Genomic DNA, 60,812 nt, shown 5'->3' with positions numbered 1-60,812 from the left:
GACTGCAAGAGTCGAGCGGGATGTTAAAGGCTAAGGAGTTTTGTCTGTTTCTTTTAGTTTTATTTTCGGGTTAAAGCATGATTTAAAGGTGCCATGTGTCATGTCTGGCAAAAAAATCAAGTCATACTCCACATTCCATACCAGATGGGGGCAGTATGCCTCAATAAAGTGAATTGGTCTACTCTAGAGTAACAAACAAGAAACGGCATAGTCTCTCTCGGTCAAAAGCCGCAAATGCACTTTACAAACGCCGCAGCGGTGGTACCCGCGGTGGTAAAAGAGGCGTTTTCGATGTCTACCTACTGTAAGGTTGGTCTCTTTTTAAAGACAATCAGCAAATTATTGCAGAAGTGAAAATATTTTTTACAAAAGTTATAGAAGTTACTGTAAAGAAAATGTACTGTAGTAATTATACATCTATAGATTGTGTTTTTTAAAATCTGTTAAATATGTCAACAGATTAAACTATGCAAAACATTCATTATAGTTTCATAACGTTTAACCCTTAAAGACCTAGAACATTTTTGGGGCACCTGACACACCTGCAGTTTTATTTAGTTTTTTAGACCTATTCTAGCAGTCAGCATCAAGTGCCATATATCAATATAAACAGGAGAACTTAAAGTTTAAGTTTAACTAATTTAAAGTCTCAATTTTCTTTTTGTTTTCTTTAAGAATTACAGAATTTTAAGAAAAACGCAAGCAACAATTGGTATTCCTTACTGTGTACTTAAACAGAAACTCCTAATGTTTGGATATTTTTCTTTAGAAAGTTGTATCTGGGTGTTTTAGACTTCCAAATAAAATATTGTTTACATATAGCATTCCCCAAGCATTTTATAGCCATTCATTACAATACATTTATCTGCGCTTTTAAGTGAAAAACAGGCCAATTTCGTTTATTAACAACAGAGATGTGTCCAAAAACATTTAAGGAGTATAGAAAATGGAAAGAGTGTTATATAAAAACAAAAAAAATGTTTTTCTTCAGAAAAATATATTTTAAATCTGAGTATGAACAATAAACACAAACGGTGCATGCAGCATGTCGTAAAAACAATTGCACAAATCATCTTCTGCAACAATACAAACTTATATATATGATTTACAAACTACACACAAAATGGGTAAGAAATATTCAGCGTGCAACAGAAATAATAGTGCAAATTATCTTTGTGAACTATATAATTTTTTTCAATTCAATTCAAGTTTATTTGTATAGCGCTTTTTACAATACAAATCGTTACAAAGCAACTTTACAGAAAATTATGTTTCTACAATATTTAGTAGTAGCTTATGGTGGTGACTGTCAGTTTGTGCACGTTTGACAGGATTTTTAGAAAAAATGTATACAAGACATAGTCAGCTAGACGATGAACATTATTAATATTATTAATTAATAATTATTATATGATGCAGTCACACATGTAGCAATAATTGTTAGTTCTGTTTGTTGATTCAGGGTTAGCATCATCTGAGGTCCTCTGAGGATCAGCATCATCTCTTCTCAGGTGTTCTGGATCCAGACTGGAGCTTGTGTAAATCCTAGTTACCACGGGATTTGTGTTTATATTCATGCACGCACGACAGACTTTCACTTTGTGTTTGTCCATAATTCCAAAGAAATATATTAAAAAGTAGTTCAAAAGACCAAAACCTATGTTTATTGGCACACTTGGTGAATGACTGGTGATGAGGATCAGGTGGATGTGATTTAGAACTCCGGTGAAGGTGTGCGCTGTGATTGTGTGGAGGTGGAACCTGGCGTGTTTGCAACAAAAGGTTGCTGTCCCATTTTATACAGGAATTGTTCATTTAAAAAAATCAAATAATTATATTGTTAGATCTAATTATATTGTTAACACAAGTTCATTTAGGCTATTTAACATGCACTGTGACATTTTACCATTTTTTACTTATAAACTGCTTATAAAGTTAGTTTAATAGTATTTAAATTCAAGTTTAAAAAAGGTTTTAATTGCTTAAATTATTTTTATTAATTATAATAATATGTTATCATGTTTATTCTTTAAGAAAGTAAGGGAAAAAATAAGGGAAGATCCGTATGTATGTAGGCTACAATTATTAAAAAAATAAAATATAAAAAAAATAATAAAATAATTTCATTAAAAAATACCATTGGCCTGAGTAATTTTGACCATTATAGAATCGGGACTTTAAAGGTTAGTGATTTAGGAGGTGAAATTGGATTTTAGAGCGAATAACAACTGAAGGTTTATGAAACATTAGCCAATAAAGCATTTTTTTAAACAACGGAACTTAAAGTTGTGAACTAAAATATTATTTCAACCATACAGCATGTGAATAAATAAAATGCATACTTTTCATAACATTTCCTTATTCATAAAATGCATAATGTTTCTGGTGTTTGGATTTGTACTTCAATATAATGAGCTCCAAGTTTAAGAATAGCCCTAGACTAGTTTCTCTCTCTCTCTCTCTCTCTCTCTCTCTCTTTCATTAGCTCAATGAAATACGTCTTCCTTCCGTTAGAATGAATGTTTTCCTGCTTGCTTTCAGCCCAGTAACACACCGTTCTTCACAGCCAAAAAACAGACCGAATTCAGTTCAGCTGGAGGGGGTTGGGTTTTTGGGGGTAGTTATGTATGGCTTGTGGGGGTCGAGATAAAGGTGTGAATTGCTCTTTCATATGGACAGTGTCTTATGAGGCTTTCACTTGCTGAACTGGTTTATATAGGACTGTTGTTTTGGTTTTAGACTAAAAATGGTCTGCCCCCATGTAAGATTTTTCTAGTTCTAGTCGTTCGTTTTTTATATTCAACTGATCAGAGGTTTATATTAAAGGCAGGGTAAGTAAAAAATGTATAAAAAACGTTTTTTCTAAATTTGTTTAAACTTTATTTATATATCAATACATAATTAAAATTTAAGTACTCTGAAAAAGAAAGTATAAAAATTGAGTGTCTGTAGACCTCTCACGACTGTTTTAAAGACAACTCATTATTTCCATTCACTCCACCCCCTCCCTTCTGGGCTCCTTCCAAAGCCTCTACTACGGCTCGCTAAGTAATGTTATGTTAGCTATATTACGCAGCTAAGTGTGCTAATGACACATGCTTCATGAAAAAATAAACAAAAAAATATGTATGATCAAAATACAAAAAGAAAGATTTACCTGTCCAGCAGAAATAAAGCCATCAAGGAGTCACTTTTCAGCCCCTTGAGTTCCCTCAGTTCTCGCCATCGCTGGAAAGCCACGCCGATATTAACTCACGTTTTATTTCTTTGTTTATCCAAAGACTTTTTGTTCATTGCCTTTTCTTGTACTGTTACTGTCTTCCTTTTTTGCCTGGTTTGCCTTCACTTACTGCATAGGCCGGTACTGTGAATTTTGCTTGCTGTTTCTCTGCCATTGTTTTGGTATTCCTAGGATCCGTGCCTGTTGAATTCCTCAAATCAAACGTGCGCGCGCAAGTGGGCAGGTCATGTGTGGCAAAAGGGTGGTTGCCATAGTTGCGAGAGAGTGTCAGTCACCTAAGCCAATCCTATGTTTCGTCCCGAATGGAAATAATGAGCTGTGTTTAATACAGATTAAACGGTCTAGAGTCACTCGATTTTTATACTCTTTTTATCAGAGTACTTACATTTTAATTATGCATTGATATATATATATAGAAAATTTAAACAAATTTGGAAGAAAGTTGTTTATAAATGTATTACCTACCCTGCCTTTAAATTTACATAATCAAATCTTAATATATTCCGCGCTCAAGCACATGCATTAAGTTGGCAACAAACCACATGCAGAAGTAGCCTAATAATTGTGAAAAATAAGACATTTTAATTATTTATTAATAAACAAATGTTTTCTTGCCGGCTGCAAGATGAAATTCAGAGTGCTGGCTCTCTCCGATGAGAGAAATGCAACATTCTCTTTTTTCCATCAATCTCTTTATTAAATTTTAACATGAAATAGGAACAAACAAAACTCCCCTTCACATACATATAAAAACATATATATACACATACACACATACACACATATACATATATGAACAATGACGGACTACATAATAATTATAAAAAATAAAAATAAAAAAAACACAACAACAATTATAAATGAATAAATTAAAAAAAAAAATATATATATATATATATATATATATATATAAATAATAAAAACAATAATATATATTTAATTTAACTATTAGCTGTGAGTAACGGTCCATAGGGCTACTGCCCATTCATTTGCAGCATAAATGCGGGACGCTAAGTTTACTGAGGATTATCTGGAAAGGTCAACTTCCCAACATATTCAAAAAAGGGATCCCACATCTTAAAATTTTTTGCCTGGGAACCCCTTAACAAATGTCAAATTTTTTCCAGTTTGGCGAAGTACAGAACATCCCTAATCCAGTGAATATGCGATGGAGGAGTAGGAGACTTCCAATTCAAAAGTATCAAACGCCTTGCTAACAAACTAACAAAGGCTATGAACATCTTGAACTCTGCAGACAATGGCGTTGTGACCGGAGTTACCCCGAAAAGTGCAGTGACAGCATCAGGCACTATTCTCTTCCCTGTGACCTCACTCAAAGAATCAAAAATATTTTGCCAATAAGTTGTTAAAACTGGGCAAGACCAAAACATATGTGTTGCTGCTGCCTGGTGACATCGGTCACAAGTCGTGTCAATGTTACTAAACATCTTAGCTAGCCTGGTTTTAGTCAAATGAGAACGGTGTAAAATTTTACATTGTATCAGTCCATGTTTGGCACAAATTGAAGAGTGGTGTACTTTGTCAAGAACATTCCCCCACATATCATCACTGAACGCAATCCCCAGATCCTCCTCCCATAGCGCTTTAATTGATGACAAAGAAACCAATCTAAGTGAGTGGATCTGAGCATAAATAATTGAAATCATACCCTTCAAAGTGGGAGCTGGTTTAAAAAAAATATCAAGGGATGTGTCAGAGGGCACTGAAGGAAACTGAGGGAACCTATGAAAAACAAAATTACGGATCTGCAAGTACCTAGAAAAGTGTTGATTTCGGAGGGAGAATTTTTTGGACAACTGTTCAAATGAGGTGAAAGTATTATCAATATAGAGATCCTTAAATGTTTTAATGCCCATATTAGAGCAAACCTCAAATGCACGATCAATTAACGATGGAGGAAAGGAGTGATTAGCTGTTATTGGTAACAAAATAGAATATGTTTGAAGGTCAAGTGAACGTCTAAAATGATTCCAAATCTTAGCTGTTGTCTTGATGATATTTTTGGTGTAATTTTTTATAGATGATTTAATAGGCGAATGAGCCAAAGCTGAAAGTGAAATGGGCTTGCAGGAAGGAAGAATGCTCCATCCCCAACCAAACTGACGATAATAACTGTGAACCAGAATGTAGCCAAAACTGAATTATTTTGAGATGAGCCGCCCAGTAGTAAAACTTAAAGTTGGGTAAAGCCATTCCTCCTAGCTTCTTCGGGCTCTGTAAAGTTGGGTAAAGCCATTCCTCCTAGCTTCTTCGGGCTCTGTAAATGCTGTCTGCGCAATCTCGGTGGCTTCCCACTCCAAACAAAATCTGAAATAATGGCGTCTAATTTTCGGAAAAAGGTTTGCGGAAGGAAAATCGGTACACATTGAAACAAGTATAGAAACCTGGGAAGGACATTCATCTTAATACTATTAATCCGAGCTGCTAGAGATAAGTTCAGCACTGACCAACGATTAAAACTACTTTGAACTTGCGACCGAAGAGTAGTGAAATTAGCACGATAAAGATCCCTGAATTTAGCAGTAACCTGAATCCCAAGATATTTTAACTCGTGCTGAGCAACTTTAAATGACAGGGTGTGAAGTGGGTATTCACGTGCTGCCTTATTAAGAGGAAGCAGCTCACTTTTTCCTAAATTTAGCTTGTAACCAGATATGGATCCAAAAGTACAAAGAACAGAAAGTGCAGCTGGGACTGACACAGAGAAGTCAGTAATGAATAAAAGAAGATCGTCTGCATATAGAGACACTTTCTGTTCTTGCCCACAACTCACAATACCTTTAATGTGCGGGTCAGCATGAAGCGCAATGGAAAGAGGCTCAATTGCCACAGCGAATAAAAGAGGACTTAAAGGACACAATTGTCGCGTTGAACGATAGAGAGGAAAGTAAGACGACTGATTATTATTTGTCCTAACTGAAGCCAAAGGTGACGAGTATAAAAGCTTCACCCAAGAAATGAAATTTTCCTTAAAGCCGAATTTCCTCAAAGTATAAAATAAGTATGCCCATTCCACACGGTCGAAGGCCTTCTCCGCGTCTAACGATATAATTGCTTGTGGTGAGGTTGTTGACGGAAGATTATAAATAGTATTAAAAAGCCTTCTCAAATTAAAAAAAAGAGTGCCTATTTTTAACAAACCCTGTTTGGTCAGGAGAGATTATATCTGGAAGAACAGTTTCCAAACGAAGAGCAAGCATTTTGGATAAAATTTTGAAATCAAAATTCAATAAACTAATTGGTCTATACGAAGAGCATCTAAGAGGGTTCTTGTCCTTTTTCAAAATAAGAGAAATCGAAGCCTGATTAAGCGTAGGAGGAAGTTTAGCAGTCAGAAAAGATTCATTAAACATATCAATCAGAACCGGGGCTAGTTTATTTTGAAAGCATCTGTAAAACTCTACAGGAAAGCCGCCTGGCCCTGGGCATTTGCCAGACTGCATCGCTTTAAGAGCACCCAAAAGTTCTAGAGCAGTTATTGGGATTTCTAATTGATCTGTCATGTCCAAATTAACCTGAGTGATTTCTAAATGGGAAAAGAAGCCATCAAAATCACACTTTTCCATATTTGTCTCTGACGTATATAATGAGGCATAATAAGCTCTAAATTCATCATTTATTTTTACCGGGTCTATCGTAGTGCCTGAGGATGTGGCAATTTCCGGAATCTGATGAGAGGAGATAGTCTGCCGTAATTGATGAGCCAACATTCTACCAGCTTTGTCCCCCTGTTCAAAGTATGTACTACTAGTCTTAAGGAGCAGCTCAACAGCGCGGTCCGCAGCCAATGTGTTAAATGCTGACTGAGCTGTGAGGCGTTCCTTGTACAACTCAAAAGTTGGAGAAGTGGCAAACGCTGCGTCCAATTGGGCAATGCGATTGGTTAGAGTGACCACTCTCTCCCTCCTCCGCCTTCTATCATAATTCACGTAAGAGATGATTTGACCTCTAATGTAAGCTTTCAACGTCTCCCATAAGACAGACGCAGACACATCAGAGGTCCTGTTAGTACTCAAAAAAAAATCAATTTGGCTGGATATATCAACAAATTTTTTGTCTGACAGTAAGCGCGTATTAAGACGCCAAGGGTAGCGTGATCGAACCAAGCCTTTTAACCTAATGTTGAGTGCAACAGGAGAACGGTCTGAGATAACCATTGGTTCATATGAGCAAGAGGTAGAATTGAGACATGGAAGAAATCTATTTTCCAATAAAAGATAATCAATCCGAGTAAATGTACGGTGCACAGGAGAGAAAAAAGAAAATGCTTTACTTGTAGGGTTAAAAAAACGCCAAGGATCTGAAATTGAAAAGTTCACCATAAAGTCTTTTATAACTTTAGCCGAATTTGAGAGTGTTGCCGCTTTATTAGAAGAACGGTCAAGATCTGGGCTCAGCCAACAATTAAAGTCCCCACCTAAAATGAGTAAGTGGGAGGACATATCCGGAAGGGCAGAAAAAAGTTTCTTGAAAAACTCTGCATCATCCCAGTTTGGGGCATATACATTAACTAAAATCAGTTGGGTGCCGTATAAACTACCTGTAACAATCAAATATCTACCATTAGGGTCAGAGACCACTTTAGAACAAACAAAAGGAATTGATTTATGAAATAAGATGGCAACGCCCCTAGACTTGCTATAAAATGAAGAGAAATAGGACTGACCCGCCCACCTATTTTTAATTTGAAAATGAAGAGTAGATTTTAAGTGCATCTCTTGAAGATAAACAATCTGTGCTCCTAAGTTTTTCAGATGATTTAATACCTTAGTACGTTTCACAGGGGAGTTCAGGCCCTTACAATTCCAGGACACCAGCTTGAGATCACCTCCATCAGTACTTAAGTTTACATTCGATTGAGCCATCCACCAAAAATAGGGCAGAAGAAGAATGTCAAGAAAAATGACAAATAAACTGTCACCACAGCTGCATAAATTGGAAAAATAATTATAAAACCAATACAATAAATCCTTGAAAACACATGACAACCACAACAAAAATAAAACACAACTCCCCCATCCCACCACACCACCCCATTGTTAGCATCTCCCCAAATGAGATGCCCACAAACCCAAACCTAACTAAAGGCATAGAACGCTCCGTAATAGCTCTAAGCTAAAAAGAACAGTGCTACCTGAGAGAAAATCGACTTAATAAATAAAATAAAGCTGAACAAATGTACCTATAGAGTTGTGAAGGTCACATAATCCAAATTAATCCAGACAAATTGTTCTCTATTCATTCAATGAAACCAAAATAACATAGCTTTTAACTGTTTAAGCATTAACAACTGATACACCAAAAAAGAAAAAAAATATATATATGTATATACATTTAGCTATAAAGAACTTTAGATAACCCAGGGCCAGTATTACAGAACAAATGACCTAATATTATCTACCTGCAATCATTAGACTGATCCTGGCCTCACAATGACAACTTTACTTACAGTTCTTTTTAACAAAGTCACTGGCCAAAGAAGGGTCTTCAAAACGCTGCGAAGTGCCATCCGGCATAGTGATTTTAAGTGTGGCGGGGTATAAAAGACCAAACTTGACCTCCGGAAAGGAGCGCAGACTGCGTTTCATCGCAGAAAAGGCAGAACGCTTCTTGGCGACAGAGGATGTAAAGTCTGGGAACACAGAGATCCATCTGTCCTTGTAAAGGAGTGGGGAAGACTCGCCTGCTCATCGTAGAATCGTGTTACGAACATGGAAAAAATGCACCCGCACGATAAAAGCTCGAGGTTGGGATCCGGCCGCTGGTTCGTTCCGCAGAGAGCGGTGAGCACGATCAAGTAACGTTTTTTCTTCCAGTCCTAGTAGATCCTGTAGCAAAACTGCAATAAAATTCATAGGATGCGGTCCTTCCATTCCCTCTGGTACGCCAACCACACAAATGTTATTTCTTCGAGATCTACTTTCCAAGTCTTCGCATTTATCATCCAGACGAATCACCTGAGCGGACAACTTGGTGACGGTAGCCTCGAGTTCAGTTATACGGGAGCTATGGTCTTTAGCGGCCTGCTCGAGATCCCGCACTGCTGCTTCATGGGAATCTACTAATCGCTGAAGTGGTTCAATTGAGGCTTTCAATTCTCCTCTAACAGACGAGATCTCGGAGTGCAATCCAACAGCAACCATGTCCATTTTAGAGAAAAGGTCGTTCTTAAGCACGTCCATCATGGCTTGTATCCTAGCATCCAGAGTGCTAGCCGCGCTGCTCTCCCGTTCCAGGGTTTCGGAATCAGGCGGAGGCGGTGTTTTACGGCCTCCTCTTTGGGTGTCCTGTTTCTGTTGAGTGTTTTTCATCTTGTAATGCCTAAGTTGAAATAATTAGTTGAAACTGACTTCTTACTACAGTAAAAGCAATCGCAAAAAGTTATATTGAAAAAGGTACAACAAATTAATATAAAAGTCAATTTCCCTCGGAGCTAGTGGAGGACACGTCTACTCTTCACCATACGCCATAGCGCCCCCCAGAAATGCAACATTCTCACGCTTTCTGTAGATATATTTTTAATGTATGTGAGACACCACGATATTATGTTAATTAAAAAATTATAAATTCATTATCAGGAAAAAATTAAAGTGATGAGACGGCGCCTCCCTGTCATTAATGCACATTAATAATTTTTGCACAAACACTTGAATATGAGCCTTGTGGTTTTCACTCGCTCCAAGAGCGCTCCATCACGAGTACAATTCATGCCGACAGCCCATAATATAACTCTATATTCAGCAAGAATTCATGTTAAACATATTTAGCTACAGCTTGATCAGAAGGTTACAATGACTGCAAGAGTCGAGCGGGATGTTAAGAGTTTGTCTGTTTCTTTTACTGTTTATTTTCTGGTAAATGTTAAATTTAAACAGATTCACACGTAATCGCTTTTGCAATAATGCATTCAAACAAATGTAATCTTACAGTGCTACTACATTATCAGCATGCTATCTGTTTAGATAAAATAACTGACAAAAATGTACTGTTATTTTCATCACAAACAAAATTTTCACAGCAGAAAGCAGCAATTAAAGATTTAATAATTACAATGTTATTAGTTTGGCATGTGATATAGGGAAAAAAGTTTACACAAAATAGCTTAAGCCACTTTGAAACTCTCCTGTAATTTATTATTATTATTATTATTTTATTTGCTATGTTATGAACATAACATTTCAAACATACTGAAATACTTTATTCACGGCGTGAAGGCGGAGCGTGTTTCTGGTATCATTGCGCGCGGAGGGGAAGTTGTTGCTGTTCACAGACTCTGCTGCTAGTGAGAGAGACGTTTCACCCGACGAAATGAAGACGACTGGGGTAGCACAAAGCACAGCACATCCGCCAAAAATCAACCTGCAGCAATGCTCGTTGATCGACTCGCCAAGCTTTACTTTTGTAGGTCGCATGGCAGTAAATAATACGATAATATGACCATGCAGTCAATATAGATACTTAAAAAAAACATTAAAACAAGCAGGGCTGTAACATAAAACAATAAAAAACGCACACCAGGTCTACACTGGACACAAGTGGAGTGATCCAAAAAAAGACAACAGAACACAGTGATGGATACACTGGACACGATCCCCATCAGTGAACTGATGCTCGTTCTGTTTATGACAAAATGTTCTGACACTACATTCAGATGATTTGACACTATAGTGTGATGTCATCAAGTTTAGACACACTTTTGGCTGTGGGGCATGGATGACAACTCGTGTCTGGTGTAGACACACAGAAAGTGTCTGCTCTATTTACAAATAAGTTCTATAAGAAAAAAAAAAACTAAACCAGTGGCATAACGAGATGGAAATATAAACTAGAAAATATATTAACAGGTCCTCCGTCCATGACACTGACTCACTACTGAGCTGCCAGTTTTAATCTTAACAGCTCTCAACGCCTTAACGCTTTCTTGTTTAGGCAAATTAGGCCTAAATAATGGGAACGAAATTATACAGTGCTTCACGTTTAAACATGCAACAATTTCTTAATCAGTTTACAGACAAATGTCTTTTTCCCAATAAGTTATGTCAAAATAAAGGACAGGTAACGAATAACAAAAATGCATGTTGTTTTATTAAAGGAAAAAATATGTTAATATTTAAAATATAAATTACAATATAGGCATAATATATGAAAATATTGACATTTTGCATATTAATCCATGTAGCCTACCCCCCTAAAATAGGCTACCACTTTTAATGCTCCGATGCAAAGTAAACCACAATTTCTATAACGCATAATTAATATATAATATAAATATATAATAATATATAATATAAATAATACTGAACACCTTTTAAATGTGTCAAATCTAAAATATGGTTTAATACCATGTAGCTTAGAAAATATAAGCACAGACTCAGGCACAGGCTTGACATTTATCCTGCTTGAATTCGTTCTAAGAAATGCACATAACTTCATAAATACCAAACTTTCATCTGTGAATATTAAATATATTAAATATTTAAACTATAGTGTTTTTCTTTCATTTTCCGTGACTGAAGAAGTCAAATGTAACACATCAGAGAGGCAAAACTGACGTCTATTTGCGAAAATGTGCTTTGATGTGCTTGTTTGATAACTTGTGGTCAAAGCGCCACTCAGCGGTCAAAAGCTGCAAATGCACTTTACAAACGCCATGGCGGCAGTAGGGCCTTTTGAATGTCTACTTACTGTAGGCCTACTGAAGCTAGCAGTGTTTTCAGCCTATGCCACCTCAATATACGAGTACATAAACACCTAATCTCTAGAACTGCTCTGAGTCACTTCATGAGCATTTGACTTATTTTGAGAAAACTATCGTCATATCATATGTGACCCTGGACCACAAAGCCAGTCTTAAGTGTCAATTTTTCAAAATTGAGATGTATACATCAGTGGTTCCCAACCTTTTTCCTTGGGGCCCCCCCTATGTACATATTTAACAATCCGTGACCCCCCCCCCCCCCCCCCCCCCATAGCATTGTTTTATATATATATATATATATATATATATATATATATATATATATATATATATATATATATATAATTAATGCTATGCACATAAGCACACAGACACACAGTGTATATAGTAACTAATTGTAGTTTTTTAATGATATTTAATTATTTTTATGACATTTTATTACATGAATACACAGGAAATATTCCTTTTAACTTCAAATGTTTCAATATTTTCATTTTTACACAACTGGTAAAACGCAGTTGTTTCTCTTTTTTCAGGATTTTGTGTATAAACATAGAATACTGAATGTTACGAACGTAATGTTAAATATGAACGGTAGAATGCTGTATGTACTTGCATGCATGCATGCACAGATCCTTATTTTTTACAAGGCTAATCATAACGTCAGCATAAAAACATAAAACTCAGCGTGCAAAGATGCACTCATGGTACCCCCAGAATGTTGAAGCAGCAGTGGAAAGTGTTGTAAATGCCCCTGTGACATTTTTTCAGCCCTGTAGTCCAGTTTGCGCATAAAACTTCTATTGCTTCTTTGCACTCCAAGATGTTTGACTCGGAGCCCTGAAGTCTCTTGTTGGTCTCATTATAAAGAGTGAATATGTCAGCAAGGTATGCGGTTTTGATCCAGAACCCATCAGTCAGCTGCTCCAACAGTGTGTTTTGATTTCGCAGAAATTCCAGGATTTTATCCTGCAGTTCTAGAAAGCCCACAAGCACTTTGCCACGTGAAAGCCAGCAGTAGAGTTTGGTGCGCTTCATCCTCACACAGTTGTGCAAATAATCTCTGGTTGGTAGGGCGTGCTTTAATGAAGTTTACGACTTTTACAACTGTTGCCAGTGTGTCACCAAGGTCTCTGGACAGTTTTTTACTGGCAAGTGCCTGGCGATGTATCATACAGTGGAAAATTAAACAGTCTGGAGCCTTTTCCATCAAACGGCTGTTAAATCCCTTATTTCTACCCATCATCGCGGCAGCTCCATCCGTGCAGCAAGCGACAATATTTGTGTAGGGCAGATTGTACGATGTGAGGTATGAATCTACAGCCATAAAAATATCCTGACATGTAGTTTGGTAAATTGGGAGACATAAGTATGTCCCATTTCAACTCATCTCCGTCCACATACTGTACTTATATGATGAGCACAGATTCTCCCGCTACTGTGGTCGTTTCATCCAGCTGTATGGCAAATTGGACTTCTCTAAGCTTTTCGTGCAACTGTTTTTTGCAGTTTTCTGCCATTTTATCAATTCTGTCTTTAACAGTGTTGTTAGAAAGTGCGACAGATTTAACCTTTTCAGCTGCTTGCGGGCCACATAGTCCCTCCACTATTTTAATGCAGGCGGGTTTGATTAACTCCTCTCCAATATTATGCAGCTTTTTTTTCGTTTGCCAGTTTTTCACCACAAAAGACACATTTTGGCCGAGACTTGTCTTGGCCTTCAATAAAACCAAAATTTATGTAGGTTTTGTCATAGTTTCTTAACTTTTTTTTTTGCCTCTGATGAAGAATCACCGCATTTACGTTTCTCTGCCATTTTCCTTTTGTTTCCGCCGTTACTATGACAACAAGCACATTAAGCAATTGACGGTATGCACGCAAAAATGTAATAATTATTTTATATAAAAGATCACTTTTGACTGTCTTATCTTGGCACTGTAAGCATATGATTTTTTTCTAAAAACTTTAAAATATTTTTATATAAAATTATTAGTGGAACATTTTATGCATTTTTATTCACCTCAAAGCATATCCGCTTCCGCGCACCCATCCCCCCCCCCCCCCGTGAACTCTGGCGCGGACCACAGGTTGTGACCCAATGGTATACATCGGAAATACCTGTTTGCCATTGTCAGGACCTCTCCTGTTTTATGACCACACCTTTGAATAAAGCTTTGGAGGCGGATCTGCATGTCTCACATCTCGTTTGCCCTGTAACAAGTAAAATGATAAATTGACTTATATTAACCCTTATGTGCTGTTGGGGACGTTTTCGTCCACTAGGGGGTAAAGTTGAGTCTTATTTTGGCCACAACTTTCTCTGTGTTTGAGCTAATGGAATGATTTTTGGTGACAAATCTTATTTTGACCCATATTTTGGGAAAATGCTTTGAAATTTTTCAAAAACTCAACGGTACACTGTGGGCAAATTCACTACCCTTTCGTTATGTTAGTGGATGAAAACATCCACTAAATTAAACTGCTGTAAAAATGGATCAGGTAAATTTTTTTTTTTTTAGACATAAATCTATTAATCAACCTCAGTCCTGATCAAAACTACCAAGTGTTTAAAAAAATCCAAGATTTTAACTCTTTAATTACCAAGTTCATAAATGATGTCACTGATTTGGAAAAAAAACCCCACAAAATTACATATTTTCAATATAAAAAGTGATTGTGGACTGGATATTTTTTTACCTTTTATCACAGTCTTGGGCATGTCAAATATTAGTAACAAGATTGGCTTTGATGCATTGTTAGTTTTTGTGCAGCATTAGATTTAAATTTTTTCTCCCTAATTTGCTGTTGGTGGCTGTTTTTGCCCCATTGACTTCCATTATAACGACATTTTTTGATTGCAAAGCCATGACACCATATAATCATGCATTCTGGATTGTTTGTGGTTTTCCCTTTTGGGAAGAGGTAAAATTTGTTATTTTTACAGTTGATCACTAGGTGGGACCATTAACGCCTCTAGTTAGGCCTGTGCAAAAAATATGTATATGGAGTTATATGGAGTATAACAGCAAATTATAGTGTTTGTGTGTGTGAGAGATTCTTGATTGTTGGTGGTTTTCCCTGTTGGGAAGAAGTAACATTTGTGGGGCTCCAATCTCGGGAATGGCCCGAACCTAGAGTGCCCCCCCCCCACCCCCGTATAAAAGTGTAAAAGGAACTCTAGTGGAGGAGATGGGGTGGAGGGGGGATGCTGATAAACCGTCAATGGAGACAGGTAGGCTAAGTCAGCTGTATTTATATCCTAAGGTTGATTATCTTAAGTGGCTCCACATGTGCTAATTAGGCTAAGTATCTGACGTGCTCCTTTGAACCTTGTTATGAAACTACATTTATTTTGAGTATAACAGCAAATTATAGTGTGTGTGTGTGTGTGTGTGAGAGAGAGAGAGAGAGAGAGAAAGAAAGAGAGAGTATGAGAGAGACCTATGTGCACTTAACTTGATGTATCTTAAAAAATCCAAAAATGCACCTCATGCTCTCAGAACTACATGGAGTAAAACAATAATAAAAGAAGTGTGTTTATGCACCTGCTGCCTTTTGATGGTGAAAAGTACGGATGGTCTATGTGTGAAATGCTCGTCTTTTTTTGATGGTAAAGCCAGTTTAAAACCTTAAAATCCCGTAAATAAAATCTACTTTGCATATTTATGAATATAATGTATTATGAACCAAAATGCAATACCAACTTCAAATAAGCTGCAGCTCGCTGGAGGGGTCAAGCTGCATAATAATTTCTAAAACTTTGGTACAAGTCAAGCCCTTTCTCGTGTTGCTTGTTGCTCTTCTCACCATTAAATGACCAACACGATGGCATGCAAGTGTTTAAATCCACATACTTTGCTTTTGTTTAGTCTATACTCATCACCACCATTAAAAGGCACCAGGTGCATAAATACACTTTTGTTTACTCCATGTAGTTCTGAGAGCTGAGGTGTACATTTTGATTTTCTCACATACATCAAGGTAAGTGCGCAAAGGTCTCTCTCACTCTCTCTCTCTCTCTCTCTCTCTCTCTTTCTCACACACACACACACACACACACACACACACACACACACACTCATACACACACACAATATAATATGCTGTTATACTCCATATAGCTTCATATACAAGTCAGAAACTAAGCTTTTTTTGCACAGGCCTATCTAAAGGGTTAATGGTCCCACCTAGTGATCAACTGTAAAAATAACAAATTTTACCTCTTCCCAAAAGGGAAAACCACAAACAATCAAGAATGCAGGATTATATGGTGTCATGGCTTTGCAATCAAAAAATGTCGTTATAATCGAAGTCAATGGGGCAAAAACAGCCACCAACAACAAATGAGGGAGAAAAAATGTAAATCTAATGCTGCACAAAAACTAATAATGCATCAAAGCCAATGTTGCTACTAATCTTTGACATGCCCAAGACTGTTATAAAAGGTAAAAAAAAAAATCCAGCCACAATTACTTTTATATTGAAAATAAGTCATTTTGTGTGTTTTTCCCCCCCAAATCAGTGACATCATTTATGAACTTGGCAATTAAAGAGTTAAAATCTTGGATTTTTTAAAAACATTTGGTAGTTTTGATCAGGACTGAAGTTGATTAACAGATTTATGCAAAAAAAAAAAAAAAAATGAATCGGACACATTTTTACAGCAGTTTAATTGAGTGGATGTTTTCATCCCGAACATAACGATGGGGTAGTGAATTTGAACAATGCACAAGGGTTGAACTTTATGAAATGTTATTAATATGAATAATAAATCAGCCATTAAACAGTACTATCGCAAATTTGCATAGGCTTATATTACACATCAAATTTTTGTTAACAAAATCAATAAAGATGGATAGCCTACTTAAGTAGTTTTTATGAACATGCCTGATAAATAAATTGAATAAATAAATGCAATTATTGGTGTTTCTTTCGGTTAAAACAAATATTTAAATCTGGTACTAAGTTTAAGCCATGTTTGTAAAACTGGGGGTAAGACATTTAAAGTTGTAAAAAAAAAGTGTAATTTTCAATAAAATATTGTAATTAGTCATTTTAATTTTCACATTCTATTAAAACTGTTAAGAAATTACATCGTACTGCCATTAAAACCTGACTGACTCATGATATTTTGTATTTGTAAAAGCAGTTTTTTTTTTTTATCATTTGGGGAAACTGTAATAGTCAAATCTCTATATTCTTCAGGTGTCTGTTCACATTTTTCCATATTACACCCTGACTGGTTGATATACTTTTTGTTTGTTTGTTTGTTCTTGTAGGTTTAAAACACTTGAATGTGACTCAACTATAATCATGGGTGCTAGAGGGAAGCTGTCCTTTATGACATGGAACATCAATGGGCTCAAGAGAAAGACTGACAATTTGAAAACAGAACTAGAGACAAATAATTGTCATGTTGCCTTCATTCAAGAGACACATATTGGACCAAAGGACACAGGAGTCTTTAATAGTTTTGACAACTGGAGATCATTTTTTACATCATACAAACCAACAGAAAGAGGTGTGGCTATTTTGGTGAAAAAAAGCCTTTTAGGAAAATCAAAGATCTGTACACGTATGGATACTTCAGGCAGCTATACTGTAGTCAAATGTACCCTCAGAGGTCAGCTTTACACACTTGTGAGTGTATATGTTCACCAAGTAGATGCAAGACCCCTAAAGAAACTCAAAATGTTACTTGAGAACTTTGCAGAGGGCATATTGTTGATTGGAGGAGATTTTAACATTGCTTTGAATCCGTATCTGGACAGAGAATCTACAACAATGAATGAGCGGCACTTCATGTTGAAACTAACAGTGGACAGATTTATGACATCCTTTCATCTTGTAGATGTGTGGAGAAGGCTCCACCCAATAGACCGTAAGTTTTCTTGTCGTCAAAATTCAAGACTGGACTATGTTTTTGTACCAGAAGAATCAATGCGACATGTAGAAAGTTGCAAGATTTCTGAGGATAAGTGTCGATCTGATCATAAGCCAGTATTATTTGAAATCAGAAGCTGCAAAACAAAACCTGGACCATCAAATGATCTGGATGTCAAAGAAGAAAAGAAGAAAATGAATATCTCCAAGTTTGTGTCTATGATTTCAGAAAAATGGCTTAGTTGCAAAGAAAACATATGGGCTAAGAAATTAGATTGTACTTATAGTCAACATAGTTTTGAAATGGTTTCTGTTATGGATGTTGAAAAGGCAATTCAGGGCTTGGCAGTGAATGAAAACCAAGTGAAACGACCAGATGGGGTTTCACTCTCATTCTATAAGAGGTACTCTTTTGCACTAATTCCATATCTGTGTGTTTTTTATCACAGTGTAATTGAGAACACAATGACTATCCCAGAGTCTTTCATCGAGTCTTATGTTTTTCGCCAGCATTACATATTTAATGTTGACTATCTGATTTTAGCCACCATCATGGCCAGGTGGCTTAGTGACCACTTGGATTCACATTCAACTGATTACAGGGTTGTCAATGAAGTTACAACAGTCTTGTTTGCCTTTAAAACAGGACCAAAATTGATACCATGGAATTTCATAAAAGATTGCTTGACAAAAGAGCAAAATAGACAACCAAAGCTGTTGTCTAAATTTAAGATTAACGTTCTTGAAAAGATGCTGAAAAACAGCAACAAGCGTGACAAAAAGGGTAAGGAGTACAAATTACTGTGCTGGGGTTGCCCTCTAACTCCTGTGTTGATGAGGCTGTGTCTCACACACGTGGCTGAAAGGTTTGTCGAAAAAATAAAAAAGGTTTGTCGAAAAAATTCAGAAATTCACATTAGCAAAGAAAATGTAATTGTGAGAGTTAAAAATATTGTCAGCAAGGCTTTGCTAGAACAAGCAGAAAAGGAATTACCCACTGTGTACTGTAAATTGGTCGCTGATCTCAAGTAGAGATTGCTAAGGTGTGAGAAGCCTAGTATCATTTTACAAAATAGATACATGAATGGATTTACAGGTTATACTGTAATATCATCTAGCCCTACATGGACATTTGCAGAGGCAATGTTTCAAAAACGTAAAGGATCTTGAGGAACAATTAATTTGGAAAATATTATAAATAAATCAAAGCTATTTGATTAAATTGTTTATGGGCAGTCATTAAAATATTTACTTATGCTAATATCTGCATATTTATATTGCAGATATTTTATGTTTTTAATATCATCTAATATAGATTCATTTGTAAATTAGAACACATTTTCCCTTAATTATTGCCTTTTTTTATTTTTTCAGAAACACTAGTATCAGTTGGCTGTTCAGTTGAAAGCGGTGTAAATAAATAAATAAAATAAAGTAAAATAAAAACAACTTTATCTGAACCTACTTGATCAGAAGGCCATATATAGAATGATTATAATGATGTTAGATATAAGGGCAGTTGTAAATACATGTATAAGCAAAGCTATACTAGTAGATGAATGAATTGTATGATGTTTTTGTGGTTATAAAAACATTTCTACTACTTTTTATTTTTATTAATGATCTTCTGATTTTAACAATGAAAATGTTTAAAGGGGTCCTCAGATGCAAAATTCACTTTTCAAGTTGTTTAAACATAAGTGAGTGTTGGAAGTGTGCACACATCCATCCTATAATGATAAAAATCCTCCCAGTGTTTTTTTTAAATGTACAGGCCCCTCCCACGATAGTTGATTGACAAGCCATCTTACCTTAGACCCGCCCTAAGTGAGCTGAGAGCTGTCCACCATTGTGTCGACTCCGGTGCTGATGAAGACAAGATTTCTCAGATTAAGCGATTGAAGTGTTTAGTTGTTGGATGTAATAATTAATATAGCAGTCGTCATTTACTCCCGACATCTGAGAAGACGCAGAGGAGTAACGTTACTTTCGCTTTGAAGGGAAGGCGCCGATCCCTGATCTGCATAAATGCATCAGACTTAGCGCGAATCATTGGTTATCCAGCTTCAACTACAGAAGAAGTGAGTGTAAGGATTTTTATTAATCTTTGCAAATCGCCTTTCCTAATAATGTACTAATTAGCCAATTTTGCGTCTACAGTAAACAATACTGTTCATCATCATGGAAGAAAGGGGTGGGGTCAGCAGAGCTCATTAGCATTTAAGGCACCATGGACAAAAAAAAAAAACGGCTTGATTAAAACTGTTTTTGACAGGGTAAGAAATTTTAACCAAAGTATGTTATAGACTTTTAATTAGGACCCTAAAGAATCATATCAAATTGGGCATCTGATGACCCCTTTAGGTTGATTATAATGTTTACATTATTATTATTTTTAATTTTTATATATATTGCATAATCATATAATTGAAACGTTTTACAAAATAGTAAAAATGTAGTTGTATTTTTATGTGTTTTCTATTGTTGAAGATTGTTTAAGGTGTTTAGGTTTAAGGTGAGTTAAAGGTTTGTTTGCTAACAAAATCAAAATTCTATGAGTAATCCTGTGACCTATTTAATAAAATTTAAATGCATTTAACAGTAAAACGCTGTATTATGGATGTCAGGCTAGTAGTTTGCGATGTCACTTTGTAAAGAATCTTGCCTACAGACTGAAGATGATGTGAATGTGCAGTGTCACCATTAACCCTCATTATTACACATAATAAGTGATCTTCTGTACCTGTTATCAATAAAAGAGTTTGAAAACACTAAATGTTTACCTTTTATTTTAAGTAGTAATGTAATTTACCAAAGTAATAATACTTAATTACAGTACTTAAGTATAGCAGTATCTGTACTATACTTGAGATTTTATATTTCTGTCAACTTTTACTCCACTACTTCCTAATTAAAATGTATACTTTTACTCCTGATACATTTCCCCTAAACATATGGGTCATTCCACAGAAATGTCCACTTTTGGTATGCAAGATCTCTTAAAATGTTTTTTAACATTTAAACATAGACCACATTATTAGATTACCTTTTGGATTTATTAATATACATAAATGACAGCTTAATGATTAATGAGTCTTTTTTGGGGATTTATTCAAAGACCACATGTACCATTTTTTCGGTCACTGGTATTGCCTTACTTCTTTGGCAATATTTTTTCAGCACATCTAGTCAGAGTTACAGAAAAGTAATGATTATGCAGCAAATAAGGAGATTATGTTTTATTTATTTTTTAGTCAGGTTTGTTAAATTGTCATTGAATGACGCTAGTTTATTTGCACAACAATGTATTTGCTATAACAATTAAAATAATTGAAAAAAATTTATAAACAAGTAATGGTGCAATCCTTTGAATCTTAACTCTCGAGTGTAGCAGTATTCAATGGATGTACAATTATTATCATATGTAAAAAATTATTTGATCTGAAAGAAAAAAACACAGTAAACACCAGTGACACAATGAATCAACAGTGTAATATATTAGACCAAAGATCCTTATTCTTTTTTAAATGACTAAATTGTTACATTTTGACATGAATTTGGCAATTAGTGAAAGAAGTTAGTTAAATAACAAACATAAATACTGATCTTCACTGGTGTTACCCTTAAGGAAGATGACACCAGTGACAATTTTCATGAAAAATGCATTTTACAGTAACACTTTCTTTTAAGAAGTTCTTGCTACACGTTATGTATGCAGCAGCAAGATTAATCTAATGGCTACCAATAGCTGCTCGCATAAAATTCAAAGCATTAATGTTTGTCTACAAAGTCACTGCTGGCTCTGCACCCATTTACCTAAATTCATTATTTCAAACTTATATGCCTCTAGAAGCTTACATCCCCTTTCTGTCAGTCATCTGACGTCATGCAGTCTCACTTGGCAACCCCAATCACCTCTGTAATTGTAAGAAAAGACCAATAAAAATTGGTGAGTGGAATTTGCATGCCAAGCTGAGTGTTCACCCTACTTAAAACTTGTGGGGTCAACACCCACAGATACGCATTTTGTGGACTATATTCCTGATAAGGCCGAAAAGAGCTTGAATAACTCTACCATTTTTGATCACACAGAAAAGAACAACATAACATTTGAATCTGTAAGGTTTCTACTTTTATTCGTATACACTCGTAATAACAGCCAAACTTTGTGCTTTTGAAAAATAAAGAAAACAAACACTGTGCTTTCTCTGTCTTCACTCTCTCTGTAAACTGCTTTTTGAAATGCATCACTAAAATGACTACTGAGGTCTGTGTACGTTTTAATCATTTCATTTCTTATTTAGAATGCTATAACAAGAAATGGAAAATGACTCGTTTATTTGTATTTCCGTTTAGTTTAACAAACAGAAAATGATGTTTTGGCTCATTTTCTCATTTTTTATGTTTGGGGTTTACAAATTGGTTTGGCTTCAATATTTCATGTGCACTTGTGGGCGGAGCTGAAACGCTCCTTTCATCTGATTGGTCGAATCGCTCCCCCTTCAGCTCGGTCTTTTCATTCTTTCGGGCAGAATAAGAGTCAGTACGAGTGCGCCACTGTAATGTCTGAAGCCACTGCTCACTGTTAATTAGCATAATATCTGAATCAGATGTTGCTGGGAACATAATTTGTGCTGCTGCGATCTGCAAGTCACCCCTTTAAATTATTTCTAGGTTATAGTATTGTGTGAATATTGTCCCACTGATGAATACAGTGCAAATAGTTCTGTCTCCTTGGATAAAAGAGAAGTGAAAAAAAAAATCAATAATAGACTGAACAGTTCCATGATAATATGCCTAACATTATTACTCCTGTATTTTAAGTCAAAAGGCACTAGGTAGGTGTGTATGACATTAACAATTAATTCTGAAAATTAATATAGTTAAATTTATGAAATAAATTAGTAATATTAGTTCTATCACATACTAAATTGGTTGATATTTCTCTTCTTAGTCCTCTCTGTTGGGCTTGCGAAAGCCAACATATATTTGAACATTATTATTATTTATTATGAGAGTAATTGATACTGACTAGAGCTTTAATGTTTCACCAAATTCAGCTCAGATATTCAGAATCGTCTGACTAGTTGCTGTATAACTGGTCAGACTTTTACCTTCCCAAAAATCCTAGTGACTTGTGTTATCTGAGCAATGAAGGCCTTAACACTTAATGTCCACTAGAGGGGGCAACAGGATTTCTGTTTACATCAGTTTAAATGACAAATAAATACATGAGTTAATGCTTTTGCTTAAGTACAAATATGAAACCCAATAATTAATGCTGTATGGAAAATGTATTGCGTGATTTCACTACCATTAAGAAAACTGCTTACTTGCATGAAATGTATGTATTGACAGATTTAGAGTAGAAAGAACTTATAAAATTAGAAATAGTTTCAATGGAAAATGTAGTAGTTAAGGTGTATGTTACAGACGGTTAAGAGAAGAAGAAGAGGAAAAGGGCTCGAAGGTACTAGAAAGGAATGTGCCGTAAACAACTGAAAGCATTGGCGGAGGATTTGGCAGCACACCAGTTGATGACATCAGAAGAACCAGTGTTTGAAGTCTACGTATAAAAGACTGAGAGACTCGACAGACGGATACTGAATAGCGCAGTATCCCTCGATGCCCAATACCAGCTGATTATACCTTGATTTTGTAACTTTACAATTGTACTTATATATAACTTTTGTTAACTTTAATAAAATTTATATTATTGACAAGTTATTGTCTACAAGAGTAGTAATTTAAGTAATAATACTTTTGGAATGCTTATATTTTAGTTCAGATTCGACTTTCATTACCTACCTGAGATAATAAATAAAAAGGTAAAAGGTGTATAGATAAAGGAGACACCATAAAACATGGTGCCCAACGTGCTTTAATTGTCTAATTACTGGCCAGAATTAGACAATTGAGTGCTTGCCTAATAGATTAAGCGTTGTTAGGCTTACGGTTAATGCAAATACAGCCCAGAAAGGGAAAATATTACTCTTATAATACAGCCCAGAAAGGGAAATATTACTGTTATACTACAACTCAGAATGGGTTAAATGTGCACATAAGAAATAAATTAAAGAGCGAAGATAACAGTAATAGGCCTATAACAAGGTGAAAGAAACCATTAAATAGAGCTATATTAAAGAGGCTAAGCTAATGACATTTCTGCCTCAGGGAAAAAGAAAGTTGACACCTTTTCAAATGATTCTTCTCATATAACCATGCGTCTTGGTTTTGACATAAAGGAGAGTGTGGGACTGATGTGTGCTGAAGTGAAAATACCAGCGTTTACAAAGGGTCGTCATCAATTTGATGCAAAAGATGTGGAGGAAACAAGATGCCCATCTCAGAATACACATGCAAAGAGCTATTGGTCAAGTTCAGAATAAATACAACATTTTGTCTTCTAAAATTCCCATAAATATGGTTCTGCCATGTGAGGGTGAGACTGTGGTTTACTTGGACAAAGTTGTCACAGTCTGCTGTGCTCTTACAAACATGTTTCCAAGTGTTGTGCGGTGATTGCTAAATCAACTGGTTTGTAAAAACGTTTGTTAAAAGTTGTACAAAGCAAGAGGTGTTGTGTATTTTATATTCCTTGATGACTTGCAGGATAGTTGATGAATGATGTTAAATTTGTGGTTCATGTTAGCAGATGATAAAGCCAGACCACATTACATGAATCAAATAAATTCTTTATTTTGTTTTCAATGAACAATTTGCTTTGATATTCTGTCATACATGTACAATGGGCTGAGGAAACTTCACCATTGGTGTTGATAACAACCCAAGCCTTCAGAGGAACGTTCCCGGTTACTTAACTGTAACCTTGTTCCCTGAGAAAGCGGAACGAGATGCTGCGCTGCTCAGCACATTGGGAAACGTCTTATTCATGACCAGCTGTGAATAATGTAACACGTCGATAGAATTGACCCGGTAGTGATATAGCCTCGGTTGATGACGTCATCGGGCATCAACATGGGGCTATAAATAGATACACCACAGGTGAATCAACAGGATATTTTGAAAGTGACGTGACATTCAGCCAAGTATGGTGACCCATACTCAGAATTTGTGCTCTGCATTTAACCCATCTGAAATGCATACACACAGAGCATTGAACACACACACACACTGTGAGCACACACCCGGAGCAGTGGGCAGCCATTTATGCTGCGGCGCCCGGGGAACAGTTGGGGGTTCGATGCCTTGCTCAAGGGCACCTAAGTCATGGTATTGAAGGTGGAGAGAGAACTGTACATGCACTCGCCCCACCCTCAATTCCTGCCAGCCCGGGACTCGAACTCACAACCTTTCGATTGGGAGTCCGACTCTCTAACCATTAGGCCACGACTTCCCCCAGCATTTTGTCTGAAGAGCAGTCCTGGGACATATTCAGTACGGCAATGCAGCGCAGCATCTTGTTCCGCTTTCTCAGGGAACAAGGTTAAAGTTAAGTAACTGGGAACATTCCCTTTCGAAAGCTTCAGTTGATGCTGCGCTGCTCAGCGCATTGGGAACGAGAATAACGATGCCGCCGTGCTTGAAAAATGTCTGGACCGCTAAGGTTGTGCAGGTGTGCTATCAAACCAAAAGAAGGCCTCAGACATTAGCTTGTGATGTTGACTCAAGGACATGAGAGCCCGGAGTAGCATGGACATCCAAACTATAAAATCTTATGAATGTGTGCAGAGAGGACCAACCTGCCGCATCACAAACCTGTTGTAAGGGGGCACCCCTTGCTAAAGCACAAGAGGAAGCGACCCCCCTTGTGGAGTGAGCTCTAAGACCTATAGGCAAAGCTTGAACCCAACTCAACAACTCTCTTCAAAGAAGTTATTGCCATGAGAAAAACCATTTTCAAAGTCAGAAGTTTATCAGACGCTGACTCTAAAGGTTCAAAGGGGGTGGGTGTAGTCTGGTGGAGGGAGCCCTAGCACTAAGAATGGTATCAATAACCTCCGGCAACAGCACTGTGTGTTCCTCAGTTGGTACCCTTCAGGGGCCAAACGTGAAGGTTCCACAGCTCGGGCCTGGGATGGAATATCGTGCCCCCTCCCCTGCCTGAGACAGAAAGTCCCTCCTCTCCGGAATCGGCCATGGTGAGCCGTCGAGGAGAGATATTATCTCCGAGAACCATACTCTGTTCGGCCAACGTGGCGCTATCAGCAAGAGGCAAGACCTTTGTTGGCGAACTCTGGCTAGGACTCCCGGGAGCAGAGAGACTGGAGGAAATGCATACAGGCGCATTTTGGGCCATGAGTGCGCCATTGCATCCAGACCCAGGGGGGCTGGGTGACTCAGAGAGAAGTAGAGGGGACATTGCGCTGTCTGATGGGAGGCAAAGAGGTCCACCTCTGCTTCGTAAAATTTTCTCCAAATCTGTTTCACTACCTCCGGGTGGAGTTTCCGTTCCCCCATCGGTAGTGCCTGTCTGGACAGTAAATCTGATCCCACATTCAAACACCATGGAATGTAAACTATCCTGAGTGACAGGAGCCTGTCCTGGGCCTAAAGAAAAATCTGCCTCGCTATCTTGTTCAGATTACGTGAGCGCAGACCCCCCTGGTGATTTATATAAGAGGCTGTCGCTGTGTTGTCCACCCGTACTAGGACATGACAGCCCCTTAAATGATGGAGGAGATATTTCAGATGCACCATCCCGTGAAGGACGAATGCTTCTTCATGTTTCTTCACCTCCTTAAACCTGTTGACAACCGTATTAACCGAGTCGCCAAATAGGCCCGATGGAGAAATAGGAGTTTTAACATTTCCTCTCCTTAATTCCCGTCAAATTAAGCCACAGATGCCTCTCCGTGCTGACTAAAGCTGACATCGATCGGTCAATGGCACGAGCCATCTGCTTGGTCGCACGGAGAGACAAATCTGTAGCCCGACGAAGCTCAGCGAACACTCCCTCGTCGATTGTACCACCCACACTCAAGTCCTTCTACAGGTCACGCCTGTAGTGTTACAGGCAGTGGTACGCCTGTAACACTGCCATAGTATGCAGCGCAGCACCATCCTGACCTGCAGCTTGGTAAGCCTTACCCACTAGCGATGATGTTATTTTACATCATCATCTCCCCAGGCTTAGTGGGGAGAGTAGGTTTCATAACCGAGGATGCTCGGGCGAGAGATAGCTCGCAAGCGTCTCTTCAACCCACAGCATCTCTGAATACCCCCGTGACTTTGCATCCACGATAGTTGAAGAAGTCAACGTTGATGACACAAAAGACGCGGGAAGTATACGGTATGCTCCATGACTTTGATAGCTCATCATGGAGGTACTCGAAAAAGGGGAGCGACTGATGTTGTGGTTTCTTTCTCCTACCACCCAACAGAAACCTATCCTCTAGCTTACTACGTTTGGGGGTCTCTTGTTCGAGTGGCCAGCCAAGCTGCAACCTGTCCACCGCGCGAGTAACCACCTCAAACAGTTCCTCGACCGATTTCCTCTTGTGAGGATTTTCCTGCTCTTGGCCCGAAGACCCAAGAGAAATATCATCCTCCTCGTGAACCGAAGAAGCACCGGAGCGCACTTCGAGATCACGAGAGAGGATGTGCAGATCTGGTGACTCCACAAGCGAAAGGGACGAGCCCGTCACTCATTCGTCACGCAAATCAGCACGAGAGCCCTCCGATGAAAAGGTGGGTGCAGTCTGAAAATAGTTCAGAGGAGCATGAAGCATCTTCACTGAGAGCAGTTCACAATGCTCGCACTCGCCCGCCTCTAAAGCCAGAACCGTGTGCTCTTTCCCCAAACAAACAAAACAGTAATCATGTGTATCCAGCTCATACATAGGATGAGATCATGGAGGAACACAACACTTACCATTTCGTTGACTCATCCTACGAAGATCTGTAGCCGACGAGAAGAATCTTCCTGACGCACACATGCACAGAATGATCTGAAGACAAAAGACCTGTTGATGCACCTGTGGCACATCTATTTATAGCCCCGTTTTGCAGGCGCGCGCCCCGATGACGTCATCAACCGAGGATATATCACCACCGGGTCAATTCTATCGACGTGTTACACACATTATTCACAGCTGGTCACGAATAAGACGTTTCCCATTGCGCTGAACAGCGCAGCATCGACTGAAGCTTTCGAAAGGGAACTTCACTAAGGTGCTGGGAGTGCATCACCTGTACATAAAGACAGAAATGTTAATCAATGACAGATAAATTAATTATCTGATTAATACAAATTAAACTTAATACATTTGTGATTAATAAAAGCAGAACCACCTAAATTATCTTGTTTTTATTCTAACGTCAAATTAACTTGTAAATGTAAATTATGTATTCCAATGTAAAAATAATGTAATGTAAATTATTGATTGTAAATTATGTATTCATTAATTTCTAATCAACATAACCACATGAGTTACAAAAATAAATCTGCCCACCACAAGCAAAATAAAACAATTTTGACGATTATAACAATTGTTTTTTTTTTTTATTAAATGCAACTGCTCAAACCCACTGCTTATGACTCTTTAAAATAACATAACTTTAGCTGAATATTTAGCATTATGTTTGTTTTAATAACTTGGCCAAAAACACAAGTGCCATCTTATGAACATGTGTTGATTCATTGCACAGAATACAACTGAGAACGAATCAATATTACAGAACCATTAAGATACGTAGGTATTAATACATTGTCAGTAAATAGCATATTTCTTTTAGCTGGTTTGCCAACCGCCATAAAACTCAGAAAGAAGAAGAAGAAGTGCCCTCTTACCTTTGCCAGTACAACTGTGCTCTTGCAGTTAGGCAGCCTGTGAATGAAGAGGTCTTGTACCCAGCTGCTGCAAAACTGTTCGTGAGCTTGAAGGGATTTATAGCTCTTAAACTCCTTCAAAGTGTACGCATTCTTTGGCTGCTAAATCATATGGATCTATGTTGTTTATCTCTGACAGTTTGTCCAAATAAGTTTTTGGCAGTGGCATTTAATTTCTCCCAATCGGGTCTCCTTCTCTTTTTCTTTCAACTTCTCTATTTCTTCCATTCAATTGTACCTCATTTTTACACACCCACAATTAAATATCATAGCAATGGTCAGCGAAAACGTAAACAGAGATTGTGCCTCTAAACATGGTGCCCAAGTCCCATAATGCAACACTGCATGACGTACCTTCACATTCCATATTAGAGTAAAGGCGAGTTCGACTTGAAGCAGCGCTCTACAGAAAGATCACTGTATGACATCAAAGTACCGTGAGAGCGATTTGAATGCATTGGATACATGTGCTCTCTTATCACTCTCGTGGTACTTTGATGTCATACAGTGATCATTCTTTGCAGCGCTGCTTCAAGTCGAACGCACCTTAAATTGTAGGTTCTGTTTTCACGTTGTTCGCAGTCAGCTTGTGGTTGACTTTTGTACGGGTAACAGTTACAAATATGTGATCTGAATGCTGCTATTTGAAAATCACAATAGATAAAACCATCTGATAAATACTTATATTTAATCTGTTCACTGAAAATAAATGTACAGTTGTGATTGTACATTGTTTTTGATCCATTATTGTGTGCGAGGACATTTTGGTTAGCGTTATTGAACTGATTATGGACCTTGGACCGACCGTGGACCACCAGCAAACAGTGATTATAAACCAGCTGCTCGTCAGCTGCTGCTGCTGGTCCGCTGAAATATCGACGAGCAAAACGCCAACCGCAGGCAGCGTCCGCTGCCGGTCCGTCGACTTTGCCTCCAGTGGGCCACCACTGGTCTTATGTTAGCAGTAATTGTACAGTATTAAGTTAGTTAGCTAACTGTAAGACATAAGCTAATATTTTAGAGCCTTGTTTTGACAAAAAATTTCATTATCTTTAGATTTTCTTAGTGCTAACAGCTATCTTTTCCCCCTAAGATTAAGATGGCATTATGATCGTTATTATCCACCAGAACAATTATATTATTGTGGATTATGTTAAATGTGGAGTAAATTCATCTCAAATTAGTAACGTTAACTGGGCTTCTTCATAATTTTCTCTCCTGCTGTGTGTGTGATGATGAGCCTTTGTCTGCTTCATCAACTGAAATATGAAGTGCATATAAAATAAGCAAGATAGGGGCAAGAGATTATTTGTGTGCAACCATGGGTACAGATTATTCATATTCTTATTTTACACCTGTTGTATTGATGTATTAATTTTTGCATCCTTGTGCTACAGCTACAACCACTGAGACTGTGAAGCTGCCAGTTGCACCCCTTGCTTGATTGTTCAAGGTAATGTTGTCCTTTTCATTTTTATTGTATTTTCAAGCATCAAGTGGTGAGACTGTTGTGAGCAGTTTCATGAAGGAACTGTTTTCTTTCTACAAAAAAGTTTTTACATGAAGCTGCTCACAATAAATTATGTGGATACTAATGTAGGATGCACTCATTTCATTTAAAGGATTCTACCGTATTTTCCACACTATAAGGCGCACTTAAAAGCCTTTAATTTTCTCAAGAAACGACAGTGCGCCTTATAATCCGGAGCACCTTATATATGGATCAAGGCGCTCTGTCAAAATGTTTCAGTATGAAAAAACAATAAAAACAATTTAATAATTATAAAATGTTTCAGTACCAATGGTAAACTACAAAGCCACACCGCTTGCAGCATTACGGCTACCGTAGTCAGTAAACACCGGTAATGTGCTGTAATGTGAAGAATTCGAGGGATTCGTGGACGGGGAATGAACGGAAACATTGAGCTTTACGTGTTATACGTAACTGAACAATGTTGATTTGAACGTTTGATTTAGTGGTATCAGACTGTTTCTTTTACTACGTGTTTACTGAATTAGGGCAAAGATCCCCCTCCACGTTTGGGAGAAGAGTGAGCAAGGCTGGGAGATATTGTTAATATGCACATCAACGTTTGAACAACGTTCAAGTCGTTAAGTCAGAAAGCTTAATAAAGTTTTGTTGACATTCCCTTTAGCACAGCTCCATCTAGTGGATGCATAACACAAACCCAGTCAAACGTTTGACTGCAGTATCTTCTATTCTATGCGCCTTTTAATTCGTTGTGCCCTATATATGAAAACAGTTCTGAAATAGGCCATTCATTGAAGGTGCGCCTTATAATCCGTTGCGCCTTATAGTGTGGAAAATACGGTAAATGTAGACAGAAAGGTCGCCCAACTGCCTGAAGTCAACATAAACAATTCAGACCTGCTGTCACTTCAGAATTGAATCATTTGGCTTTGGGAAAAAAAAAATATATATATATATATATATATAGACTTCGAGTCTCATCTGCTTCCAGCTATTTTTAACTGTAAGCAGCATGTTATATTTCTTGAACTTGCAAATTTGTTGTTGTCTTACCATATTATTTTAATGTATTATCTACATTATGAACACACTGGTTTGTAGTGCAAACAGTTTTTACATTTACTGGAGGGACAAGCTGGCTGCCATCTTTGCCATTTCAGTTTGAAGTATGCTGAAGATGATTCTTGCACTCTGGAATTTATCGAAGGCAATTTTTACTTAATATTGTTCTTGAGGGCGTTTTTTTTATTTGGTGGGTTAAACAAGAAATATTTGGATGTGTTGTGATTTTGTGAGCCGTGCAGGAGTGCAGCAGCCAAGCGATGATGAACCGCTTCTTCCCCTCAAACAGGTGGTGTGTTGCAGATTCAACATTTGTGTCTGTGCTGGAGACCAGAGAGGAAGCGTTTTTTAAAAGGATCCCAATCATCCTTCCTCTGCAAACAGTACATATAAATTGATGAACACTGTTAAGTGCAAATGCTCTGCCTGGATAAAAACACACATTTACTTTATCGCAGGACTGTTTTTGACTGTGTGTTTGTGAAGGAAATGTTTTTAAGCTGTTGTTATTTAAATGGATAGGGTTAATATTACCTTGTTCTGTCACCTTTTTAGTATGTACTGCAACAACAGTGACCCGCTGAAGGTGGTGACTGGGACCTGAAACCTTTTTCATCCCACTAACAGCTTTCCTTTCTGCTTTTTGTTTATAGGTACTTCATGGGCATCAATCCAGAGACAGGTACAAACTCAGAGAGGCAGAGAGGACATATCAACCTGCAAGTCTGTACACTGATCAGGAAACTCAATGACTTTGAATAGATGTCAATCTAGTGTGTAAACAATGTTCCAAGACCAGAATGAACAAACCAAACTCTATCTTTGTGATAAGTAAGTTAGATGTGGTCATGTAGTAAGATGATCCCTGAATATGTTCGACAGTGTGTTCTGATTCAGTGAAGAGAAAAAAATGATCATCTGAACCTATTTCCTGGAAAGTTTAGACTGGATTTATTAAATTGTTCTTCAGTGCCTGCTCCTAAAAAAGTGTCCTCCAGTGCTCGCTCCACGAAAATGCCTGCCCTCCCACCCACTCCTGCCTCCAACGCTGTTGTCTGGAAGCCCCTCTGCTCGCCCTCAGCCCACCATCATTGCAATGCGAGCCCTGTGGGACTGCCACCCTCCAGCATCGCTGTGGACGGAGTCTCCCTCACCTCCACCTTGACCGTCTACTCCACGATGGCAACTAGCTCCCTCCTCTCTGTCGTGGCCCAGCAGTCCACAAGCTCCACCAGGCTCCCTCATCCCTCCGGATCCACCTTGGTCTGGCGTTGACCATCCTGCGCCTCGTTCCTCCATATAATGTACATTATTGTTTCTCCTCTATGCCCCACCTTCTGAAACGTGTCAATTTTACAAGGCACATCGTTCTGAAAAAACAAGGTGCCAGTTATCCAGTGCATTGTGCTTGGCCGAATGCCTCAAGTGTGTGACGGAAATGTTAATCCCCTTAACATTAGGTCTGTGTATCGACAAGAATCTGGCGATACGATACGTATCATGATAAAGAGGTTGCAATATGATATATATTACGATACACTGCAATACTGTAAGCAAGGCGATATATTGGGATGTTTCTTATTTTAGGAATAGGATATATTTTAGGAAGTCTGTCATTAAGGACACACCACCATATGCAAACCTTAGCAATAAATAAAGAAATATTTAACCAGAACCCGCTGGGATCTGCATTTGCAGTTATCAGTCCCTTCAACGTTACTGAAACACGTACGATACGTGAAAAATCCAAGTGCTTGCAGGAATCTTTAGTTGAATGTATAAAATGTATTTTATAAAAAGACTATCTATATTTTTAGACCCTGCTTTAAGCGTTCACAGTTTAAGTTTACGATTGTTATAATGTCATAACATTTTGATCTGAACAAAAAAATACATCTGCTTAATATCAATGAAAAATAAAGAAAACAAAACAATTGTAAAACAATAAATTAAATACAGATTTTGATAATTCTCAGAACTTTTCAATTTGGATTTCACATGTTTTTTTTTCAGTTTGTATTTGTTTTGTGTGGAATCACCATAGACTGTATAAAAACATATTTTCACCACATTTGACACACATATGTATGGGAACACTTTAAGGACACCTAAAAATTGGTGGGATTGTGCCTCTTGTTGTCTCTATATTTGAACAAAACATGAAATTGTCATTGACTAAAAAAGGGTATTATGATATAAATTGCAATAGTTTACGAATGCATTGGTGTAACAAAACTTTGTATGTACCATTGAGGCCATGACCTGAAAGTACTCAAAAAGTTTTGAGAAAGGGCCACTTTGTGGTTAAAAGTTATAATGAAATTTCGGTAACACTTTACAGTAAGGGTAGATGAATTACCATGAATTATTGCATAAATTAATGTGTGAATTAATATTAATATCATTGTGGATAAAGCTATGCTTATGGTACATGATAAAAAAAAAACATTATTTTGTGCATGTAAACTACTTGAATTATTACTAGAATATACAAAAATCCACATTATCTCATGCATGCATACAGTCTAGAACAGCATATCAATTAATGTGAGAAGTAATGTTTTTCATTAAATATGATATGAGTTATCAAGCATGTGCATGTCTTCTTCATAGTAGCCTGCAGATAAATGGACAGACCCCAACACTGGCCAATCACAGCACATAGTATGTGAATTCTGTTAACATCCAAATACAGTAGTCATCATTAACTAAGCATTAGCTTCTCATGAGTTCATCGTGTGTGGGGCCCCTTCAACTAAAGTGGTGAAAAGGCCCCAAAATGGGCCAATCACTGCACAAATCACGTGAATTCTGTTAACATCCAAGTACAATAGTCAATATTTACTATGTGTGTGGCCCATCAACTAAAGTGGTGACTTGGTCCTTTGAGATATTGATAAACACTGTGTTATTAATGATGGCATAATTGTGAAATGACATGAATATGAACATGAAAGTTAAAGCTTTTGCATACAATGTATTGTGGACACAAAGAGACTTTGATAAAAACGTTCTGCTTTATTCTTAAACAGTATAACCCAGTGAAATCAACAGCAATGCTTGGGAAGAGCTGAGAAGTAATGCAGTACATATACCATGAACCTGGAGTGCCTGTATATTTGAAAACTCTTTACAAAACCATAGTATTTGCAAAAAAAGAAAAAAAGAAAAAGATGAAACAAACAGCTTGGTCTTTTTTAATCAGTAATGTATTTCATTAGATTACTCAGGTTTAGTAACTTAATCTGAATACTTTAGAATACTTTAACTATGTAACACAAAGGAACATATTAATGTCTTGTTTTTATGTTTTCAAACTCTAAATAAGATTTGTGTTTTCCTTGCATTTTATTTTTAACAACATAAATTTTCCACCGCATTTCTATGATCAAAGAAAATGTGTAATTTAAATCTTCCACTCAATACAAATTCAATTTGAATACAATGAATGGGATTCTGTCCTGTTTCATGACAATCCAGACACAGCAAACATATAAAATTAGTCAAAACAACTGGCACAGTTGTCCAAGTTATACAATATATTTGTTTAATGAATGGGCCAAACTTGATTACTTCACTGATAATCCTCTCTATGGAGAAGCGATTGGCACAAAAGAATAGCTAATGGCTCTATCAAACCAGAACTACTTTCCTACCTCAATATGCTTCCTCAGATTTGGTGGTGAACTTTTGAAGCCAGACATTAGCCAGACATTTACACATTAGAAATGTGTGTGTGTTTGATGCATGAAAACAATGATCTTTAGTTCTCACGTCAAGCACACACGTTTGAGCTCCTGTTTACCATATTTAATGTGCATAAGATCAAATAATAATATAATGTACTTTTCAAGATGAAATAAAATTGTAAGGAGTAAAAAGTACTGTTTTTTTTCTTCAGAAATGTAATCAAGTAAAAGTACAAGTAGTCCGTTTAAATTGTACTTGAGTAAATTACAAATCCCCAAAAATAATACTTTAGTAAATTAAAATTAAATTAAAATTAAAAATGTATGCATTTAGCAGACGCTTTTATCCAAAGCGACTTACAGTACATTCAAGTAAAATTACTCAAGTATTTTACACCTCTGAACAAACGTGTGTGTCCTCCAATTTGACCCACAACCTGATCAGTTTGTACATGAAATAAATTAATTCATCAACTCACTTTTACTCTCAGATAAACTTGACACTAAATTCCCCCTCACATCAGGCACCATTTGTGTTTCCTCAGATCGTAAATGTTGTTAAACAAAAATATTTAATAGCTCTTCCTATAGAAACATCAGATTTGTGCCTATAACATTTTAAATCTAACAATTTATGCCTGATGAATGTCAGTGGAACGAGTAAAAAAATAAAAAACAAAGAAGTAACCCAAAACTAGCCCTATCGCTTTTCAGGAGTAAAAAATCTCGTTCCAGGGGGTAAAACTCGTTTTCTGGCAGGGTTTCCCTGTTAAAATTCCCATTACAAAATTGTAGTTCTACTGACAGCAGGTAATTATTCTCATTTCATCATGATAATATTATGGATTATCAATATATTTTTGTGGGCTCCCCTCGATGAGGGCCCCAGTTCCAGTGTTACCTCCTGTCCAACACACCAGTGCACAAAATTCTAAACCAGAAACTAGTGAAATACTATCAATTCAATTTTTTTTTCAATTCAAGTTTATTTGTATAGCGCTTTTTACAATACAAATCGTTACAAAGCAACTTTACAGAAAATTATGTTTCTACAATATTTAGTAGTAGCTAGTAGTTTGTGCACGTTTGACAGGATTTTAGAAAAATAAAAATAATAATAATAATAATACAAGACGTAGTCAGCTAGATGATGAACTATCAATATTATTAATTAATAGTAATTATAGGATGCAGTCACACATGTAGCAATAATTGTTAGTTCTGTTTGTTGATTCAAGGTTAGGATCATCTGGGGTCCTCTGAGGGTCAGCATCATCTCTTCTCAGGTGTTCTGGATCCAGACTGGAGCTTGTGTAAATCCTAGTTACCACGGGATGTAAATCCCGTGGCAAAACATAGAAACAAAATAGAGACATCATTAGCATAGCTGCTGATCCAACAAAGTAAAATTAGTTTAACCCAAGCTAAAGAATAAAAATGCAGATGCAACTACACTCACAATTTAAGAGATACATTATTCGAATGCTTGGCGAAAGAGATGCGTTTTTAATCTAGATTTAAACAGAGAGAGTGTGTCTGAACCCCGAACATTATCAGGAAGGCTATTCCAGAGTTTGGGAGCCAAATGTGAAAAAGCTCTACCTCCTTTAGTGGACTTTGCTATCCTAGGAACTACCAAAAGTCCAGCGTTTTGTGACCTTAGGGTGCGTGATGGGTTGTAGCGTGGTAGAAGGCTAGTTAGGTACGCAGGAGCTAAACCATTTAGGGCCTTATAGGTAAGTAATGATAATTTGTAACTGATACGGAACTTAATAGGTAGCCAGTGCAGAGACTGTAAAATTGGGGTAATATGATCATATTTTCTTGACCTGGTAAGGACTCTAGCTGCTGCATTTTGGACTACCTGTAGCTTGTTTATTGACGAAGCAGGACAACCACCTAGAAGTCCATTACAATAGTCCAGTCTAGAGGTCATGAAAGCATGAACTAGCTTTTATGCATCAGAAACAGATAACATGTTTCGTAGCTTGGCAATGTTTCTAAGATGGAAGAATGCGGTTTTTGTAACATTGGAAATATGATTTTCAAAAGACAAATTGCTGTCCAATATAACACCCAGATTTCTGACTGTAGAGGAAGTAACAGTACATCCGTCAAGTTGCAGATTGTAATCTATAAGATTCTGTGTGGTGTTTTTTGGTCCAATAATTAATATCTCTGTCTTATCCGAATTTAATTGGAGAAAATTATTTGTCATCCAATCTTTTACATTTTTAACACACTCTGTTAGCTTAGATAATTGGGAAGTTTCATCTGGTCTCGTTAAGATATATAGCTGAGTATCATCAGCATAACAGTGGAAGCTAATTCCGTATTTTCTAATAATATTACCAAGGGGCAACATGTATATTGAAAATAGAAGGGGACCTAGGACGGATCCTTGTGGCACTCCATATTTTACTGATGATAAATGAGATGACACCCCATTTAAGTAAACAAAATGGTAGCGATCGGACAGGTAGGATCTAAACCATCTTAGAGCCTGCCCTTGAATACCTGTATAGTTTTGTAATCGATCTATGAGTATGTCATGATCTATGGTGTCGAACGCAGCACTAAGATCAAGTAAGACTAGAAATGAGATGCAGCCTTGATCTGACGCAAGAAGCAGGTCATTTGTAATTTTAACAAGTGCAGTTTCTGTGCTATGGTGGGGCCTAAAACCTGACTGAAATTCTTCATACAGATCATTTTTATGCAGGAAGGTGCTCAATTGAGCAGACACAACTTTTTCTAAAATTTTAGACATAAATGGAAGATTTGAAATAGTCCTATAATTTGCCAGTACACTAGGATCTAGTTTTGGTTTCTTAATAAGAGGCTTGATAACCACCAGCTTGAATGGTTTTGGGACGTGACCTAAAGATAACGACGAGTTAATGATATTGAGAAGCGGTTCTTCGGCTACAGGTAACAGCTCTTTTAGTAATTTAGTGGGTACAGGATCTAATAAACATGTTGTTGGTTTAGATACAGTGATAAGTTTATTTAGCTCTTCCTGTCCTATATTTGTAAAGCACTGCAGTTTATCTTTGGGTGCGATGGATGAAACTGAAGTGTTAGACGCTGTAGAATCTACATTCGCTATTGTATTTCTAATGTTATCTATTTTATCAGTGAAGAAATTCATAAAGTCATTACTATTTAACGTTGGTGGAATATTTGAATCAGGTGGCGTCTGGTAATTTGTTAATTTAGCCACTGTGCTAAATAAAAACCTTGGATTGTTTTGGTTATTTTCAATGAGTTTGTGGATATGCTCTGCCCTAGCAGTTTTTAGAGCCTGTCTATACCTGGACATACTGTTTTTCCATGCAATTTTAAAAACTTCCAAGTTAGTTTTTCTCCATTTGCGTTCAAGACTACGAGTTACTTTCTTGAGAGAGTGAGTATTACTGTTATACCATGGCACAGTACGTTTTTCTCTAACCTTTTTCAATTTGATGGGGGCAACAGCTTCTAATGTATTAGAGAAAATAGTGCCCATGTTGTCAGTAATTTCGTCTAATTCATGTGTATTTTTGGGTACAAATAGCAGTTGAGATAGATCAGGCAGGTTATTTGCGAATCTGTCTTTGGTGGCTGGAACAATAGTTCTGCCCAGACGGTAACGCTGAGACATATAGTTAATATCAGTTATACGCAGCATGCACGATACAAGGAAATGGTCTGTAATATCATCCCATTGGGGTACAATATCTATAGCAGTAAGATCGATTCCATGCGATATAATTAGATCTAGTGTATGATTAAAACGATGAGTGGGCCCGGTGACATTTTGCTTGACTCCAAAGGAGTTTATTAGGTCAGTAAACGCAAGTCCTAATATATCATTTGCATTATCAACGTGAATATTAAAATCTCCCATGATTAGCGCCTTATCAACTGTAACTAGAAGGTCTGAGAGGAAATCTGCAAACTCTTTTAGGAATTCTGTATACGGCCCTGGTGGTCTATACACAGTAGCCAGAGCAAGAGATACATTAGATTTCTTTTGCATGTCTGACAGTGTAACATTTAGCAGAAGTATTTCAAAAGAGTTAAACCTGTCTCCTGTTTTCTGGGTAACATTGAGAATATCACTATATATTGTTGCAACACCTCCTCCACGACCAGTCTGACGGGGCTCATGCTTATAACAGTAGTTTGGTGGAGTAGACTCATTTAGACCAAAATAATCATTTGGTTTTAGCCAGGTTTCAGTCAAGCAGAGTACATCAAAACTATTTTCTGTGATCATTTCATTTACAATAACTTGCTTTGGGTGTGAGTGATCTAATATTTATGAGCCCAAACTTTAAAAATTGTTTTTGTTCATTTACTTTACATTTTTCTGGTTTAATTACGATAAGATTTTTTCTAGATCCTACATTATATTTTGACCTCACTATTCGGGGAACAGACACAGTCCTAATAGTTTTTACAGCACAAGTACTTTTATCATTTAAGCGGGTGGAACAAAACTCATCATAATAGTTATTAGAGAATTGTCTTACTAGTCACATGGAGCGAAGTGTCCTGGAGATGTTGTCAGAGAGCAGCTCCGCTCCGATTCTGCTGGGGTGTAATCCATCAGCGCGAAACAGCCTAGGATGCTCCCAGAAAAGATTCCAGTTATTAACAAATAGCAGTTTCTGTTCTTTACACCATGACAACAGCCATTCATTTAAAGCAAAAAGTCTACTGAACCTTTCGTGTCCTCGTCGATACGTGGGCAGTGGTCCTGACACGACGATCGTCGCCGCGGGCGTCGTGCTGCGAACCGTCTCGATCAGGCTGCTGAAGTCCCTCTTCAGCGTCTCCGTCTGCCGCAGCGTGGTGTCGTTAACCCCGGCGTGAAGCACGACCGCTCTGGGGCTCTCGTCGACCTTCAGGATCGCGGGTATCTGCGCAGAAACATCGAGAACACGAGCACCAGGCAAACAATGAGTGTGCACTTTACCTTCGGCTAACGTAGCACTTACGTGTCGGACGATGGAGTCTCCGATGATCACAGCGTCGCGTCCTGTCTCGCGGAGGGGAGCGAAGCGGTTCCGGATGGAGATGTCGAAGGCAGGAGGGGGAGAAGTTGTCGCCCGGGACCCGGCTCGCGTCCTCCGCTGTGGATGCACCCAGGGTCCGTGGTGTCCCGGCGTCGCAGTGAAGGACATCTGGGAAGATCGCGTCCTGGGTGCACCGGGCCTGTGCAGAGAAACACACGGAGTAGACGTGGTTGGACTGTTAGCAGATCGCTGTATACTTACCCCGGACTTGTGAGCGGTTCTCCGCTCTCTCAGCTGGGCCTGCCTCACCTCCAGGTCGCGAATCTGCTTTCCCACGGCCTCGAGCTCGAGCTGCACAGAGTGGAGACATTCATCCGCCATTAAAGCAAGTAACAGTGAGTACAGCAGTGGTAATGTGTGTGAATAGAGTATTAGCAATGTTAGCGCAGTTAGCTGCAACCACGCCGCTGATGCTAACGGGCTAAAAGCTAATAGCGGACCCGGGAGATCAAAATAAAACTAGTGATAGCGAGGCGCTCTGATTGTTTTTGTTGTAGAATACAATAGAGGATATATTCACACGTTATATAAACGGAAACGATGATGTATAAAATTGATTTTTGAGTTAAAAATAGTCAATGAAAAGAATATAGTGACGGAGCTCAAACGCAGTACAGCCGCCAACAACAAACAGGAAGTGACGTCCTATCTTAAATCATATACAACTCAATTGTTCAATCAGTTATATAAAGCTTTGTGAGTATGAGGAAATGAGACAGATGCAGTAGTAATTTTCCCAGCGTTCCCACATGAAAAATACTATAGTAGTTTATAGTAAATACTAAAGTGTTTTTGAACCATACTATAGTAAAGTATTTGAATTAATTCATTTTGGTAATTCTATAGTTGCTGTGGTAATATAATATAATGTAATATAAACAAATTTGCTTACCTTAGTTTTTCCTACAACTATAGGATAATACAGTTTATACTACAATACACAACAGCTTACTGTAGTAAAAACTAAAGTATACTACAGTATTTATTACAGTTTTTCACTATTGTTAATATTACAGTATGCTGTAGCATTTGTAGCATTCAAAGTGTAGTGAATACCATAATATACACACTTCACTCTAGTGTATATATGTTTAGTAAATAAAGTATGGTTCAAAAACACTATATTTACTATGAATTACTAGAGTATTTATCATGAGGGTCATTTTCCCGCCTCTCTCTCCAGTCCAGCGTGTGGCGCTAAAACACACGTGTGTTTGTCAAACACCATTAGACCTCAGAAGAAGAAGATTCGTTTCACGCGCTCTCTGTTGTTTTGTTGTGGTGCTGTTTTAATACAAACGGATAGAAATAGTTTCAATAAACAGAAAAATACAGTTTTTGAATCAGATCAGTAAATCTCTGAGATATTCTCATCATCACAGTCGTGACCAGGTTTTGAAGCCAGGAGAAATATATAGAGAGGAGTATCAGCTGAAGATGGAGTTTGTTAAAGAGGAGATTGAGGAGAACACGAGTGAAATAAAAGAAGAGGAACCAGAAACCTGGAGAATAAAAGAAGAGGAACCAGAAACCTGGAAAATAAAAGAAGAGGAACCAGAAACCTGGAAAATAAAAGAAGAGGAACCAGAAACCTGGAAAATAAAAGAAGAGGAGCCAGAAACCTGGAAAATAAATCACGAACCAGAAACCTGCACAATAAAAGAAGAGGAAAGAGGAGGTTGGTGGTTAATTTTCTTTTTTTCAGCTGTTGAAATGCCAGTTTCCCCAGAGAAAGTATTGTTATCCCTGAGGTCTGTACACGCCACTGATCTTTTTTTTACTGACTGTGGTTCATCCACGTGTTCTCAAATCTTACCTGTCATTAAAACGTCTTAAATCCTTAGCTAAAGTTCTTATGGAAATGTGACTTTATTGTGATTTCATTATTACACTTTATCTTTGTCTTTTGGTGTTTAATTTGTTTTCACGCTAGCAGAAACCACATTTAAAGTTAATGACTGTGTTTATATTTGAACCATGTTGATGTCTTAGTAGAGCCATATTTGCTTGTTCGGTACATTTCACTGTAAATCAGTAACAGTTTTGCAGCAAGCTTTGCATACAGACTTTTTCTTTAAGATGCACTATATTGACAAAATTCTTAAACTTTAAAATGACTGTACCCATATGTTCAAATCATTGGTGCTTGGTGATGAGTTTTTGGCTAAAGAGTGACGAGAACTTGCTGCGATTGCCAACCAAACACAGACGTTTGGTGACTTTCACTTACTGTGTAAAGTTCAGAATCATGATCTTTAATAACTGGGACTGCTCCATCTGTCAGAATCAGTCGATGTGCAAATCCAGCGTCAAACTAAACCGTTCATCAACAAACACACTTGAGGAACTTGAGATGCCTATATAATAAAAATCAAAGGCAAGTCAAGTAAAACTTTATCAAGATCCCTTACGCGCAATTTAGATGCAGCAAGAATCAAGCAGACTCATACAATACATTCAAATGTGACTGAATCAATCATTTCTTTTTTAACCTTAGCCTAATACACAGAGGCATTGACATGTTAGAATAGAAAAAAGGTCCTGTCCAGACTGTTGATATCAAATGAGAAGCACACAATTCCCTGAATATCACTGTATGCTTAAACATTAAAGGGTTACTCCGCTCTGAGCTCATTTTTGTTTTCCCAAGTAGAGTTTTACACACTCACAGATCTACCTATTTGAACAGGAGAGAGAGAAAAGCATACATGGTGTCATTAACAGGTTGTTTCTGTAGTTAGTAGGGGTGAGCAATGTATATTGTCTGCGATTTAATATTCTATTGGTTTTTTTAACAACATGCAGTTTGACAATATTGAGTATTTTGGAAAAATCAAACAAAACGCGTATGGAGTACCACATACATTAGCCTACATGGTGATGAAGCGGGTTAACAACAGTGCATGAGCACATTTTAGAGTGTGTCCTTTCACTGCATGATTCAGTCTATTAAAATGCATTAAGAATGATAAAAAATTCAAGATATGGGTGCAGAGAATTTTTGTATTTACGTTTCATATAATTAAAATCTCACAAAGAGTGCCGTCTCCCATTCAGCACTATAGATTGACCCATCTATGATGCCTTTCACTGCAGAGAAACTCAGAAATGTGAAAAGGGTCTATTAAAAAATATGTTCGCTTGGTTACTCACATTCTTCAAAATATCTTATTTTGTGTTTAACACAAGAAAGAATTAATACAGTGTGTCTCTGTAGAGGGAAACTTTCTAAAACCTTTGGAAAGCATCAAAAATCTTGTCATCCAAAAATCTCTGCAGTTGGTGAGAAACCACTTTCTCCAAAATTTTGGATAAAAAAAATAAATATTACAGATGGGCCTAAAGTTAGATAAAACTGTTGGATCCAAATTAGGACTTATATATTATATTGTGTGTGTGTGTGTGTGTGTGTATATATATATATATATATATATATATATATACACACACATATATATATATACACACACACACACACACACACACATATATATATATATACACACACATATATATATATACACACACACACACACACACACATATATATATATATATATATATATATATATATATATATATATATACACACAGTACAGACCAAAAGTTTGGACACACCTTCTCATTCAAAGAGTTTTCTTTATTTTCATGACTATGAAAATTGTAGAGTCACACTGAAGGCATCAAGGGCTATTTGACCAAGAAGGAGAGTGATGGGGTGCTGCGCCAGATGACCTGGCCTCCACAGTCACCGGACCTGAACCCAATCGAGATGGTTTAGGGGTGAGCTGGACCACAGACAGAAGGCAAAAGGGCCAACAAGTGTAAGCATCTCTCGGGGAACTCCTTCAAGACTGTTGGAAGACCATTTCAGGTGACTACCTCTTGAAGCTCATCAAGAGAATGCCAAGAGTGTGCAAAGCAGTAATCAAAGTAAAAGGTGGCTACTTTGAAGAACCTAGAATAAGACATATTTTCAGTTGTTTCACACTTTTTTGTTATGTATATAATTCCACATGTGTTAATTCATAGTTTTGATGCCTTCAGTGTGAATCTACAATTTTCATAGTCATGAAAATAAAGAAAACTCTTTGAATGAGAAGGTGTGTCCAAACTTTTGGTCTGTACTGTATATATATATATATATATATATATATATATATATATATATATATATATATATATATATATATATATAATATTATTATTATTATTATTAATTGTCAGTATACAAAGTGGTCTTTTTTCCAATGAAGTCCCTTAGCTGCAAGTACCTAAAGAAATTATGTCTTGGCAGATTAAATTCATACTTCATAATCACGGGAAGGAGGAGGCAGGAACTGGCGGACAATCAAACGAAGCTTTAATAATAAAAATAAACACACAACCGTGCGACAGCCCCTCGAGGATGACTGCCGTGTACAAACAAAACTAAAACACAAAATAAAGCCCAGGCCTGCTCCTCTCTTGTCCTTCACTTTCGTTGCTCCTCTTTTGTATCCTTCCGATCTCCTCCGTGGGACTCGAGACCAGTGAGGGGAGCCGGTGTCGCTTATTTCCCAATCACTTCACTGGCCTCGCTCTGTTCCCACGGCTCTCTGCCTCACTCGTCACAGGTAGCAATCCTTTTTCAAAAGAGTATTTTAACATCTCAAGAAGGGGATCCTGCAGGACATAATGGAATTCCTTATATAATTCAGAACTCATGCCATCCGGGCCCGGTGCTTTACCGCCCTGGAGACTCAGAAATGCCTGCATAGCCTCTTCTCTACTAACTGGGGCATCAAGAAGGTCCCTATAAGCTTATGGGAGAGATTTCAAGGGTAAATAACAAACACGAAATTGCGTAGCTTGTCAGTATTCTACGGCTCTGTCTATTAAATGCCGCTCCATTTGAAAGCAGGTGATGGCGATTTAGCGGTAATTACAGAACCAGGTTTACTGACTAGATGCGCATGATCCTATCGTTAGATATATTGCTCAGCCCTAAAAATAGGTATTCTTCTGATAATATTAGATATTATGCGGGCAGTCAGGAATGATAGCTCTCCTATTGCTGCAGTGTCACTTGACACCGAGAAGGCTTTCGATTGTGTTGAGTGGCCTTACTTGTTCGCAGCCTTAGAAGCTTTTGAAATTTGTCCGATCATTATAAAGTGGGTGAAGTTGTTGTATAAACATCCAGAGGCTGCTGTGCAAACTAACAGCATTATTTCTCCATTCTTTAGACTAATGTGTTGCCCTCTTTCCCTTTTACTTTTTTGTTTGGTCTTGGAACCCTAAGCTGTGGCTGTACAACAAAATACCAGCTTCCCTTGGATAGTTGTGGGGGGCTCAACCCAGTAAATTATGCTCTCTGCAGATGATATTTAGCTTTTTGTCACAGATGCAAATAATTCACTTCAAGCTCTATTTAGAATGAAGAACAATTTTTCTAAATAAAGTAAGGTGGTTCCGAAATTAGTATAAGAAATTCTGCCAATACCAAACAAAATTCTGGCATCGGAGAGTACTTGAACTCATGTACCAATCTGATATGTCTGCTATCTTTGCTTAATGCTGCAAATCGCAAATAAATTCTTCTTCGATGCTCAGAATGCAAACACAGGAAGTTGTGCTGTGTTGCCACAAGCAACCACTATTAGAGTACCAAAGAAGAAATAATAATGTGCTGGCATTATGTCCACGGTTTGGCAGTATTTTAGATTGCACCAACCAGCCAGTGAAATTATATAGTCTACACTTTTATTGATGTCTTTATGACCAATAGTTTTGAGAAAACTGGGGAGAAGTACCTCCTCAGTGTGTGGAAAATAAGGCTTAACAGTGTTTCATACAGTCTTATAATGGTGTTCCATACAGTACGCATGCTTTTTTGTTTTAAAAGCATGCATCAGGTATTTTAAAATGTACACAGCATATTTATGTTGATTTTATGTTGTTAAAAATGACGTACCATTTTTTACATAGGATAAATTTCTCAAAAAATATAACATTTAACACTTGAAATAGACGGTGGGCCGAGGGTCCGTATCTTTATCCATGCTTTACTTTTCAAAATGGATGATCCCCATGGAGGGATTACCTTGATTTGTAAAGTTGAGACGGTTGTTTTATTTTCAGCGATATGTCAAGTGTTGCCACTCCCATTTATGGCACATTTTCCTCAAAATCATAATGGACAATCTGTAAATATGCAGGCAAACGGGGCTGCCTACTATATTAGTTGAGCCAATAGCGCAGCAAGATACTAGCATGGGATTACTATTAAAAATGAAACTAACATAATTTAAGGAATAATCACACAACATTTCTTCCATGTTTTATTTTTAATAGTAAATCCTATTTTTTTATAGTAAATCCTTTGTTTACCAAATATAAGTTTGCTTAATTTTCAGGAAAATTTAAATACACAGAATTTCAGAGGGGAAGAACATTTCACATAAGGCTATTTTAAGACTTTTTTTTTTTTACAAATTAAGTAGTTTTTTTTATGCATTTTAAATAATTACACATGCTAGAATTAGGTAACAATAAAACATATGGTGAAGAAAAATAAACATTTTATAGGGCCCTAAACATGTAATATTTGGCATATTTGTTTTTGCACTAGTTTTTGGGGGGTTATTTTTTCAGTAAAGATATCGAGATGTAGCAAAATATATCGAGAGATATTTTTTGCTCCATATCGCCCAGCCCTAAAAAGTTGTTATTTTTTGCTCCATATCGCCCAGCCCTAAAAAGTTGTTACATAAAATAAAAACAGTACAAATGGATAGCATTACCTCTACATTCTCATTTTGTGTCAAACTGAATATGTAGCAAAATTTGGTTAAATAGTTCTTATCTTAATAGTACAATCTTAAATCCTGTGTGCAAAGCGCGCGAGTGTTCACAAACGCAACACCGACACTTTCCACGCACGCTATTGGATGAAAACAATAAATACGTTATGCAGGTTGGACCCCGCACGTAGCTGCTTGCTCTATTCGCCGGGAAAATAGCCTGGAGAAAGTTAACAATATTATAGTAATGGACAAAGTGTGTGAGTGGCAACAATTTTTATTTGCTTTGTTTGAAAAGCGTAGCGGTTACATATAAAAAACTGGGTTATCCCTCACCACAGATCGTTTGAAAACAAGAAATCTCCCCTCGGCCCACCGTCTAAAAATAGTTTCAAATAGTAGGTTAGTTTATATTACATCTTTAATCAGCATCATGAACTAATAATATTTAACTAAATGGCCCCTAACAGAAAGTTTTTTTAATAGGAGTCACAAATTTGACATTCATTATCATGGACACAGATGTAAGTACATGGCCTTGGTGGGAATTATTTAGTTTTTTTAGATTTGCATTTGTAATTTGTTATTTTGTATTTTGTCTTGCACTTCTTGGCCACCGCATAAAACAGTTAATGAAACCTCACAATAATAAGATTAAACAGCGATAAATAAAAACAACACAAATGTATGGTCACTCTCTTTGATGTAACAGTTTGTATTAACCCTTTAAGGTGCATTGTAACCGTGCGGTTGACCTTTTTTCGTGGTCAAATTCCTGTAATTAAAACTCGCCAAACCCCATTTTTAGCTGTTTGTTGTTCTTCCTCTCACTGAATAGAATGTGTAATGGCAATTATATCCACTGGGTGGCAATGTTGTAATAAAATATTTGTTGCTGAGACAAGCTGAATCTGAACCGGAAATGTGTTGTCGTGACCTCTCTTCAAACAATGGCTGCCAGTGACGCTAAAATTTAAGGTAAGATATTTTTTGGTTGGATTTCATGTTCTAGACTTCCTAATGATTATATTTTTGTTGAATGGAAGAAACGTGATGGTAAGATGCATCTCTCTGTTACCTCAGAAAAGTTGTGTGACCGCTTGGTTGAGTTGCCCATTTAGGGTAAACTGAACTGGACGCTAACGTTAGCTAAATTAGCACAGCAACGCGATCGTGACTCAGTATAATACACCCTGCAGGATCATACGGCCTATTTCTTTGCTAGACTATATGTATTTTACCCTTATTTATACGGCCTGTGGTTTTACCTTTAGATTCTAAATTTAATACTGTTTATTCTTTATATGTTACAAAATGAACCATTAGTCCTGCTCATTATTTCTGCAATAGCCATCGTAGCTGAGGCTTATTGACTAACACTACGTTATGCATTGAATAGCTACAACTACAGCTGTCTAGATTGGTATAAACATTACATTTTCTGTTCAATAATCTGACAAACACAACATGATAATGAGACTGTAATTGATTCCTTGGTGACATTTTTGGCTTTATTTAGTACAGTAAACTTACCTTATCAGTCACACTTCAACATTTTCTGTCTCTTGTTATGTAATTTCATGGTTGTGTTATCCGATTTGTCATACATAGTACACAGTATTTATTAGCATATGCATTTTTTCTTAACAAATTAAAATAAATAACAATGTGCCTGTATGTTGGGAGAACAGTTTATCAATATGACAATTGTGCATTTATTATGGATAGATCAAAGATACAGTTTGCGACCTTACACTGTACAGTAATGTTTATTATGTTCCATCTCTTTCAGACATAATGGACTGCCGTACATTTTATGGACCCCCCAGATCTACCTCTAGCACTATTGCACTTTTACCCGCTGATCCATTTGACTCAGAAGTGGAAGAGCTCAGTGATCCAGACGATGGAGATAATGAAGATTTTTTCCCTCCACGCAGTATAGATTTACCGCCCCCTTCAAAGAAATTGAGGAATAGAAACAGGTTTGTTGAGGTATATTCAGACCTCAATCAAACTCCCTCCCCACCTGCAAAGTCCAGAAAGACCAAAAAGACCAAATGGGTCAAAAAGGACATTCCAATCTTCACTCTGCCCGAGCCGGTCTTCGAGCTTCCAGAGTTGGTCCAGACGCAGTTTCAGTATTTTAAGAAGCTCTTTACTGACCAGATGATTGTGCACATAACTGAGCATACAAACCTGTACTCAGTTCAACAGATCGGGACATCCATCAACACCACAGCTGCTGAAATTGAGGTTTTCTTGTCAGTTTTGCTCTACATGGGAGTTTTTGAATTTCCCTCTTTGGAAGATTACTGGGCCTGTGAGTCACGCTTCCCACCAGTGGCTGATACCATGTCAGTGAAGCGCTTCAAAGTGCTCTGAAGATATGTCCACTTCAATGATAATTTCCAGATGGAGGGCTGCCCTGACCGCTTCCATAAGATACGTCCTCTTTTTGACATGTTCAGAGAACAATGCCTCCTTATTCCACCTACCAACAAGCAGAGTGTTGACGAAGTTATGGTGGCTTACAAGGGCACCAGAGCTGGCAAACTCAGGCAGTACATTCAGAACAAGCCGGATAAGTGGGGGTTTAAGATCTTCTGTCGGGGCAGCTACTCCATCATCCATGACTTCATATTGTACCAAGGGTCCACAACATTTTTCAACATTCAAGAGGAAGAGCATGCACATCTGGGCTTGGAAGACCTTCTCCTTGGAGCCAAGGTTGTCTCAATACTCTGCAACACTATCGTACACAGAGGCAACTGTGGTGTTCTACGACAACTTCTTTACCAGCTTGAACTTGGTGAAGACACTGCACACCAACCTGGGATTGAGAAGTGTGGGTACTGTCAGGGTAAATCGCACAGGTAATGCACTTTCAGTAAATGTTAATCATGTTAGTTACACAATCACAACCAAATCAAACTATGCATGCACATAAATGTTTTTCTTCTGATGCATATATACTGTACACATGCCTTCCATTTGTTATAGAAATTATATTAGTGTTATTGTGACACATACTGTACTCACAAAAACAAATTTCCATGTCTTTCAGGTGGTGCAACATTGATGAGTGATAAGGAGATGGTGAAGCGAGGCCGAGGTGTTGTTGATTTCTGTTCATCAGAGGGAGTCGTTGCAGTAAAGTGGTTCGACAACAAGTGTGTCACCTTGCTGAGCAATGCTTATGGGGTGGAGCCACTGTCTTCAGTGAAGAGATACACAAAGGAGGCGCAACAGAAGGTCGACGTCCCTTGCCCATCCATCGTCCTGGCATACAATCAAGCCATGGGGGGCATTGATCTCTCCGATATGCTTGTGCACCTCTATAAAACACCAATGAAGTCCCGGCGCTGGTACCTGCCATTTTTTGGGTACATCATCGATGTGAGCATTGTGAATGCATGGCTTATCTACAAAAGGGACTGCAGCATTCTCAACCAGAAACTGATGCCCTTGAAGAAGTTCCGTCTGTCGGTGGCAGCTACTTTGAAGGGAGCTGACAAGGTACCTGCCAGGGTTGGCCGACCCCCAGGTGCAAAGCACAAGCCACAAGTCCGTCGCCCCAACCCCCGAGTTCTCCACCCCACCCAGGAAGTCCGATCTTGGCGTTGGACACTGGCCTACATTTGGCACTCAGAGAGGGAGGTGCAACTTGTGCAAAATTGGAGTGTCGCGTTGGCGATGTTCCAAATGTGGAGATGGGAAGTTGTTCCTTTGTTTGAACAACAAAAAACAGTGCTTTGTTGCATATCACCAAAGATGAGTTAAGAGTACGCCAAGGATGAGACCTATGCACGCACGCGCACACACACACACACACACACACCCACCCTTACTTGATATTATTACTACATTGACTAATCACCCTTTATAATTTATGATTTTACAAATTATATTTGTAAATCATATCTATCATAATTATTTATTTAGCTTTGTATTTGTTACATTTCTTGAATTCCATTATGTTTACTGTTGCACTTTACAATGTTTTATTTTATGTGTTATAATAAGAACATGTTTTTAAAATAAATTGATGATATTGTTAACAGCTGCCATCCCAGGGGGTCCCTCTTTTTAAGAAGGGGGACCGGAGGGTGTGTTCCAACTACAGGGGGATCACACTTCTCAGCCTCCCTGGGAAAGTCTATGCCAGGGTACTGGAGAGGAGAATCCGGCCGATAGTAGAACCTCGGATTCAGGAGGAACAGTGTGGTTTTCGTCCAGGCCGTGGAACACTGGACCAGCTCTATACCCGCTACAGGGTGCTGGAGGGTTCATGGGAGTTTGCCCAACCAGTCCACATGTGCTTTGTGGATTTTGAGAAGGCATTCGACTGTCCCTCGCGGCGGCCTGTGGAGGGTGCTCCGGGAGTATGGGGTTCGGGGCCCTTTGCTAAGGGCTATCCGGTCCCTGTACGACCGGAGCAGGAGCTTGGTTCGTATTGCCAGCAGTAAGTCAGACTTGTTCCCGGTGCGTGTTGGACTCCCGCAGGGCTGCCCTTTGTCGCTGGTTCTGTTCATGATTTTTATGGACAGAATTTCTAGGCGCAGCCAGGGGCCGGAGGGGGTCAGGTTTGGTGATAACACGATTTCGTCTCTGCTCTTTGCGGATGATGTTGTCGTGTTGGCCTCATCAAGCCAGGACCTTCAGCATGCACTGGGACGGTTTGCAGCCAAGTGTGAAGCGGCTGGGATGAGAATCAGCACCTCCAAATCCGAGGCCATGGTCCTCAGTCGGAAAAGGGTGGCTTGCCCACTTCAGGTTGGTGGAGAGTTCCTGCCTCAAGTGGAGGAGTTTAAGTATCTTGGGGTCTTGTTCACGAGTGAGGGAAGGATGGAACGGGAGATTGACAGACGGATCGGTGCAGCTTCTGCAGTAATGCGGTCGATGTACCGGTCTGTCGTGGTGAAGAAAGAGCTGAGCCACAAGGCGAAGCTCTCGATTTACCGGTCAATCTACGTTCCTACTCTCACCTATGGTCATGAGCTTTGGGTCATGACCGAAAGGACAAGATCCCGGATACAGGCGGCCGAAATGAGCTTTCTCCGCAGGGTTGCTGGGCGATGAGAAGCTCAGTCACCCGGGAGGAGCTCAGAGTAGAGCCGCTGCTCCTCCACATCGAGAGGGGTCAGCTGAGGTGGCTCGGGCATCTGTTCCGGATGCCTCCTGGACGCCTTCCCCGGAAGGTGTTCCGGGTGCGTCCCACTGGGAGGAGACCCCGGGGAAGACCTAGGACACGCTGGAGAGACTATGTCTCCCGGCTGGCCTGGGAACGCCTCGGTGTCCCCCCAGAAGAGCTGGAGGAAGTGTCTAGGGAGAGGGAAGTCTGGGGTTCTCTGCTTAGACTGCTGCCCCCGCGACCCGGCCCCGGATAAGCGGAAGATGATGGATGGATGGATGGATGGATATTGTTAACATATTCTACTGTCTGCAATGTTTTTACATGAAAAAAAAAAATCAACTTCAGATGCACACAAGAAAAAAATCCATGAATGCCTAATACTAGTTACTTAATGCTGAGAATTACCCTAAATGGGCAAGTCAACTGGCTGGTTGACCTGTGTATCTGCTTCCTGATTGGGTCATTAAAAAAAACACTGAAAAGTTGCTAAATGTGGACTAAGGAACACCATTTTATCAAAAAATATTTTTTTGCATATTTATTTCTTAGTGTGACTGATAAAGGGTTAATGTTATTGATCAAGCATATTTAATAGTTCTCCCTAGAAACTTATGATTTGTGCCTATTTGAAGATCAGTGTATGTCATTCATGGAAAGTTTCAGGGACGTATAATTTATAAAATGGCATCAAAATTATTAAATTTTTGTATTGCAATTGTCTACTTTCTGCTGTAATATCAGGTGTTTTTAAGCCCTTTTAATTTCTTACGTCTTTTCACTTTTTTTAAGAAGTTTAATGAAAATGTACTGTTTTCATTTGTGTTTCAGAGTTGATTGAAGATAATGGGAAAGAAGATTTGAGTGAATCTGAGGAGGAAAATCATGCCAAAAGTGGAGAAAAACCCATTCAGAAAGATTTAAAGAAAAGAGCCAAGGAATCTTTCACCTGCACTCAGTGTGGAAAGAGTTTCGCATTCAAATGTTTTCTCGAGCGACACATGAGAGTTCACACTGGAGAGAAACCGTTCACTTGTGATCAGTGCGGGAAGAGTTTCACACACTTACCTTACCTTAAGAAACACATGAACATCCACACTGAAAAGAAAATATTTCTATGTGATCAGTGCGGAAAAACATTTTTGTGGGCTACAGTCCTGAAGAAACACCTGAGAGCTCATAAAAAGGAGAAGCCATATTTGTGTCATATGTGTGGAAAGAGTTTTTCACAACTACAAAATATGAAAAAACATCAGAAAATACACACTGTTGTGAGAGAGCACTTCAAGTGTTCACACTGTGACAAGAGATTCAGTCAGTCGTCACATCTGAAAGCACACGAGAGTATCCACACTACAGAGGAACCGAACACTTGTTTTGAGTGCGGGATGAGTTTCACACAATCAGCCAAACTTAAGCTACACATGAACATTCACAAGCGGCACACCTGTGTTCAGTGTGGCAAAACATTTCCGTGGGCTTCAGATCTGAAGAAACACATGGAAGTTCATACAAATGAGAAGCCACATTCATGTAATCTGTGTGGAAAGAGTTTTACATTACTACAAAGTTTGAACAAACATCAGAAAATACATACTGGTGTGAAAAAAAAGAATAAATGTGCTTTGAGTGTGAAAACACTTTTACTTCAGCTTAGGGCTACACGATAATGGTTAAACTGATAATCACAATTAGTTTGATAACTATAATCACGTTTGTTAACAATTATTCTATTAAAAGGGTAGATGCAACGCGATAACATTTAATGTGTCCTTAAACCAAGCTCTACTGAATACATGACTTCATATAGCAAACTATGATAATGTGAAAGTCATGGTTTTGTAATCTGTATTAACATTAGATGATTTTTTTTTTCTTTAAGAGAACAGAACAAGTAACAAAAGGTCAAGACAATACAATTTCCATACATTCTCTGGAGTAAAGCGTTACATTTATCCTCGGTGGTGTGTGTACTCAATCCTTTTATCCCAGTACACATTTTTCCAATTTAAGTCTTACAGTAAATGTAATAAGTCTCTCCATACAGTGTATTTAGTTTACAATTCCCAACCACCAGTCCCTTGTTAGAGGGTCAAACTGAAATCATTTACATGTTATGGCCTTCAGACTGCTTGCTAAAAGTATTTTTAATAAATATTGTCTAGAATTGTTTTAGGAATTTTTCATAGATACAAAGTGATGAATAAAAAATCCAGCTCCTCTGTGAAAAATTATTTCCCGACTGAGAAAATGCACGTGAACGCAAGTCGGAAAGCTGTGATACAAATCTTTGTAGTAACGAGTGTCCATGTTGTTTTCACAGCTCGGGAAATGAGAGCATTCGTGGAGCGTGTGAATGCAGTAATTACACTTGCTCTATCATTAGCTAGCTAAGCTAAACATGCTTAAATTAAAATGCCTAAAACTTCCATTGTAATGATGTTTCTAGCATTACCTTTTTTACTCCACAACACCAGTCAAATGCTTCCTTTTGGGATCTGCTATGGCTTGTAACAAAATAAGGCACAAGAGATCTTCTATTATGTTAAAAAAAAGCTATGCTGATTAGCAATGGATTATAAATATACCAAATTATGAAAATAGAAGAGATGGCTTGAATAACATATATTGTCCACTTCCGAGGCATCGTGAATTCACGTTTTACTGCAGAAGCTGACAAGCGTTGTTGTTTTTGAACAGAAAAATTTCTCACAATTTCAATACAAATCACACACACAAAGATATTTTCTTTATTTTGGCAATAATTAAGCCATTATAAATGTATCTGGTATATGCATGTGTTGTATGTTTCTCTATTAACCTATTTACAATTCTTTATTTGTATTAGTTAGACTCTAAACGCCTATATTCATGTTTATGAGTGTTTCTCTGCTTTAATATCTTCTAGAGGTTTCTATCTTGGTATCAAAATGATCTTTTTATTTCTCAAACAATGATGTACACTATGTGATCGTGAAAAGCATCATACAATTTTTACTATGCTTTGAAGTAAAACTGCACCAACTCTCCAGACCAGCATAAAAAAATGCAAATATGCCCTAAATGGAGACAAAGAAGGTTTCTCCCACTCAAAATTCCTGCCTCTGATTGGCCACTCCACCCAAAATTTGAGTGCAGCTGGGAACTATCAAACGCCCCTAACTCGAGACTAATTGTTGCTCAAAAACCCTTCTTCTTGATATGGACACTACCAAGACTCTTCTTTAGTTTTACCTCCTGGCAGTTTTAACTTAATGTTACTTTGTGAACTCTCTGTGGACTTTAACTATCTTCAGAAGAACCAGAGGAAAATCTCCAGCTCACCCCTGCAGAAATCATCAAGAACCTCGTCTACTGCATCAGGGCTTTTATTCAGCAACAAAGACAACTATTTAGATGCATGTTGAAGTTCGAGCCCCCTTTTAAAGTGATTTTTGATTCTTTGATGATTCTCATTGGGTTGTGGTTAATTGATATGAAATACTGCCATTCTTTGTTCTTCTCCCTCTCTTTACTTACTTTTCTTTATTCAGTATATATATGTTTTGCTTTGTTTAGTTGTATGTTAGCTATAATTTCATTGATTAAATCCCTCATATTCACAATTGATTATCTCTGCTCACAGTTCGAAGTCACTGAATGTTGATCCTTGCAACATGACAAACTATTGCTAGTACCGTCTAAAGTAGGAAAGCTATTCTTCCTTGGCCAGGAAAATAACCTGAAATGATTATATTGTCTGCTTGGTGGACAGACAGATCAAATATTGGTAATATTGATTCTTCTACAGTTAATTCTAAGATCTAATCTATATTTGAGCTAATTTGCTACAATAACATAGAACTGTCTGTATAATTATAAAAAAACAGTCTTCATCTTAGTTTAAGATATTTTAGATTTAGTCCGAGAGCTCTCAGTCCCTCCATTGAAGCTGTGTGTACGGTCTACTGTCCATGTCCAGAAAGGTAAGAAAAACATCATCAAAGTAGTCCATGTGACATCAGAGGGTCAGTTAGAATATTTTGAAATGTCTACAACACTGATGTTACCACAACAGGTGAGTCTTCAAGAGTTCGTGAGTTGCGGGCAAAACTTTTGAATAACATATGAAGAGCTCTTTTCCAAAACGGGATAAACGCCATTTTTAAAAAAAAATTGTTTGTCATGTCATTTTGCTGTGTACTGAACCTATTAACTGCTCCATCAACGTTTCATGACAAATCGCTATATTTCCTTGTTTAAAATGTACTGCAAGATGCAGTTTCTTTCCAAAACGAGATAAGCGGCGAACCTATTTTTAGCCTAAACGGGATCTGAACAGAGGTTTGTTACTTTGTTTATGTTCATTCATTCCTCAAAATGAGTGCTTTAAACTGTAGTAACACTTTTGATGGCCTTGATGAGCCAGTGAGACCTACACCTGGGGGTAAAAAACGCAGACTGGACAAAGAAAATCACAAAAAACAACAAAAAAAGAAGGTTCGTCACTCGGGTGGCGCGTTAATACCAACAGTGGGATGTCAACACAAAGCTGCCGCCAAAGGTTTCTGTCAGGCCGAGAGGCTGTCGCCGGACGATCTGATGGTAAATTTCAACTATTTTTATGAAAAACCAAACAAGGTTGACCAGGACCAGGCCATACTTCATCTCCTGGACATCACGCAAGTGACAAGGAAGCGTCCGAAAGTCCAGGACATTAACAAACAAAAAGACCGGAACGTATCTGTTAAGTACAGTCTCTTGTGCAACAGACATCCGGAGAAAGGTCCCGTTTGCAAGGCGACCTTCATAAAGGTGTTTGGTGAGTACAACTTTCGTTTCAGAATTGACTAGTATAATACCGTTTTGTAGGTTTCCCCCTCGCGCCAATATAACAGCAGGAGAACAATTATGTCACATAACGTTACATTTACCTCAGGAAAGCCATTTAATGACCATAGCATGTTAACTGAATAGAAAAAATAGCTACAGAGGAGATTTAGCTGAGCACTATATTACATATTTATTATATTTTTACTTATGTCATTAAATAATTATTATAACAAAAACTGCATTTATATTTAATTTAATTTGTTATTTTTAACCTTTAATAATACAAGCAGATTGGGCCCTCTATGTTTACAGCATTATATTTAATATATTACTAAATGATTTGAATGTATTTTTAACATTGGTGTATTTAAGGACTGGTATTTGTATGTGTGTTATTTTTAAATTATTTGTTTTATGTGGTGGACAATATTAGAACATGTCACTGGAAATATTTATTTTATTTTACTATTTATTTTATTTTACTATTTATTTAATTTTGCTTTTATTTATTTCATGCATTTGCACTTATTTAATTTATATGAATCTATGCTATGTGTACCTGATTATATGTTGCACGTTCTCTTGTTTGTTTGTTTTTTAAACGACCATCCATAATTTTTTTTCCAAAAATTGATGGATTTATAGCGTTTTGGAAAAAAAAAAAATTAACTTTGAATTTATCATCAACAAAATTGTTGTTTGATTTAATAATCATTGTTCAACATGTTCAGACTGAGCCAAAAAAAAACATTTTAACAGGATAAATTGAATATTCACAAAATGTGTGGGTCTAGGTAAAAAATGTAATTTTCCTGAAAACTACTGAAATGGATTTATCCCGTTTTGGAAAAGAGCTCCTCATATGAATATGTTCAAGCAGTGCATGCTACCAGCCTGGGCCTAATAACTCCTTTGCGAATCAGCCAAATTTTCTATCCAGGAACCAAGTTTAAGTTAGTTTGTGCACAAGATCATTGTAGGCATCAGTTGCCAAAATTTTCAGGTTTAAAAAAATAATTTAGTTAGTGTGCATGATAAGGGTTATTGTCAAAGTGGTGATGCAGAAACCTCAGAGTCATTTCAGGCTGATTTTCACAGTTTACAAAATAGTACAGAAGTTGCAGGATCAAGTGTTGTGCAGAGTCCTGATGCTGGGGATTTTGACAACAATAGATCTGGTGAAAGTATCACAGAAAAGACAAAATAAATCTGTTCTACAATTATTGTAAAACTCCATGGTAGTGGTATGGCAAATAGTGTAGTTTCATCAATTATTAGTGATTTGGAAGAACTTGCTGGATGACTGCACACCCAAGTTAAGCATGAAATACTGTCCACTGTGCCAAAAGATAACCCTGTAAGATTTATATTGGGAAAGGGTTTTGAGAATTTTGAAAACCCATTTTTAAGTTTTAATACTGAAACTAAAAGAATGTAGCATTTCAACAAGAGATTGTGGAGCCAGTGGAAAAAAAATTATGAGTTTGATTTTATACAAGGTGAAATAAAAATACAGGTACTTACGATCAGGTCCAATTGAAAGACACTTTTGTTTACATTCCACTTTTGGAAATAATTAAATGTATCTGCCGCAATTCTTATATTGTGATTGAACTACTTGCAAAATCATGTGTATCAAAGACTTTTGCGATGGAAGTTATTTGAAGTCACATCCATTGTTCTCAAACACAGACTTATTTACAAATTCAGCTTTACTATGATGACTTTGAGACTGCTAACCCACTGGGTTCAAAACGTGGGGTTCTCAGGTTGGTGCTCTCTATTTTGTCCTCCAAAATCTGCCTCCAAAGTTAAACTCTGAAAAAATATGGCTTTGATCCTATTTTGATGTGGACAATGAGGAAAATGGTGAAATGTTTGCCCAAGCCCTGCCCGCTGTAGCAAAAGACATCTTCTCTACTAACTGGGTAAAGATCAGTGGGGTAGAGTACAGAGCCGGGTTAGTGATTTGCAGTGGCACAGAACGTACTCGGTTACTAACGTAACCTCGGTTCCCTGAGATGAGGGAACGAGTACTGCGTAAGCTAGCTTACGCTATGGGAAAAGGTCCCCTTTTCTCGAGAATATGAAGCCAAAAATTATCCTTAATTTTTAAATAATGTAAAACGCAGTGCTGCAGCACAGCAGACCTAAGCGAAGCGGCTCGCGCGCTTATTGGCTGTGCTGTGGCAACTGCAGCAACCTATGGTGAGGCGGCGGAGAGGCGTGGCTGGAACTATATAAGCCACCGCTTCGCCATAGGGATCAGGTTTTAAATCGACTGAAGCGATCACCCGGTCCGAGCACATAGCACGGCAGGTTACGCAGTACTCGTTCCCTCATCTCAGGGAACCGAGGTTACGTTAGTAACCGAGTACGTTCCCTTTCGAGAGTACTCTCGTACTGCGTAAGCTAGCTTACGCTATGGGAACACAATGTAAAACGCCGTGCGTGCTCGGGAACTTCGACCTGTCACAGCCCGAGGCGAGAGCCCGGGGCTCTATAGCAGGAGAAATCCCAGTCCCAACAGCCAACCTTAGTGAGCTTTATATAGGGAACGAAAAAAGGGGGACGTGATAAGGCTTAGCACGTCTATATAGAAAGTACCCTGGCCTGCAGGGCAGGGACTTGCAGATTATAGAATCTAATAAATGTGGACGGAGAGGCCCAGCCTGCCGCCGCACAGATATCATCCAGTGGTATCCCGCAGGACCACGCCCATGACGAGGCCATACCTCGGGTGGAATGGGCTCTGATGCCGAACGGGCAGTGAAGGCCTTTAGATTTGTAAGCCAGCGAGATAGTGTCTACTATCCATCGCGATAGGCTCTGCTTCGTGGTGGCGAGACCTCGGGTGTGCCCACCAAAGCATATGAAGAGCTGGTCCGACCTCCTGAATGAGGCGGAGCGCGCAATATAGGTTTTGAGAGCCCTGACGGGGCAGATGAAGCTCGCGTTGCTTTCGTCGCTTTGCGAGGAAAGGGCTGACAGCGAGATGACCTGTGCTCTGAACGGTGTTGAGAGCACCTTGGGGACATAGCCGTGTCTTGGTCTGAGAATGACTCTGGAGTCATTAGGCCCAAACTCGAGACAGTCAGCGCTTACAGATAGCGCATGTAAATCCCCCACTCGCTTGACTGAGGCCAGAGCCAGTAGAAAAGCGGTTTTGAACGAAAGAAGCTTCATATCGACAGACTGAAGCGGTTCAAAAGGGGGGCCCTTTAAGGCCTCTAGGACCGTAGACAGGTCCCAGGAAGGGATTGAAGGGGGTCGGGGAGGGTTCATCCGACGAGCTCCCTTAAGGAAACGAATGACCAGTTCGTTTTTTCCCAGTGATAGGCCGGCCACCGGAGCATGAGAAGCTGCAATGGCTGCCACATACACTTTGAGCGTAGACAGGGATCTGCCCGCATCTAAACGCTCCTGTAGGAAGGAGAGTATCTCCGTCACGTCACATAAGTGAGGGTCTAGGTTCCGTGTCCCGCACCAGGTGGAGAACACTGACCATTTCTGCGCGTAAAGGCGCCTGGTTGAGGGCGCTCTGGCTTCCGTAATGGTCTTTAACACTCCCTCAGGGAGGTTCCCGGGTACCCGTTGAGGGGCCATACATGAAGGGCCCAAAGTTCGGGGTGGGGATGCCAGAGCGCGCCCTTCAGCTGCGTGAGGAGATCTTTCCGCAGCGGTATTGGCCATGGGGCTGTACTGGACAGCTGCATCAGCTCGGAGAACCAAGGTTGGGTCGTCCAGAGTGGGGCTACTAGCAGCATAGCACATCTGCTCTTCCTGACCCGATCGATGACCTGCGGTAGCATCGCGACCGGTGGGAAGGCATAAAGCGGGCGTCTGGGCCAATCGAGGGCCAGCGCGTCCCTGCTCTTTGAAAAATATATTGGGCAATGAGCGTTGTCTTCTGAGGCGAAGAGGTCGACCTCTGCCCTGCCGAAGATGCTCCACATCAACTGAACCGTTTGTGGGTGAAGAGACCACTCCCCAGGGGGAACACTTGCCCTGGAAAGCATGTCCGGGCCCCGGTTCAGGATGCCAGGTACATGCGCTGCCTTTAGCGAGCGCAGATTGTAATGTGCCCATGTCAGAAGACGTTCGGTCAGGGTGTGCAAGGTTTTTGACCTGACACCACCC

The 60,812-nt window shown here is 38.3% G+C and overlaps 2 protein-coding genes across 4 annotated transcripts; one reads left to right on the top strand and one right to left on the bottom strand.

Annotated features, from left to right (window-relative positions):
* Nucleotides 1-1,183: 1,183 nt before the first annotated feature.
* On the bottom strand, nt 1,184-40,088 carry LOC132106339 (uncharacterized). 3 transcript variants are annotated; one of them, XM_059511959.1, is made up of 2 exons: nt 39,396-40,088; nt 1,184-1,545 (listed from the first exon to the last, which is right to left on the bottom strand). In XM_059511959.1, the coding sequence occupies exon 1, from the start codon at nt 40,047-40,049 to the stop codon at nt 39,399-39,401; it is 651 nt and encodes a 216-aa protein (XP_059367942.1). In that variant the 5' UTR covers nt 40,050-40,088; the 3' UTR covers nt 1,184-1,545; nt 39,396-39,398. The 3 variants fall into 3 exon arrangements, with proteins under 3 accessions (XP_059367942.1, XP_059367944.1, XP_059367943.1); XM_059511961.1 differs by having other exon boundaries at nt 39,864-40,088; XM_059511960.1 differs by lacking the exon at nt 1,184-1,545 and adding an exon at nt 36,099-36,198.
* A 969-nt stretch (nt 40,089-41,057) lies between these two features.
* Nucleotides 41,058-53,761, top strand: LOC132106338 (gastrula zinc finger protein XlCGF8.2DB-like). Its single transcript, XM_059511958.1, has 2 exons — nt 41,058-41,619; nt 52,692-53,761. The coding sequence occupies exons 1-2, from the start codon at nt 41,379-41,381 to the stop codon at nt 53,528-53,530; spliced, it is 1,080 nt and encodes a 359-aa protein (XP_059367941.1). The 5' UTR covers nt 41,058-41,378; the 3' UTR covers nt 53,531-53,761.
* Nucleotides 53,762-60,812: the final 7,051 nt, after the last annotated feature.

The sequence above is a fragment of the Carassius carassius genome, chromosome 26 (assembly GCF_963082965.1).
Source record: "Carassius carassius chromosome 26, fCarCar2.1, whole genome shotgun sequence".
Lineage (NCBI taxonomy): Eukaryota > Metazoa > Chordata > Actinopteri > Cypriniformes > Cyprinidae > Carassius > Carassius carassius.
This window is presented reverse-complemented; position numbering and strand designations above follow the sequence as displayed.

Coding starts and splice junctions, on each gene's coding strand:
- LOC132106338 (XM_059511958.1), top strand. CDS start 41,379: ATGGAGTTTGTTAAAGAGGAGATTGAGGAGAACACGAGTGAAATAAAA. Junction 41,620..52,691: donor AAAAGAAGAGGAAAGAGGAG/GTTGGTGGTTAA, acceptor TTTGTGTTTCAG/AGTTGATTGAAGATAATGGG.
- LOC132106339 (XM_059511959.1), bottom strand. CDS start 40,049: ATGTCCTTCACTGCGACGCCGGGACACCACGGACCCTGGGTGCATCCA.